This window comes from Ciona robusta, chromosome 8 (genome assembly GCF_009617815.1).
Source record: "Ciona robusta chromosome 8, ASM961781v2".
NCBI lineage: Eukaryota > Metazoa > Chordata > Ascidiacea > Phlebobranchia > Cionidae > Ciona > Ciona robusta.
Window position 1 is genome coordinate 425,809 of NC_143242.1, and position 70,062 is coordinate 495,870.

The 70,062-nt window shown below is 40.6% G+C and overlaps 6 protein-coding genes, 3 long non-coding RNA genes and 3 pseudogenes across 15 annotated transcripts; 7 read left to right on the forward strand and 5 right to left on the reverse strand.

Moving 5' to 3' along the window:
• The first annotated feature begins 6,157 nt into the window (after positions 1 to 6,157).
• On the forward strand, positions 6,158 to 7,805 carry LOC149731978 (uncharacterized). The gene is made up of 5 exons (XM_089883566.1): positions 6,158 to 6,414; positions 6,529 to 6,711; positions 6,788 to 6,948; positions 7,018 to 7,142; positions 7,250 to 7,805. Exons 1-5 carry the CDS (start codon positions 6,205 to 6,207, stop codon positions 7,468 to 7,470), a joined length of 900 nt encoding a protein of 299 aa, XP_089739692.1. The 5' UTR covers positions 6,158 to 6,204; the 3' UTR covers positions 7,471 to 7,805.
• A 752-nt stretch (positions 7,806 to 8,557) lies between these two features.
• On the forward strand, positions 8,558 to 14,487 carry LOC149731979 (zinc finger protein 862-like; annotated as a pseudogene).
• LOC149731980 (uncharacterized) lies at positions 13,376 to 14,031 on the reverse strand (annotated as a pseudogene).
• A 3,052-nt stretch (positions 14,488 to 17,539) lies between the features above and the next one.
• Positions 17,540 to 18,658, forward strand: LOC149731981 (uncharacterized). The gene has a single exon (XM_089883565.1). It carries the CDS (start codon positions 17,540 to 17,542, stop codon positions 18,656 to 18,658), a length of 1,119 nt encoding a protein of 372 aa, XP_089739691.1.
• Positions 18,659 to 23,975: 5,317 nt separating this feature from the next.
• LOC149731982 (uncharacterized) lies at positions 23,976 to 27,147 on the forward strand. 5 transcript variants are annotated; one of them, XM_089883562.1, is made up of 12 exons: positions 23,976 to 24,165; positions 24,222 to 24,323; positions 24,381 to 24,535; positions 24,624 to 24,871; positions 24,936 to 25,017; positions 25,096 to 25,208; positions 25,266 to 25,385; positions 25,450 to 25,542; positions 25,592 to 25,749; positions 25,809 to 26,026; positions 26,169 to 26,287; positions 26,977 to 27,147. In XM_089883562.1, the coding sequence occupies exons 2-12, from the start codon at positions 24,237 to 24,239 to the stop codon at positions 27,003 to 27,005; spliced, it is 1,422 nt and encodes a 473-aa protein (XP_089739688.1). In that variant the 5' UTR covers positions 23,976 to 24,165; positions 24,222 to 24,236; the 3' UTR covers positions 27,006 to 27,147. The 5 variants fall into 5 exon arrangements, with proteins under 5 accessions (XP_089739688.1, XP_089739689.1, XP_089739685.1 ...); XM_089883563.1 differs by having other exon boundaries at positions 24,225 to 24,323; XM_089883559.1 differs by having other exon boundaries at positions 24,222 to 24,535.
• LOC149731983 (uncharacterized) lies at positions 27,079 to 28,535 on the forward strand. The gene is made up of 7 exons (XM_089883047.1): positions 27,079 to 27,153; positions 27,216 to 27,322; positions 27,400 to 27,508; positions 27,568 to 27,797; positions 27,875 to 27,983; positions 28,043 to 28,231; positions 28,289 to 28,535. The coding sequence occupies exons 1-7, from the start codon at positions 27,079 to 27,081 to the stop codon at positions 28,475 to 28,477; spliced, it is 1,008 nt and encodes a 335-aa protein (XP_089739173.1). The 3' UTR covers positions 28,478 to 28,535.
• A 5,297-nt stretch (positions 28,536 to 33,832) lies between these two features.
• LOC149731984 (uncharacterized) lies at positions 33,833 to 35,359 on the reverse strand. 3 transcript variants are annotated; one of them, XM_089883570.1, is made up of 4 exons: positions 35,086 to 35,359; positions 34,440 to 34,592; positions 34,247 to 34,383; positions 33,833 to 34,163 (listed from the first exon to the last, which is right to left on the reverse strand). In XM_089883570.1, exons 2-4 carry the CDS (start codon positions 34,468 to 34,470, stop codon positions 34,002 to 34,004), a joined length of 330 nt encoding a protein of 109 aa, XP_089739696.1. In that variant the 5' UTR covers positions 34,471 to 34,592; positions 35,086 to 35,359; the 3' UTR covers positions 33,833 to 34,001. The 3 variants fall into 3 exon arrangements, with proteins under 3 accessions (XP_089739696.1, XP_089739694.1, XP_089739695.1); XM_089883568.1 differs by lacking the exon at positions 35,086 to 35,359 and having other exon boundaries at positions 34,440 to 34,891; XM_089883569.1 differs by lacking the exon at positions 35,086 to 35,359 and having other exon boundaries at positions 34,247 to 34,380; positions 34,440 to 34,888.
• A 2,215-nt stretch (positions 35,360 to 37,574) lies between these two features.
• On the forward strand, positions 37,575 to 41,015 carry LOC149731985 (uncharacterized). The gene is made up of 3 exons (XR_016385589.1): positions 37,575 to 39,478; positions 39,805 to 40,823; positions 40,879 to 41,015. It is a non-coding gene; the product is annotated as an uncharacterized LOC149731985 (long non-coding RNA).
• Positions 40,813 to 43,577, reverse strand: LOC149731986 (uncharacterized). The gene is made up of 2 exons (XR_016385590.1): positions 42,260 to 43,577; positions 40,813 to 41,949 (listed from the first exon to the last, which is right to left on the reverse strand). It is a non-coding gene; the product is annotated as an uncharacterized LOC149731986 (long non-coding RNA).
• A 3-nt stretch (positions 43,578 to 43,580) lies between these two features.
• On the reverse strand, positions 43,581 to 44,937 carry LOC149731987 (uncharacterized). Its single transcript, XM_089883567.1, has 4 exons — positions 44,632 to 44,937; positions 44,387 to 44,563; positions 44,131 to 44,240; positions 43,581 to 43,773 (listed from the first exon to the last, which is right to left on the reverse strand). The coding sequence occupies exons 1-4, from the start codon at positions 44,935 to 44,937 to the stop codon at positions 43,728 to 43,730; spliced, it is 639 nt and encodes a 212-aa protein (XP_089739693.1). The 3' UTR covers positions 43,581 to 43,727.
• A 90-nt stretch (positions 44,938 to 45,027) lies between these two features.
• On the forward strand, positions 45,028 to 47,601 carry LOC149731988 (uncharacterized). The gene is made up of 3 exons (XR_016385588.1): positions 45,028 to 45,214; positions 45,289 to 45,494; positions 46,005 to 47,601. It is a non-coding gene; the product is annotated as an uncharacterized LOC149731988 (long non-coding RNA).
• Positions 47,049 to 54,209, reverse strand: LOC149731989 (uncharacterized; annotated as a pseudogene).
• Positions 54,210 to 70,062: the final 15,853 nt, after the last annotated feature.

Here is a 70,062-nt window from a genome sequence, read left to right on the forward strand (position 1 = left end):
TCACCATGAAATCATACAGCATTTTTAGATGCAAAAAAATAAAAATCTTTGGCAACAATGAAGAGACACACATCTTCAATCTTTATTTGCAATCTGGTTCAAAATTAAATTACGCAGACCACCGACGCAAATCGCAATTAGAAATCCTTAAAACAAAAATCCCTGACAACCCGTTTACACAAATTCTAATGATGGGAGATTTTAACATGATCACAAACAAACTCCATACAACAGGGAATTCTAATAATGTAAATACAGACAGAAATAATTGGAAATTTATTGAAAAAAATGTACACTTGAAAGATGATGAGGTCGCGACTCTTAAATAAATTACGATTCAATAGATTCACCACTCTGAGCCTCTAAAAAAATTAGTAATAATTAACCCTATCACTACAATGGTAGAAAACAAATCAAAAGTAACCAACAAAACGGGTTTCAGTCGCTATTGGTGACTGTGGAGCAGTAGATAGAATGCATTTATTCGTGTTTTATAGCTCATTAAACTTAAGACGTTCAAGGATTGAACACTTTGTACAACTCCTGTACCATGTGTTGTACCATGTGTTGACATGTAAACTTACACTATAGTTAACCTTGTCGTCGCTTAAGCTCATTAAACTTAAGACGTACAAGGATTGAACACTTTGTACAACTCCTGTACCATGTGTTGTACCATGTGTTGACATGTAAACTTACACTATAGTTAACCTTGTCGTCGCTTAAAGACGTTAGTTTTTGAGAATTTGGATAAACTGTAATCACGCAGTATTATAGGTAATGTTGGAAGTTAATATCATTCCTATTGTGGCGGCTGCATAATGATTTATTGCGAGCGGTAAACTAAAAGAGCGAAGAAATGAGAGACGCGGTGTTTATACCGAAGATAACGATAAGAAAAAAGGCACTCGTCTACGCTTTGGTGCACACACGCCAATTGTGCGGTTTTAAATCTGAAAATTTAGTCTACAAATTACAAATATATATAACGATTTGATTTTAATCAAGATAATAAAATAATGCTAGAATTGAGAATTAGGATAAGTGCGGAAAAAATCGCCATATCAGCCACAACAACAAAAGCCAAGAACAACTGTTCGACGAAAAAGAATCTAAATGACTATTACCATGCTCAATAATGGAACAGATTCTTACGTGTATAACTTCAATTGTTATGAGTTTTGAAACAGCACGCGCGCGCAAGGTGGGGGTTAGGGGGGGCCACTTTCTTTTAAATATTTTTTTATTTTTTTAAAGTTTTTAATCTTAAACTTCTCTATTCTTAGCCGGGGTCGGTATAAAAGTGCTTGAATTCTGTAAAAAACATTATATTTTAATATCTTATTGAATCACAACAGCTTTGATGTGTCAGTTATCCAAACGTTACAATAATAATTCAAGACGGCGAACTTTTATATCCGCGAGTTGATTAATTAAATGTTCTGTGTCTAAGATTACGTCACGATACACCGTCAGACGATCTTGACGCAAGGTGCTGCGTAGGTAGGTTTTTACCTACATAGCTGGGAAAAAGGAACGTTCAGCACTAGCTGTGGTTACTGGAAGCGTGGCAACAATTTAATAAGAAAAGTATTTGTGTTTAATTTGACTTACGTAATGCATACTTTTAAAGTTGGCGAATATTTGGGAAGAAATCCGTTACACGCCTGAAGAGCAGATTTGGCGTCGGATGGTAGTTTATCTGCTGACCACTTCATGTCGCCAATAGCCGAACTCTGACGTAACCCTTGCAGCGGCATTTCTCCCAGGTCTTTCGAATATAGTTCTACCAAATTTAAGCTGACTTTCATCTAAAATAGAACATTGGGTATTTGTTTTATAGCGCTATTGTAATTATATACCAAAAGATTCGGCGAGATATTTTACGAATGAGTGCTGCACACTGAAATGTTGGAGAAAATCGTTGTTCAAATTGGCTAACAACGTCTTCAATGAACGGGAAGAACGCAATGCTGTGCAAATGCTGCTGAACAGTCAGGTTTGTACCGCGTGGTAAAGTGAATATAATCGGAATGTTGTGGCTTTCAGCAATGCACTTGGCATCGTGGAAAATTTTTTCGACGACTTCTTCTGAGTTGCTCCTCATATTCTGCAATTCTTTAAGCGTTTGTTTCGCCATGTTTGCGCACGATACTAGGTCTCGCCATGTTTGCGCACGATACTAGGTCAACCTCTTTGCCTTGCAGATTAACTGTTAGTCAATAGGTCAGTCTCCTTTACCGCAGTGATGCATTTTGCATCGGTCAAAAACTTGGGAGTCACGTACATGCAATTTGATTTCTGTTTCACCCTTTGAAGTGGCTATTGTGTTTAGACATCTTCAGCAGTGTTCCCTCTAAGCTGCGCAATTGCGCGGCCGCACAGTGCATGAACCCGCGCAGTTAATTATGTCTCGCGTACACTGGTTATTTCGTGGATATTAAATTCTATATTTTGACATTGCTGAGTCGGTAAAATACAGTTTGGTACTAGAACTAGATGATACTGTGTTTCTAGTCCCCGTTCATGTCTATTTATTTCGTCCATTGTCACGCGACCGTCCATGCGTGGCAGACTATGGAACCGGGCGATTGTTACGTCACTCAGCTGCCTCGTGTCTCCATTTCGTTGTGTGTATATGTATTCGTTCTGTCACCTATTTTGTTTGTTTATGTTTATCTTTAATTGTTTACGCTTTTAAGACTCAGTAAACAATCGTTAGCGGTTAATTCGAAATAGGGTTTCCTTATCGTCTAGGTACAAGTGCATGATTGCGCAATGAGAAAAGCGGAGAGAAGAAAATGCTGCGTAGAAAAGAGAAGGGGCAAGGAGTAGTAGACAGTAGACCCGAGAAGCAGCCACGATAATAAAGAAACAAAGATGAGGGAGTTTAGTGTGTGATTAATGCTGCTCGCTTAAATTCGCGCATTTTATTGTTTTGCTGTGGGGAAACTTTACCAGCTGGTAGTAAACTTAGACGAGAGTTGTGCTAGGTAAACAAACCGTAGTAAGTTTGCATTACACAACAGTAAGAGGCATTATAGCAAAGATAGTCTGTATATAGTTATTTGATGCTAGTGAGGAATCCTCCCCCCCTTGCCTATAGAAAAAACGAGAGACTAAAAAAAGAAAATCATTAGACCGTAACGGTATTTCCCCATAAAAATCATATATTAGTAAATATATCATATATTATTAAATATCCCGGGTTATGGTACACCTGTAGCAGCAATCTTGGTGTCGTTGGAAAGAAGAAGCGACACTTCAATTACGTATCAAAAAATATATTAAATAATCAAAGTACTTTTGGTTGGGTGGGCCGTCAAAGTTGACCCGCGATAAAATACAAAAATCGTTAATAAATATTAACAAAATTTTGACACACGTTAATGTATAGCAACATGCAAAACATATTTAAAAATTGGGGTAATACCGCGCCTAGTTTTTGATTTATTAATACTTTCGCAACACCTACTTTTAACGTATTATTCATAGACGCTGCACCTAGTGAAGTCGACTCCCCCCCCCCGCCGAAGGAAAGAAACTACTTCTCTTTGAAATTAAATATCTCAAGTTATAGAAAGGCTAAAATAGCAATCTTGGTGTCGTTGGAAAGAAGAAGCGACACTTCAATTACCTATCAAAAAATATATTAAATAATCAAAGTACTTTTAATTGGGTGGGCCGTCAAAGTTGACCCGCGATAAAATACAAAAATCGTTAATAAAAATTAACAAAATTTTGACACACGTTGATGTATAGCAACATGCAAAACATATTAAAAAATTGGGGTAATACCGCGCCTAGTTTTTGATTTATTAATACTTTCGCAACACCTACTTTTAACGTATTATTCATAGACGCTGCACCTAGTGAAGTCGACTCCCCCCCCCGCCGAAGGAAAGAAACTACTTCTCTTTGAATTTTAATATCTCAAGTTATAGAAAGGCTAAAATAGCAATCTTGGTGTCGTTGAAAAGAAGAAGCGACACTTCAATCACGTATCAAAAAATATAATAAATAATCAAAGTACTTTTAATTATGTGGGCCGTCAAAGTTGACCCACGATAAAATACAAAAATCGTTAATAAAAATTAACAAAATTTTGACACACGTTAATGTATAGCAACATGCAAAACATATTAAAAAATTGGAATAATACCGCCCCTAGTTTTTGATTTATTAATACTTTCGCAACACCTACTTTTAACGTATTATTCATAGACGCTGCACCTAGTGAAGTCGACTCCCCCCCCGCCGAAGGAAAGAAACTACTTCTCTTTGAAATTTAATATCTCAAGTTATAGAAAGGCTAAAATAGCAATCTTGGTGTCGTTGGAAAGAAGAAGCGACACTTCAATTACGTATCAAAATATATATTAAATAATCAAAGTACTTTTGGTTGGGTGGGCCGTCAAAGTTGACCCGCGATAAAATACAAAAATCGTTAATAAAAATTAACAAAATTTTGACACACGTTGATCAACATGCAAAACATATTAAAAAATTGGGGTAATACCGCCCCTAGTTTTTGATTTATTAATACTTTCGCAACACCTACTTATAACGTATTATTCATAGACGCTGCACCTAGTGAAGTCGACTCCCCCCCCCCGCCGAAGGAAAGAAACTACTTCTCTTTGAAATTTAATATCTCAAGTTATAGAAAGGCTAAAATAGCAATCTTGGTGTCGTTAAAAAGAAGAAGCGACACTACAATTACGTATAAAAAAATATATTAAATAATCAAAGTACTTTTAATTATGTGGGCCGTCAAAGTTGACCCGCGATAAAATACAAAAATCGTTAATAAAAATTAACAAAATTTTGACACACGTTAATGTATAGCAACATGCAAAACATATTAAAAAATTGGAGTAATACCGCCCCTAGTTTTTGATTTATTAATACTTTCGCAACACCTACTTTTAACGTATTATTCATAGACGCTGCACCTAGTGAAGTCGACTCCCCCCGCCGAAGGAAAGAAACTACTTCTCTTTGAAATTCAATATCTCAAGTTATAAAAAGGCTAAAATAGCAATCTTAGTGTCGTTGAAAAGAAGAAGCGACACTTCAATTACGTATCAAAAAATATATTAAATAATCAAAGTACTTTTATTTATGTGGGCCGTCAAAGTTGACCCGTGATAAAATACAAAAATCGTTAATAAAAATTAACAAAATTTTTAAACACGTTAATGTATAGCAACATGCAAAACATATTAAAAAATTGGAGTAATACCGCCCCTAGTTTTTGATTTATTAATACTTTCGCAACACCTACTTTTAACGTATTATTCATAGACGCTGAAGCTAGTGAAGTCGACTCCCCCCCCCCGCCGAAGGAAAGAAACTACTTCTCTTTGAAATTTAATATCTCAAGTTATAGAAAGGCTAAAATAGCAATCTTGGTGTCGTTGAAAAGAAGAAGCGACACTTTAATTACGTATCAAAAAATATATTAAATAATCAAAGTACTTTTAATTATGTGGGCTGTCAAAGCTGACCCGCGATAAAATACAAAAATCGTTAATAAAAATTAACAAAATTTTGACACACGTTTCCACCAGCTGTATTTTTATTTTCACCAGCTGTACTGTTGGCGACGCTTTGTCTGATTACGTCAGACATCAAGCCACATTCACAACACATTTAAAAACTGGTGTAATACCTAACGCCAACTTTTAACGTATTTTCCGCTAGCTATGCGCAGTGGGTACAATACCGGTATATACCAACCAGCTGAAAAATTGTCCGAGGAAAAATATTATTAAACACATTTTGCACCGTTTCAAGGTACATTTCTACCAGCTGTACTGTTGGCGACGCTACGTCTAATTACGTCAGACATCCAGCTGTGGCGATAATTACCAGAAATGAAATAAACAACCAAATCACTGTTACACTTGCTTCTGTAAGTATTGTTTTATTTTGTTAAGCAAAGACAAAGAAGATATAGTTCGCATTTAGCATTGTTTATATTTAATCAACTAAGGTAAATATTCAATTTGTATTATACGCAGCATATTTTTTTCTAGTAATTTTACAATAGATGAGAAAAGTATAGTATGTTAGCCAACCAGCTTGAGAAAAATTGATAAGCCTACTTAAACTTAAAATAAGTTTGTTAGTAGTAAATAATAATGCTTTCTTCGCTAATAATTCTATTTTAATATCAGAACACGGAGTTATACTTGCATTATGTCGCTTCATGAGCTTGTTGGATTAAATTTGTGTGATCTGACGTTGGATGGTGTATTGAACTCCACGGAAAAGGCGATCGAGTGGCTGCGGAAGTTTGGCCTTATTTCAAAAGAACGGATTTGCCATAAGTGTGGATCCGCTACCGGTATGCGTTTGGGCCGTCAGTCAAGTACGGCAGATGGCCAATCCTGGAGATGCCGGAAAAAAGTATGTGCTCTTGTATATATAATTGCAATAAAATTATATCCGGAAATATTGAATAATATTTGCTAACGATATCCTATCTTACCCCGCAGAAATATATTGTCAACTTTTTTTCAGGATTGTAAAACAACATCTTCAATTAGGAAGCACTCTTTTTTTTCAAAGAGTAATGCTCCTTTGGTTGAGTGCATTCGCCTCATATATCTTTGGGCAGAAGGTGACAACTCGGTCCAAAAAATATGCAGGTACACAAAATTGTGCAACCATACGGTCATCGATTGGTGTGGCTTTTTACGAGAGGTAAGATTTGTTTCCACACTGTTTATATGAACATAAGTGTCGGATATAATGTAATAAGCTGCTATACTTTTTAAAGGTCTGCTCCGAAGATTTAATACGAAATACCGCACCAATCGGTGGACCTGGTCAGATAGTGGCCATTGATGAAACTCACGTTGCACGCCGAAAACCCGGAAACGCCCAAGCGCGTCCGGTTCGTGCCCAGTGGGTCTTTGGGGGCATCTGCATAGGGACTGGGTAAGTTATCAATTCCCTAACTTGCATTAAAAACATAATTACTTTTTATCTAATCATTTTCTCATTTAGTGAGTGCTTCATGCGCCTGGTCGACATTAGGGACGCAGCGACACTTCTCCCTATTATTGCGGATTGTATTGCACCGAACTCCACCATTTATTCGGACGAGTGGAGAGCCTACGCTGGGATATCCGGTAAGAAGAATCTGTAAAACTATTATGTAAAGAAATACTTAACATGACGAAGACAATATGTTAAAACATAGATTGTTTCCTATAACAGGTCATATCTTATTTTACAGCAATGCTGCAGAATTATACCCACAAGACGGTGAACCACAGCTATCAATTTGTTAGCGAGAGTGGGGTTCACACAAATCATGTGGAGAATCTGTGGCGAAATTGTAAGCGGGAACTAGCTAAGAGGAATGGGGTACGACGGGATTTTATCCCCTCGTATCTCGACGAATTTATGTGGAGACGAAGTCGTTCCGAGGCAATCAGAAGACAGTACACCGTTTGAGGGATTAAACTAATTATAAAATCGGCCCTTTTCAGGGCCAACCTATATATTAAGAAGAGTATAGGAAGTTGGAAAGTAACTTGGAGGCGTTTGGCGATAATATCAACATTGCGAATAGAATTATAATCGACGACGGTATTGTTCTACAGTTGGTGATCCTGTAGGTAAGCTAGGTGTTGGGAAATGTTTACTATACATCAACATGTGTTGTGTTTATCGCGTGTCACTTTGATAAAGTTTGACTGCCCACCCAACTAAAAGTACTTTGATTATTTAATATATTTTTTGATACGTAATTAAAGTGTCGCTTCTTCTTTCCAACGACACCAAGATTGCTATTTTAGCCTTTCTATAACTTGAGATATTTAATTTCAAAGAGAAGTAGTTTCTTTCCTTCGGCGGGGGGGGGGAGTCGACTTCACTAGGTGCAGCGTCTATGAATAATACGTTAAAAGTAGGTGTTGCGAAAGTATTAATAAATCAAAAACTAGGGGCGGTATTATTCCAATTTTTTAATATGTTTTGCATGTTGCTATACATTAACGTGTGTTAAAATTTTGTTAATTTTTATTAACGATTTTTGTATTTTATCGCGGGTCAACTTTGACGGCCCACCCAACCAAAAGTACTTTGATTATTTAATATATTTTTTGATACGTAATTGAAGTGTCGCTTCTTCTTTCCAACGACACCAAGATTGCTATTTTAGCCTTTCTATAACTTGAGATATTTAATTTCAAAGAGAAGTAGTTTCTTTCCTTCGGCGGGGGGGGGAGTCGACTTCACTAGGTGCAGCGTCTATGAATAATACGTTAAAAGTAGGTGTTGCGAAAGTATTAATAAATCAAAAACTAGAGGCGGTATTATTCCAATTTTTTAATATGTTTTGCATGTTGCTATACATTAACGTGTGTCAAAATTTTGTTAATTTTTATTAACGATTTTTGTATTTTATCGCGGGTCAACTTTGACGGCCCACCCAACCAAAAGTACTTTGATTATTTAATATATTTTTTGATACGTAATTGAAGTGTCGCTTCTTCTTTCCAACGACACCAAGATTGCTGCTACAGGTGTACCATATAACCCGGGATATTTAATAATATATGATATATTTACTAATATATGATTTTTATGGGGAAATACCGTTACGGTCTAATGATTTTCTTTTTTCTTTTTTTAGTCTCTCGTTTTTTCTATAGGCAAGGGGGGGAGGATTCCTCACTAGCACCAGTTATTTTAGTAATAGTAACAAAGTATTCTTTATTGTCAATAAAATGAGAATATAATGTGTTTAATGTTTGTGCAGACAAAATATTAATTTATAAGGCAAAAATGTCCCGAAAAACTAATCGAGCTGCAGAAACTGAGAGTAATCCTCCCAATAAAAAGAGTTGCCAAGCATTTGAACCAGAATGGCTTCAAGCATCTGTAGAAATTGAAAAAGGAAGGTACAGTTCATGTAAAACTTGAGGAAATATTTGAATATAAGAAGCAGGGAGGTCTGAAATGTAAAATTTGTGCTGAGGCAAAAATTATTGGTGAATTTTCAAAAGGAAAAACCTGGATAGATTGGAAGCTGGATTATTTAAAAAGACATTTTGTAGTAAATTACATAAAACAGGCAACAAGTATTCTTCAAACCAGAAAAGCATGTCAATCTTCAGGCAATATTTGCCAGCTGCTTTTGGAAAGTGCTGCTGATAAGAAGGAGAGGCAGAATATCAAAGAAAAACTGATTTCAAAACCAGATGAAGTTAAGGTTTTAATAGACAATGTATTACATGCTGTTAACATGAACACTTCCATGAATGCCGTACAGAAAATTAATGATCACATGGCAAACCCGGAAAGTTGGAGGAGTAAAAACTATGCATTTGAGTTTTTACAAAACATAAATGCAGTTGTACAATCGGAAATACTGACAGAAATAAGGGAATCAAAATACCACACCCTGGTAGTAGATGAAAGCACTGATATATCAGTAAGCAAAATGTTGATTTTATATTTTAAATACAGAAAAACAACATCTGATGTTCATCAAACCATGTTTGGTGGTATTCTAAACTTAATTTCATGTACTGCCTGTGCAATTGTGACTGCAATAAAAGAATTTTATTCCTTCCACAAGCTAGACTTAATGAGAATGGTGATGGTGTTGCAGCGCAATTAAAACAGATTATCCCTCATCTAACTGAACAACACTGTGTTGCACACAGAGAAGATTTAGGGACAGGTGACGCTTGGAAAAGAGTTCCTGTTGTCAAAGAAATTGAAACATTACTACGTACAGTTTACACAGTATTTTGCCGGTCCTCCACAAAAAAAGCACAATTTCGAGAAATGGCCAAGTATAAAGCTGTTTCATTTAAACCTCTGAATGAAGTAAGGTGGCTTTCAAGATATTTTGCTGTCAAAGCCTTATTAATGCAGAATTATGAGGCACTTATATTTTACTTTGAAAATGAAGTTTCTGAGAATAATGATCTTATTTCAAAGTACTGCTTAAAAAGGCTAACAGACAAGACAAACAGGGTAAATGTGGCAGTTCTTTATGATGTGTTGTATGACCTTATCAGAGTTAACCAAGAGTTTTCAAAAAACAACTTTAACTACCCTTGAAGCTGTGGATTTGGCCAGAGCAAAAATAGAAAAACTGAAAAACCAGTACTTAGGTGAAGAAATATATTGGGGCAGAAAGGTTCAGGATTTGATTTCAGAACTGTTTGGAAAGAATGAAAAGTTTAACAGCCAGTCAATTATTCAATTCATTACACTGTTGTGTGATAGCACATGTGCAAAAGATTTTCAAAACAAGAAATAAAAGAGTGGGCAGTTTTTGATTTTAATACAGTCACGCCAAAAAATACACAGTTTAGCTTTGGCAGAGATCTGCTTAATAAATTAATTGAGAGATATGGAAATGCCATCAGTTGCAGCAGCTTGATCAAAAGTCCAAATTTAATGGAAGATATGAATAGGTCTACTAGTACTATCTTGGAACAGTTTCAGAATTTTAAGTGCATAATTATGGAAAAGAAGGACTCAAAAGTAATAAATTGCTTTCAGGACATGGTTTCTTTCGGTTTGCAAAGTAGTGATAAATTTGGTACAATATCTAACTTACTTGATATTTGCGGGACATTTCAGGCATCAAGTGCTGGCTGTGAAAGGGGGTTTAGTCTTATGAACAGTATCAAAATAAAATCAAGGAACAGATTGCAAGAAACTCATTTAGATATGCTGATGCGAATGAAATTTTTCTTATTGGATGGAAGAAGTGTGGATTTAAATGCTGTTCACAAAGATATGCTGATGCGAATAAAATTTTTCTTATTGGATGGAAGAAGTGTGGATTTAAATGCTGTTCACAAAGAGTGGAAAAATTTCAAAGACAGAAGGGAGAAAGTTGTTTGATTGCGAAATTTTTTTTTCTACTTTTTTGTAAATAATTGTTCGTTTTTGCAAAGTTGGCGATAATAAACTATTAAAGCTTCCTTTCCTATAATTGTTTTGTTTTCTTACCAAACAATGCTAGCTGGTTGCAATAGGTTAATCCAATGTGTCGATTAAAAAGTCGATAGCGACAGCCGACAAACGACAACCCCACCATAATATATGAATATTTCATCCACTAGTTTTTAGTTGACCATTTTTTATCCTGCCCAGAAAAAAAATAAATTGCACATAAGTGAAAATAATTAGAGGGAACATTGATCTCATGAAGAATGTGTGGATATAGTTCCAAAAATGTTTAAACCGATTCGTGCCGCTCGACCCATCGCGCCTCACAAAGTTGCTTTAAAGCTTTGTATTGGATTCATTAGCTTGAAGAGTATTAATTGCGTTTTTCAAACACTGTTTTCGTTAAGGGCTGTTGTCAAAACATTTGGCTGCATCTTGTATGATCAAAAGCGAGGCCCTTTGGAGATTTTTCTAATATGCGAGACTGGATGCCCACATATTGACCCGACATATTTGCAGCGTCATCGTAGCTTTGTCCACGCATCAAATCCAGGTTCAAGCCCCACCTCCTTATGGTCGATAAGTTGGTATCAGATATTGCTCCACCACATCGATAAAACCCAAGTCCTCTCGGATTTGAACGCACCGAACACAAATGGATAATTGCTCCTGTAGTGATACATCGCTTGGTTCGTCCGCCAATACAGTAAATTGTTTCGCTTTATTATATTTCCCACGATCTTCTTTTTTATTTCTTCCTCACAAAGATCTATTATCTCATTTTGAATGTAACAACTGATCCCAAAATATCCTGAAAGATGGAGAGGTGGATATCGGCAATGCCAAACGCAAAAGCAAGCTTGAAGCGCTTGAAGGAAATATATGTTTGTAAGACAAATTTCAACTGTGAATGGGTGTCAGTTAGGGGCGGCAAACATCACCGTCTACCTCTAAAGCAAGAGGTAAAAAGATGCGGGCAGCTTAAAAGGCTGCAGATAAAACTGATGATTTTGACCACATTTGTGCTCAAATCAGCTCCTATTATGCTAGCTTTAATGCCATAAAAGACCAACAAAACCTGTATTTATCAAGAACAGATGCTACTGGTCAATCAGGTCTATCATTTTCAACATGTCAGCTCACCCTTTGAATTTTTATTCTTAAAAAGAGTTGAAAAAGATGGCATTGAGGTGCCCAAACGACATTTTCCTCTGCAGAGAAACACCCTGCTCTCAAAATGGTCCCACATTACATCCATAATAAACACCTACTTTACTATTGAAACCATATTAGTTGTTGTAAACAACAAAACATCAAATGTGGCTTTGGACATTATTCTTTTTTTTCTTCTCGGTTGTTCTGATCCACTTCAATCTAGGTAGTAGAAATCAAGAACCAACATATTCGTTAGACAATTAACAATCATAATTACCCTCCAATTTCTCATGTACTTTATAAATACATTCTCACCCAAACCTCTGGTTTTTCACATTCCAAATTGGACAATTGGACCCACAAGTTACAATTTCAAACCATCTGGTAGTTATAAAAAAATGAAAGTATCTGGGGCCTAAAATATAGATAACATGCCTATTAAATACCAGAACATTCTGCGTTATAGCTTGCCCAACAGTCCAGCTTAAAACATCTCGAGCATAATTGACTTTTATCTAATAAAAAGTTTTTCAATATGTTACAGTAATCAAATTTAACAAACACAGAAATACAAACCTTACTGTATGAAGTTAGTGGTAAATGTGCATTAGTCAGTTTAGTTTAGTTTTATGTAAAGGAGTTCTGTGATCAAGTTTTTCAATATATTACAGTAATCAAATTTAACAAACACAGAAATACAAACCTTACTGTATGAAGTTAGTGGTAAATGTGCATTAGTCAGTTTAGTTTAGTTTTATGTAAAGGAGTTCTGTGATCTTGCTCATGAAATGATACAATATGACTCCACAGAAAATATCCTTTCCAGCTTTGTTGAAGAATTTTGTTCCTCCAGGCTTTGAACTGAATAGAGCATTTCTTGGTGTCTGGAATATATTGTTAAATCTTAAATGACACACTTGTATGTTGACGTCGGCGAATCTTACTCTAGGCGGTGGGTTCTTTATCGTATTTGCGATAAGCAACCGGTAATGTTTAAAGTCGATTATCAACGAATAAACTCGTAAAAAATCGGCTCCAATGAGAGGACACGAGACATCGGCGATGTGGAACTTCCAGGTAAATTTACCTGCTGACAAGTTAAAATGCATTACTCTTGTACCGTAAGTTCGTATTTTGCTTCTGTTAGCAGCTAATAGACTTGTGCCCCTCGCACGTGTCCTTCGGTCTCGCCCGGATGAAGGAATGACGCGGACTTCTGCTCCACAGTCGACTTAGTAGTTAATTCCGGAAGTGCGGTCCCACGTATAGAAGAGACAGGTTTTCTTGCCGGTCGCTGAGAAATACATCAACGACCGGCTCGGTCGTTTCCCGGGTAGCTGCACGGAGATACACATTTTCGCGCTTGATCCCCAAATCTGCGATGGTAAAAGCACAGCCTTGCATCTTCTCCGCCAGGTTGGTTTCCCCGTGAGTGTTGGCTCTTTTTGTTGACGATTTTTGCTACGCTTCGTACCCGCTCGCTGTTGGATTGCCAGAGTAAGACTGCTCGCTGTGCTAGCTCTCGTGAGTCATTTGTTTCGTCGCCGGACAATATAACGCGGATATCCTCTGGCAAAAATGCATGAATAGAAAGCAGGGCTCATGGTTTCCTAACAGTGCCAGCATGTCATCCATGAGCTCGGAAGGCTTTCGGTCGCCCAAATCTTGCATGTTTAGGAGTTGAGAAGTGCTCTGTCCTGAGGCTGAGGCGAAAGGCAGAATGTTCTCAGTAGCCGCTGTTTTATTGCCGCGTACTTTTGATCTTGGGGCGGGTTTTCCAGGATATCGATCAGGCGTTTTGCTGTTTCTTGGTCCAACGCTGCTACTACATAGTAATACTTAGTAGTATCCGATGCTACATTGCGCTTCTGCCTGCTGAAACCATACCCGAGGTTGTGACGTCCAAAATGTTGGCAGCTTGAGTGCGACAGCGTTTTCCATCTTGTTGACAGTTTGCAGAAATGTCGTTCCTGCTTCGTCGAGGTCACCAATTGAAGCGATGTTGAGTCTAAAATCGTTTTTATTAGAAAGGTTACCTTTCACGCTTTCGTGTGCGAAAACGACAACAGTGAGAAAAAGGCAATTGAGAGAGTACGGTAACAGAAGAAGGTAGTGTGTCTGTAATTACGCAATGACGAAGGCAAATAATACGTGACGGTAATTACGCAATAACCGAATGTGACCGACTGAGTTTCATTCGCCACACACTGAACTGCATGATTTTAAGTAGATTGTGGCGGCTGCAGACGTTCTTTTGTCCAAAGTTAGTATAGACCAAGTTAGGAAACGGATTGTAAAACAACGAGTCTTGTTATCCATTGTCTCGCGTCTATGACGTCATAGTCGCCACCATTACGGAGCCCACCGCATAGCATTTTATTATTGCTGAATGCTGTTTTTCGTTTAAATATTGCGATTTTTTTAAAGACCAAGCACTTCTGCGCGTAAAAATAGCTTTCTACTAATGTTATATCTTATCACAATAATAATTTTTATTGAACACCTCAATCGATTAAAGAGTAAAAAAAACAAAAAATATTAAGTTTACTAACCAAAAACATAAAAGAACATGCTTAAAATATAAAAATACAAACAAAAACGCATAACATTACCATAAAGTGGTGTATCTAGCTGCAGTTTTGCATGTAAATTGCCGTAATTTTACTTTTTGGCTCACAAATTTAACACGTATACCCGACAACGAAACTTAGGGTATCTTTGTAAAATTTGCCTAAAATCGAAGTGACATTGAGGAAAACAATACTGAGTTACTATTTTTGGACTTCTGCTTGAATTAGTAAGCTACCTTTTCTGTGTTCCGGGTCTTTATGAAATCGGAAGACGCGAACACCTCATCTGCTAGTACTTAAGCAGTTTGGAGCTGCATCTCCACTCATGTTGGATTATAAATGTAGTAAAGAATGGCTCTGTAGATTCGTAGGTATGATCATATCCTATTATGTAAAAACTAAGCGGATTTCTGCTGGTCTTAATCGCCAACGTAAAGTACCCTGTTAAACCACACTGTACGCCGAAAACCAGTCAAAATATTAATTTACTCCACATTAATTCCTAGATCTAATATTATATAACAAGATTTATATTAGAAATTATTAGAAATTAAACGGAATACACCGTCAATATATACATATACACATGATTTAAAACAGCTATGTTAATCTAAATTTTCATAGATTGCAAATAATAAAAAAACAATCGTGGGTAATCTGATTTGCTCGGCGTTTATAGATTGCAAATATTAATAAAACAATCGTGGGTAATCTGCAGTTACGAGAAGAATATTAGTATAAATTAAATAGAAAGAAAATACCCGAACATACCACGTAGAGAATGTAACACCTCTGACCTCTAGTGCCAATCCTTTACTTAAAGGGGCATACCAACGAAAAATCAAAATTTGTATATGGTCAAATGTGATCTAAAGCTACCATCAAAGTTTTAAAAGACAAAACAGCTTTTAAAAAAATGAGTTTGAAAACCGCAAATTCGACCGCTGGAGTAAAAAAAAATTGGCGTTGCGCAATGCATGGGATTTCCCATAAGAAAACATTTCACTCAAATTTGATCGTTTCTAGCTTATTTCACTCAAATTTGATCGTTTCTAGTTTCTAAAATACTGAAGTAAATTTAATTTTTATTTCTGATTTGGTGTAATGCTTCTTCTTCAAGTAATACACTCTATGTTTCACAATTTTTTTTATAAAGTTTTGAAGAAGAAGCATTCATTATACCAAATCAGAAATAAAATTTGAATTCTCTTTAGTATTTTAGAAGCTATTGTGGCGGCTGCAGACGTTCTTTTGTCTAAAGGTCTCTTCACTTCAGTTTGACGCGCTTTATTATGTTAACCAGCTTCGTTTGGTTGCAATTCGTGAAACGGAATACACGTCAATATATATATATACACATGATTTAAAACAGCTATGTTAATCTAAATTTTTATAGATTGCAAATAATAAAAAAACAATCGTGGGTAATCTGATTTGCTCGGCGTTTATAGATTGCAAATATTAATAAAACAATCGTGGGTAATCTGCAGTTACGAGAAGAATATTAGTATAAATTAAATAGAAAGAAAATACCCGAACATACCACGTAGAGAATGTAACACCTCTGACCTCTAGTGCCATACTTAAAGGGGCATACCAACGAAAAATCAAAATTTGTATATGGTCAAATGTGATCTAAAGCTACCATCAAAGTTTTAAAAGACAAAACAGCTTTTAAAAAAATGAGTTTGAAAACCGCAAATTCGACCGCTGGAGTAAAAAAAAATTGGCGTTGCGCAATGCATGGGATTTCCCATAAGAAAACATTTCACTCAAATTTGATCGTTTCTTGCTTCTAAAATACTAAAGAGAATTCAAATTTTATTTCTGATTTGGTATAATGAATGCTTCTTCTTCAAAACTTTATAAAAAAATTGTAAAACATAGACTGTATTACTTGAAGAAGAAGCATTACACCTAATCAGAAATAAAAATTAAATTTACTTCAGTATTTTAGAAACTAGAAACGATCAAGGTTGAGTGAATTTTTTTCTTATGGGAAATCCCATGCATTGTCGAAACTTAACTCCAGCAGATTTTTTTCACCGATTTTTTTAGAAGCCGCATCGAAATTTCTGCTAATCTAGAGTCCAGCGCAATATTCGCTGCACCTTCACGAATAAGCATGTGGAATTTTTCTTATTCAATATCCCATTCGTTCAACCATAGATAATACATGTACAAGATAGCAAGCGATTGTTCGTTTCTCCATGCGAATAATAGAAGATTGAGTTGGCATGGTGCGCCGCTAGTGGTAGCGGTACAATTTTTAACTGGTGAATGAAGTTGCAGAAGCGGTAGTAGCTGTATATGTTCGTCTTACGCTGTACTTTGGTGGCGCTATACATTTTTCGCGCTAGAATCGCGATTATTTACTGAATAAGAACCGCACTTGAATTATTCAACGGCCACATTTTATTAGGTTTAACGGTAAGCATTGATTTTATATAGATATATACAAATTATAAGGAACAATTTTGTATCCCATACTTGTAGCGGGTAATTGTAGTTTCTGGTTTACTTACATGGTTTAATGTAATGTGTGTTTTGTTTTACTATTTCTATGTCGAAATACCGCGAATTCTTTTCAATACTAATCCTCGTTTCCTTTAACATTCCTTCGTAATCAGCGTCTGTAATCCTTTAACATTCCTTAGTAATCGACGTCTGTAATCAGCGATTCTTATAAGCGACTCCCTTCCTCTCAGTTCACAGTATTCTTAGTTCGGCGGTTTAAGACTTGTTAGGCTATATATTACTCGTCGTTATGTCGTTAATATTTGTAAAACCTATGTTTTGTGTTTCAGCATACTTTGATTCTATTTGAATAAAGCTAAGTTAAGTTAGCCCTCGTTTCAATTTATTCAAATAGTTTCACGATGGACAAACAGTTCCTGAGGCCCTCGACATTATCCATCGAACCCGAAGCTCCTAATGCGGCCAGACATTTTAGGTATTGGATACGGACGGTTAAAGATTTCATCGCTCGCCTTTCCGAAGACAGTGAAACCTCTGGAGAAAACAAACGACGAATAATCGTAAATTGTATCTCTCTAGAGGTATTTTCTTTCGTCGAACATCTGGAGTCCTACGATGAAATCGTTCGTGCCCTGGAACTGATTTACGTCAAGAAGAAAAATAATATCTTTGCTAGATACATGCTAGTTAGCCGTCAACAAAACCCACAAGAAAGCGTTGCCGAATATTTGCGGGAACTACAGCTTCTTGCGAAGGATTGTACTTTCTCCGACGTATCAGCCGCCAAATACAAGGATGATTTGACACGGGATGCGTTTATCAATGGTCTCGCCTCGCCTTTCATCCGTCAGCGTCTATTAGAAATAGACGATCTAGACTTGCGCAAAGCGTCAGAGGTTGCCGAATGCCTCGACAAGGCTCAGCAACAATCGATGCTGATGGGGAAAGTATCTTCGCACGTTTCTTCCGCTCCTGCCTCCGGTTATGAGAAAGATAACCTTCCTGTAGATGGTTCTGACCGTTTAAATTATAACAATTCTCTGATGGCGGCGGTTAGACCTTACAAAACATTTTCGATTCCCAAAACGAAGTGTCTTTTCTGTGGAGGTCCTGAACATGACCGCCCGACCTGCCCTGCACGGGCTTCCGTTTGTTTTAATTGTGGCAGAAGAGGCCATTTTGCCAAAGTGTGCCGAAGCCGACGCCGAAAGGACTATACGTCGCCTCAAAGTCGGGACTCGTACCGGGAGAGAACGGCGGCTGCCGGCATTACCGAAACTCGTTTTAGTACTCCTAAAGAAGGAGCAGGTTGCTCTTACCTCGCTGGCGCTCCTTCCTGCCTAGGTCCGGCCTTAGTGGACGCTTCGTTGGAATCCTGCCCAGTCACGGTTCTGCTAGACTCTGGTGCCTCTGACAACTTCGTTAATAAACACGTAGCTGATCGACTCGACTTAAAATCGTTCGGTCCGCTAAAGTCAATTTCTATGGCTTCATCTCGCCTTTCTCTGCCAACCTGCTAAGAAGCGTCGGCGAATATCGACTTGCTTGGTAACTCGTATTTCCTGAACTTTTGTATCCTTGAAGAGCTCTGCGCTGATGTGATACTTGGACAGGATTTTCTAAAGAGACATGTGGAAGTCACCTTCGCTATGGGTGGACCGGGACCTCCTCTTAAAATTCCCCCGTCGAAGAGTCTCTCATCGGCTGTCTTGAACCCGGCAGCTCTGAAGCCTCCTCGTCTTTTTCAATTCATGCTTCCGAACTGCTCGCAAATTGCGGCACCGACCCGCCGTTATAGCAAAGACGATCAGAAGTTTATAACGTGCGAGATACAAAGACTGTTGGACTGTGATATTATCGAACCTGCTCGCTCCCCGTGGAGGGCCCCAGTTCTCGTGGTATCAAGAGGTCCAAAGAAGAGGTTAGTCGTTGACTATTCAGTAACGGTGAACCGCTACACCCAGTTGGACGCGTACCCCCTTCCGAAAATTGAAGACATCATTAATAAAGTGGCTCGTGACAAATATTATAGTTCTCTGGATCTTAGATCCGCTTACCACCAGGTACCTCTACTCGAAAAGGAACGCCACTATACGGCGTTTGAAGCCAATGGTAAGCTTTATCAATACAAGCGCCTTCCTTTCGGGGTTACTAATGGTGTAGCCGCTTTTCAACGTGCCATCGATGAGTTTATTTACGATAATAAGCTGCGAAAGGTCTACGCCTATCTGGATGATATTACCGTTACGGGTGCGACGTTGGAAGAGCATGATTGCAATCTTCGGAAAGTGCTGGAAGCCGCCCGCCGACACGATCTTACTCTAAATAAGGAAAAGTCTAATATTCGTTGTACCAGCCTGGATTTTCTGGGGTATCGCATATCACAGAACAACATTCAACCCGATCCAAATCGCCTGCAACCTCTTCTTGATCTTTCGGCCCCGAGGTCGCCAAAAGAACTGAAGCGTGTCCTGGGTATGTTTTCGTATTATGCTAAGTGGATCCGTGATTTTTCTCGCCTGGTGCAACCCCTACTGCACTCCAAATCCTTCCCGCTCGAAAAACAAGCTCTATCGTCTTTCCAGAAGCTAAAAGAAGAGCTCTGTCACGTATCACTAGGGTCGATTTCGGATGACGCGATGTTTCAAGTTGAAACTGACGCTTCTGATTTTGCCATTGCCGCCGTCTTATCTCAAAAGGGTCGGCCTGTTGCTTTTATGTCGCGTACCCTGAACCAAAGGGAACGAAAATATCCCGCCGTAGAAAAAGAGGCGACCGCGATAATCGAAGCCGTTCGAAAATGGTCGCACTTCTTAAAGGGGCGACATTTTACTCTCATTACTGACCAAAAATCTATTGTTTTCATGTTCGAACAGAGGAGCAAAGGAAAAATAAAGAATACTAAAATCATGTCTTGGCGACTGGAGCTTGGCCAATATTCGTACGATATTCGTCATAAATCGGGTGCTGAGAACGTCGTCCCGGATACCTTGTCGCGAGCATGTGCATCATGGCGAAAGAGTAAAGACTTAGCGGAGCTACACGTCTCGCTTGGTCACCCTGGTTTTGCTCGAATGTACCATTTTATTAGAAGCAAAAATTTGCCTTTTACTAGTGAGGAGACGAAAAGTGTGGGGAACAGCTGCCGAACATGTGCCGAACTTAAGCCTCGCTTCCATCGCCCGGAGAGTCGGAAACTCGTAAAAGCCATGAAACCCTGGGAAAGGATCAGTATGGATTTCAAAGGACCAGTCAAAGGTCTGTATCCCTACCTTCTTATTTTTGTCGATGAATTTAGCCGTTTCCCGTTTGTTTTTCCTTGTAAGGACATGTCGTCGAAAACCGTTATCGACTGCTTATCTGTATTATTCTGTTTGTTTGGTTTTCCAGAGAATACGTTCATAGCGACCGGGGTACCTCGTTCATCAGCCAGGAAACCCGCTACTATCTAAGTTCGCGAGGTATCGCGGTAAGTAATTCTACTCCTTACCACCCGCGAGGAAATGGTCAATGCGAGAGGAGCAATCAAACAATTTGGAAGACCATTAAACTGGTCCTTCATAGCCGCGGTCTACCGGAATCTAAATGGGACACGGTTTTATCTGAAGCCCTGCATGCTGTTCGTTCCCTTCTTTGTACCGCCACTAACGAAACTCCCCATGAACGATTTTTTTGCTTTCCCAGACGTGCCATGACCGGGACTGCGATGCCATCCTGGTTGATGAAAGGGGGGGTCGTATTAATGCGGCGCTTCGTACGAACAAAATGGCAGCCTTTGGTAGACCCGGTTACACTTCTAGAAGCCAACCCCTCGAGACACTCAGATGGCCGGGAAAGTACGGTGTCTACTTCGGATCTTGCACCGTGCCCGGGTTCTCCAGAATCGCCGAATGAAGTATTCCCGCCTCCTACGCCAGGGTACCCCGAAGATGGAAGAAACGAGGTAGAGGAAACCCCCGTCATGCCCTCCGATGCTAATAATTTTCGCGTGGAGACTCCTCCGGAACCGGATAACTCCGAAGACAACGAACGACACGTTCATCTTCGCAGATCTACACGTCAACGCCGCCCTCCTGCTCGTTATGGCGAGTGGACAAAATAATTAAATCCTCCGGTATCTTACCTTGTATGTTTTGTTTTTTTAGAACGGGAGATTGTAATGTGTGTTTTGTTTTACTATTTCTATGTCGAAATACCGCGAATTCTTTTCAATACTAATCCTCGTTTCCTTTAACATTCCTTCGTAATCAGCGTCTGTAATCCTTTAACATTCCTTAGTAATCGACGTCTGTAATCAGCTTATAAGCGACTCCCTTCCTCTCAGTTCACAGTATTCTTAGTTCGGCGGTTTAAGACTTGTTAGGCTATATATTACTCGTCGTTATGTCGTTAATATTTGTAAAACTATGTTTTGTGTTTCAGCATACTTTGATTCTATTTGAATAAAGCTAAGTTAAGTTAGCCCTCGTTTCACTAATACATAAGTGGTAGAAATAGTATAGTTTATGTAAAGACTGCTTATAGACTGGCATGCATCATTGTTTTCTTTGCCATATACATTAGGAGTCTTAATTGTTCTTTTATGTATGATCTGTTAGGCAACGCAAGCTTAAAGAGAAGCTGATGAAAAGGTCACGTTGAGCAAGGATCCAATAACAACACTTTCTGTTATATGCCAATATTATTATGAACTATTCAATGCAACTACATTTTTAACATTTGTAAAATAGTGAAACATAATAAGTTTTACAATGGGATCGGTACATGTCAGCTTAGACCGGCAACTTAACCATAATGCTTATTGCTAACGATTGCAATAACTTACTTACGATATAACAAACATAGGCACCAAAGTTTTGTAAATGTAGGGGAGGCAGCAAGAACGTAGATTATGTAAATATTCTCAAATTATCTGGCTTATATATACAGTATGTATTTATTATATACAGCTAGTGTACCACGGATTTTTAAATAAGGTGAAATAAATCATGTGCTTTAAACAAAGGCGATGCTTACTGATAAATGCTCAATTGTACAGGAAAAATGACAACCAAACGAGTTTTAGGAAACTATTGTTGCGTACCACAGTGTACAAATAGTCAAAAAAAACTCTGTTTATAAGATTCCGTCAGGGAAAAAGGTGAGAGGCTATGATACAACTACATGGAGAGAGGATATGCTTCATATCATTTACAAGTTTAGGGACCGATCTGTAAATGGTTTCGGAAAAAGGGTCAAAGAAGGCAAAGTTTTTATTTGCACTGATCCTTTTGAGCCTCAGTGTATTATAGTTAAAAGTAGGTTGTGGTACCGTTTCGAGAGAAAAAAGTGAACCAACTAAGTAAGGACCATCTGTACACAAATATTAAAATTCGACTTGAGTTCCCCTTTAATTAAATTTAGGAAAAGAAGATTATGGCTGGTTGGTTCTGAGTTTTTTTCTCAACTCACCATTAGCTTTGGAATTTACAGAAATTTGAGTAACACGTTTGGCATGACCGTAACCTATAGTTATAATGTATGTTTTTATCAAAGTGATCCAACTTTATGGATTAAAAATTCAGGATATTGGTTACCTAAATAAATCAAGTGATCCATGCTTACTTTCTCTATTGTTTCTGTTATTGGAATTTGTTTAACGCTGCTGGAACTAGAAATAATATTGTTTAAAATCTGTTGTGTTTCCTGTAGAAGATGGACAATGCTTGTTGCCGCGGGCCACAAGCCACCACGGTTCCTCTGAGAGTAAGACTCTGGAAGCTCCCCACTGCTCAGCTCTTTAATCAATTGTCTGAAAAGAAATGTTTTCTCATTTATATTAAACAATGTATTTATAGTTATATTAAACTCACTGCTCCATTGGGTTGCTCGCTTGATAATAAATTTTCCTTAGTATTCTTCCTCCAATGTAGAAATTACATCCAATTATTCTTTGCTGATATTGTCACAGCAAAATGGCTTTATTGGTTTTGGCGCGTTTAGGCTACAAACTATTTGAGGCAACATTGAGCCTAAAATAAACTTTAGGCCTGCGTCTCCAAATTTCTGTTAAAAAAATAATCAATTCCAAATACAAAAATATCAATAACTAAATTCCCTGGTCATTCTGAGACCAATGAATCTCGGAACTAAAATCAGTCTGGAGCAATTCATATATTTTTTTTAGTAAAGTATTTCCAGTGAATTGCACTTTATTTGGCAAAACAAGCCAAGAAGGATATTCACGGTTCTTGGCAGCATTGGTGAAAATATCAAAAAGATTCAAATTTAACTTAGAGAACTGGTGTAATTTTTCCTTGTGCTTTTCCATTAATTTCATTGACCAAAAAGTTAAACCACAATTTTTTTTCTGGCGTACAAAATCACAGAAGTTTTACATTAAATAAAAAAGTGTAAACTATCACTTACGTCATTAAATTGTATTGTAACTTCAATGAGGTTACGGTCAAACAGATCAAGATCCATATTATTTAATCGAAGGCTTTGTTAAAATTTATACTAGTGTAGCAAACTGAAAACAAAAGTCACACAAACTGTATTTTTAAGCATAGTCACAGACGACTGTACCGCTACCGCTAGCGGGGCTATGTGCCAACACAAAGTGAATCCGCTTGCTATCTTGTATATGTATTATCATGGTTCAACAGTTCGTTAAACATTGACTTTATGTTTTCACCCGTGTGTCTTAGGGAAGTAGTGTCGCACATTTAAAGAAGCGCATTTAAGTTCGAATGGCGGTGCAATACAGTGTGTCCACTAAGGCTAATAAACGATTCTTGATTGTTAGGTGCAGTCCAATTCATTGTCTGAAGTTAAACAGGTGTGAGTGGCCTGTTGCACCATCGTATACTTAAGATCGTAGCGCAACTGAAGTCTATGAAAAACGTCACGGTCCAGTGATTCTTTACATACGGCGGTAGCAAACATAAACAAACCTTAGTAACGCTAACTACACAGACGCGACTGGCGACTGCAATCAGCTATACGCGATCGTAAAATCATTAAATTTAAGGAAGTTGTTGTTACGGTAAAAATGCATATTTCGATATGTATATTTGTATGATTTTACACGATTATTTTTAGTAGAAAGATCTCAGGATGCCAGCCTCTAACTGTTGTATGCCTTTGTGCACGTACAACTTTCAATATGCTAAAAGACAATCAAAAGTAAAAAAGAAAGATCAAGTGAGATCTAACAGAATTGGTAAATCAAGTAGCTGCAATAATATTACACTTATGCAGGATACCCCATTTATGAGCCTGTTTGTCATTAATCACCCCAAGTTTGCAAAGACTCCAGAGGAAAAAATACATCGAGAGAATTTGCGAAAAGTTGTCTTGCAATACCGGGATCCAACAAAAGGGGACCGTATCAAAAACATGTTGGATAGAGAATCGTAAGTTGTTTTTAAGTTTCCTATAGTTACATTATGCAATAATGGATTTGAGATGCATGGAGCCATCATTCATGTTTGATAACTTTAGAGCATCTATTTGTGAAAGACACTTCACATCCGATTGTTTTGAAATGAGTGGACCAACTAATAAGAAATCATTAAAACTGGGCTCGATTCCAACATTGAATCTTCCTCATAAAACTTTGGAAAGAATAAATTCTCCAAAGGCTAATAGAAAGTCTCCAACGAAAAGACACCTGTTGCCAGACAAAATTCTTCGAACAAGCTCTAAACCTTTATTAACAGACAGCAAAAGGCTACCTAGTACGTTGAAAGGTATATAAAAGTTAAACTTTTTCAGTAGCAGTTTGCCATCCCTCTGATTTTCTATTTTGTTCAGAAATTTGGGTTTGTTATGAAAGATGCGGTGTGTTTATTGCTGAACAATATTACTCTGACCAAGATCTAGTTCCGAAGATTAAGTAAGTATCGTAGCTGTTTCCAAACTCATAACAATTGAAGTTCTACATAGGAATACGTTCCATTATTTTTATTTATAGGTTTTGTGTGAGTCATGATTTGGAGTATACTTGCTATGTCTATGGATGGAGAGTTGAACTGCTAAATCTGCCTTCAATTTGTATCAAAAGGAACACTTTAGAACATATACTAAGTATAATACATTTTTCTGTTTGAATAGCAGTATAATTTATGTCCCACTTTATTTTAGATTTACTGGATGCAATGCAAATATGCACTGGCACTAGTGAAAACAAGAACATGGAAAACGTAGAGAAAGTGGACAATAAATTAAAATTTTCTCTTGGAACACATTGTTATAAACAGAAAGGTATATATTATTATTCTGATCTAAATATAGTTTGAACTTTGAATAGAACAAACTTATTACAAAGGTTTGCACAAACATCCGGTATTACAAAGAAGTTGTGAGGATAATAGTGTCTCAACCAGAATTGAATATTGCAGATCTCCATTTTGTACAATAGGTACGTTTGTTTCTTTAGAGGTGATATATTTAATTGTCTACATGTTTAGTATTCAAATCCAATGAAAAGAATACTTCAAACTCCACAAAGAGATGCAACGCATGTGTTGCTCATGAATCCCAAATTCAAGCACATGAGCCATTAACGTTTAAAGCACACATAAGTGACCTTATAAAGGAGTTTTCGTGTGATCAACCCAATACAAAGGTGCGATATCTAATGCATGAATTGTGTAGAATTCCTGTAACCTTACTTTTTAAATGCAGTTGATTGAACATTGCATCCAGAAAATGAATGATTTTCAAAAGTTATCATTCGAGCATCAAATTAACAATTTTAACGCACCACTGAATGCACGGCGCTATCACCCAGATTTTATCAGATGGTGTATTGAATTGTATGCCAGATCAAGCGCAGCCTATGAATTTTTACGTTCTACTGCATGTCTTGTGTTACCTTCACCAAGCACTATAAGGAGTTATAGGTAAGTTGGAACAACAAATTTTATTTAACGTTTTATTCAACCTGCAAAACTGTGGTTGCATGTTTATAAAACTGTGGTTGCATGTTTATGAAAAAATTTAACAATTTTAAAGAGACGCATCAAAATTATGTGTAAAATACAGAAACTGCATTACAACAAAACCGGGAATGAATGAAACAGCACTCAAAGAAATTGAGAGAGTAATGCAGCAACACAAAGATGAAGGTCTTGATGGGTATTTGACATTTGATGAAATGAAAAGTAAGTAGAATTTTTGATTGTCTTTCATCCTTTGTGAATATCTTTTGCATGGATTTGTTTTATTAGTACGTGAAAATTTAATCTTGCGAGATGGACGAATAATTGGATTTGTGGATTGGGATGCTACACAGATTGCTACTCATATCCTTGGTAAGGTACAATTACAGAGAAGATTGAAAAGTTACATTAATCTTTCAGTGTGATAAGTGTTACACTAGGTAGTATTAGTTACATTGATCAGTTTTAAGTTACAGGTTTGTGAGGACTTATATAATTATTTTCAGTTGTATACATTCGAACAATCAAAAGGAAAATATCAACAGCAATCCAACTACTGTGACAGGGCCAGGCCGTTTGTCTCAGATCTTTTATCAAGTTTTATATGAATGTGAAGTGAGAAATTTAAGAATTCGAGCAGTTGTGGCAGATGGATTGAGCACAAATAGAAAATTTTTCAAAATCATTTCTGGTGTGTCAGCCTTACTGAAAGGTCCATTAGTTGCTAAGAATCCTTTCACTGCGAGACCAGTTAATCAGATATATTTATGTTCTGATGTTTCCCATTTGTTGAAGGTAAGAGGTGTACTAGTGTAAGGTATTAATCAATTAATATAGTAGTTCAATAATAACAGCACAGTGGTTAAATGTAGTTATGATCTACAAGATAATTTGTTTCCCTGTTTATTTAGACCACTCGAAATTCCCTGTTTTCGTCTAAACCACATGGAACCAAGTATTTGTGTCTCAATAATGAAGATATCCTTTGGAACCACATTGTTGCATTGTATGAGATGGAACAAGCAATGCCATTGGTTAAATGGACGAAATTAACCAACTCACACATTAATTTGAACAGTTACTCAAAGGTAAGTTTTAACAATAAAAATATTTGAACAACTTGACATGATGTATGTCTATTACTCTACAGATGAAGGTGAACTTGGCACGGGATGTGTTAAGTGAAAAAGTGGGAAATGCCTTATTAAGGGTGCCAAATGCTTCCGGAACCTCAAAGTTTGTTTTATTATTTGACAAGTAAGTTTGGTTGGTGAAAGGATTTATGTATTTTAAAACATTTAAATGTTTTGCATTTTTGTGTATATTTATTTTAGATGGTTCAAAATCATGACGTGTTCCCCTGCCAACCCTGTAAGGCATGAGGATGATGACCGTCTAAAATGGCTCACACACACATTTTTACCCACTTTATTATCCTGGAAAGTAGGTATTGTTAGATAATGTTTTTTTATGTTTGACCATCACTTGCTATTTCTACTTAGGAGGAAGTTTCTACATTTCATAAAGGTGAAAATAAGCGCATAATAGCTTCTCCAACCCTTGAGGGCATTGTTTTCACCACTAGAAATTTTATTGAAATGGCAAAACAATTAGTCAGAGAATCTTCATTGGAATATGTTGCGCTTAATGTTTTAAGTGAAAAAGTGGGAAATGCCTTATTAAGGGTGCCAAATGCTTCCGGAACCTCAAAGTTTGTTTTATTATTTGACAAGTAAGTTTGGTTGGTGAAAGGATTTATGTATTTTAAAACATTTAAATGTTTTGCATTTTTGTGTATATTTATTTTAGATGGTTCAAAATCATGACGTGTTCCCCTGCCAACCCTGTAAGGCATGAGGATGATGACCGTCTAAAATGGCTCACACACACATTTTTACCCACTTTATTATCCTGGAAAGTAGGTATTGTTAGATAATGTTTTTTTATGTTTGACCATCACTTGCTATTTCTACTTAGGAGGAAGTTTCTACATTTCATAAAGGTGAAAATAAGCGCATAATAGCTTCTCCAACCCTTGAGGGCATTGTTTTCACCACTAGAAATTTTATTGAAATGGCAAAACAATTAGTCAGAGAATCTTCATTGGAATATGTTGCGCTTAATGTTTTCACACAAGACATATTGGAGTCGTTTTTTGGTAATCTAGTAAGTAAAATTATTCTTTGGTAAAAATTTTATAATTTAAAGTATTTATTTCTGCAGAGAAACATTTACCGATCTGCCACCAACCCAGACCTTGTTCAAGCAGCATACGGTATACAACATATCACAGTTCGTAAAGGCATAAGAAAGTTAAAAAATTCCAATAATAATCATGATTCTGCTACTTCTGTGAAAAATCCTTGGGAACGTGTTTGCTCCGAGCCAATACCTAAACGTCACAAAAAATGAGTCACCTTATCTTGTATTGTATTTTACAAATACACACAATATATAAACAAAAATAGGATTACAAATTTGTGTTTGTTTTCAGTTCTTTTTGTTTTTTTGTCTTAGAAGGTCGCCCCTTTTAAACCTTTTGATTGATATGTAATTGGTTTAAATAAATCTTGAAATAGCTTTTTGGTAAAAGTATGACTTAGGACTGTAACAAACAACGTGGTCATGTAACCACCAATTTTTTCACAAAGTTCTTCGTATAAATTGCATTCCTCCGCCATGTATCTAACAAATGAGTCAAATCCACGTGATTGTAAAAGTGACTGTTTCACCATATTAAAATTAATCTCAGTTGGTATTAAATGTACTTCATGCCAAACAGATTTATAGCAATCCTGAAAGAATGTCAATACATCATCATTGGGACATTTTAAATAGCTGTGATTACTCATGAGCTTTATGAGAGAACCTCGCTGTTTATCAGTGCATAAATACTGAATAGCGCTTGCTAACTCTGGGAACTTTTTTCCAGCTTTAAACAATACATAGCCACCAACATATTCCACAGCTTCTGTTTCTAATGCACTTACTTTGTGAGATTCTACTTTACCATAATTCCTCATAGTAGCACACTCCCACTGTTCAATTATTCCAACTAAATCTAATAAAAGTTTTGCAGCATATGTTGCACTGGGTGTAGGGTAGAAGTAAATTTCTGGGCTACACTGCGACACTGTCACATATTCTCTCATAATCGTATCCATTTTATTTATTGCACAGTTGTAAACATCCACCCATTTGGCAATCAATGTGCAACCCTCTTCTGTAAGCTTGTAGTTAATATTTAGCTTGCTCATAATATCTTCGGGATTCGCTACTACATTTTCATCCATACCAGTCATCCTTGTCTTATTAAGTTCCTCAAATACGTCATCCGATATTACTAATTCTAAAACCAGCTCTGATGTTAATTCCATAGTTATATTTTCCACTGTTCTTTGTAAATTACTGCAGTCGCGTCTGTGTAGTTAGCGTTACTAAGGTTTGTTTATGTTTGCTACCGCCGTATGTAAAGAATCACTGGACCGTGACGTTTTTCATAGACTTCAGTTGCGCTACGATCTTAAGTATACGATGGTTGCACTCGGTATTTTATTTTGTTTGTTAGGTCGGCGAAAATTTTTGGAACGATGTTTTCTGTAAAAATATTTCCGCGATAACAACGAAGTAAACCCTTCGTCTTCCACAATGGAGAACGGTTGATTGTCGAGAGCAATCATGTAAGCAATCTTTGACGTAATTACTTGAGCTTTCGGATTGTTGATATCCCATATCTTGTTCCCGCATAGTTTCTCTACAATTGATTTGTTTTTGGACATTGATTGATTCAACTTTTTGGTTTTGATTTTGTTTTTTTCTGTGTTGGTACTTTATGATACTGCTGACAATGAATGTAACTTACTTTATCCTCGCGTGGCCGGAAAACGACAGTCGTTATAACACGGGTGTGCACCTCGCGCCAGCTTACGAGTTACCAAGTATGTTACCTTGTGGGTGATTATTTTTTTTGGATTTTTTTTTCATTTTTTGTATTGCTGATAATTTGGACAACCCATTAGTGACCACTGGGTTGGAGCAATTGCTGTTAAGTGTCTTGCTCAAGGACACATACACCCACAATGGTAGCAGCGACGAGCCTTGAACCCATTTACCTCTGGGTTAGAGTCAGGCGCGCTAACCACTACGCCACGGCGCGGGATTTATGAGCGACGTGGTAGTCCACGTTCTCGCACCAGCTGCTTTACTGCCTCTCTAAACATTAGCACGTTTCCTATTTTATCTTTCCACACATGCTGATAATTTGGACAACCCATTAGTGACCACTGGGTTGGAGCAATTGCTGTTAAGTGTCTTGCTCAAGGACACATACACCCACAATGGTAGCAGCGACGAGCCTTGAACCCATTTACCTCTGGGTTAGAGTCAGGCGCGCTAACCACTACGCCACGGCGCGGGATTTATGAGCGACGTGGTAGTCCACGTTCTCGCACCAGCTGCTTTACTGCCTCTCTAAACATTAGCACGTTTCCTATTTTATCTTTCCACACATACACACAGCTATGTATCTTCAGTGTCCACGTCTAATAATTCCCAAACTATTAACAATCTTGCTTAATAACCCAAATAATACACATATAATACAATACACTTGCTGTCTCGTATTAAATATACACGTATACTCTCTTATATAAAATGTTGATATTACGCAACAAAGTGAAATGTCTGGTTTACAATTGTTACGTTAGTAGCGTAACAATACTACTGTTGCAAACTTTGTTTGTGATGAGGTTTGTGTTTTAGGTTTGGTTTTATGTTTGTTGATCTATTAGGCTGTTTTGGTAAATATTACCTTTTCGTGGCTTTTCCGATGTCGTTTGATATTAAAACGCACGTATAACTTTTATAATCAAGCCTGTAGAAGCACTAGGGTCATGTAACAACGCAAGATTCGCGATTAGTTTAAACGAAGTCGATGCGACGCAAGTCCTTACGAGTAGGTCTTGAAATTCGGCCGAATTTATTCGGCAAAACGTTTTTTGAACGATTCGGTACATCACTAGTTAGTAGAGATGGCTTGGTGTTAAAGGTTCGGGTGCACCCGGTTCTGATAGATTGTCCGTAGTTAAAGGGCGCGAATTTACTATACTTTCCACTTCCACCAGAAACGTTCGGAAAGACTCATCATCTAGCTGGGTCCCGAGTTGCATAAGCAAGGGGTCCAATGCGCGTCGAACAGTTTGAATTTGGCGTTCCCAGACACCTCCCATGTTGCTGGAATGAGGAACGTTAAATTTAATCCAATCACAATTATTAGCTAAAAAATATTGCTGAATACATTCGTGAGACAAACCACGTAAACCAGCGCTCAGCTCATTGCATGCACCAACTATATTGGTTCCTTGATCCGATCTGATTTGTGCAACAGCTATGAATCGCCGAAGCCCATTATTAAAAGAATCCGTATCCATAGAGTTCAGCAACAGCTCTGGAATTTAAACAAGTGAAAATTACACAGTAACGCTTTAAAGGTGAGCGTCTTGAAACAGTGTAAGTTGCTCTGTAGGAGCATTTGCTTAATTTAAAGCATTGGCCAAGCATACACGAAAACGGTGTAAGTTGCTCTGTAGGAGCATTTGCTTAGTTTAAAGCATTAAAATAAAATGGTGCTTTAGTTTTGTAGATTTTACTTTAATTGACCTTGGTGGAGGCCAACAAATGTTTCTGGCCTTGAGATCCATGTTGTTACTTATGGGAACATGCAAAAGTTTTATTTGATTGTGTAGTAGATACGGAGAAGCGTCTTTAAATTTGGGCATAACAACGAAATTGCTTCATTTTGATGGAAAATGTCTGCCAAGTCTGAAGGTGTAGTAATACCATTTGATTTGGCGGAAAGGTATCTCTTTAGAATTTGTGTTTCTTCCTTAATAGAACCCGTTGATATTATTTCATTATAAAATTTCTGAACTTCCTCTGTACAAGCGGGATTGGCTTCGCATAAAAGAACATTCTCGATCTTGGCAGAAAATTCCACATTAACATAAAATACTAACATTAACATAAAATAAACCGTAAAATCCTCCAGCCCTAACAGCAAAGGCCGGGCAGCCCATTTGGTGACTGAAGTTCGCGTCGGATCGTTAGCAACCTCATTCAGCCAATCAAGGATATTTTCATATTCCGCCGCAAACGTCTCAATTGCTGCATATCGCAGAATCTAACGTGTTGGGCACAAAGGACGCAGAGATTTGTTGGTGTGATGAGATTCGTTGCCGGGAGAGAATTCATTAAAAGCGGCCAAGCGCCTCGGAGAAAATTTAATAAAATTTAGAGCGGAGTCGGATTTGATTTTTAAAAAAAATTTCGGAGCAGGAGCGGAGTCGGAGTCAAAAGTTTCGGAGTCGGATTGGAGCAAGAGTCCAAAATTTCTGACTCCGGACACCTCTAATAAGCTGATACAGCCTCAGCAACTTTGTGACTTAACACATCTTTTGCAAGTTTCACATTCATCTAAATTTGGTAAAGTGTATGAATAAACATCTAATCATCAATTTAGAAAAAAAAAGAAATAATTTACTTTACTAAATTGGGTAAGCTGTATATGATTACTGGTCAGTTTTGTAATAGATGTCAGAGGCATAGATTTCTCCAAATGGGGTAAAGCTGTATGTGATTACTGGTCAGTTTTGTAATAGATGTCAGAGGCATAGATTTCTCCATCTCATACAGTTTTGCAACATGCTCCCAAAGGATGTCATGACCTGGTCCAAGCATGTTGAGATAACGGCTGCCACCAGGCCGGGATGCGTAAAATGAATATCTAATCGTCTGAAATCACAAATTTTAGATAATTTAAAACACAAAACTTATTATTTCTACTTACCTTAATTAAGTGTGAAGGATCCAAACAGAGAAAAATTGCCCGGTTTGCACTGTATGGATTTGGAGCAGTATAAACACCGTCATCGTTGTCCAAGGACAACTTCCTCAAAGAGACAAGATGAAAAAATTTACGGTTGATAGAATACCCATCTGCTATGACACAGTTGATATGAACGTTTTTCTTCTCACATGCACACACAATTTTCCAAAACATTAAAGCAATCCTACTGGCTGGTGTTTTGGTTGGCCACCAAGCAATCGGCATTGAAATTTCCTTTTTAATTGACCTAAGGTAAAATACTAAAACAGATGTGATCAGAATAAATTTTTTTACTTGCCTATTTTAATTTACTTTATTCCTTACCAATAATATGTGTTGCAAGCTCATTGATTTCCCATTCAACAAATCCTTTCAACTTTGCCATCTTTCATAATTAAATTTTCTTTTACTAAAATGACAAATAATATTAGAATTTCAAAAAATAACATATTCCCACAGCATACTTTTCATTTCATCCACCGTAACAAATGCTTCCACTAGCTCATTGATTTCCCATTCAACAAATCCTTTCAACTTTGCCATCTTTCATAATTAAATTTTCTTTTACTAAAATGACAAATAATATTAGAATTTCAAAAAATAACATATTCCCACAGCATACTTTTTATTTCATCCACCGTAACAAATGCTTCAACTTCTTGTAAAGCCAATGCATTAATTCCTTTCTGGGCGGGAATTTATTCCTTACCAATAATATGTGTTGCAAGCTCATTGATTTCCCATTCAACAAATCCTTTCAACTTTGCCATCTTTCATAATTAAATTTTCTTTTACTAAAATGACAAATAATATTAGAATTTCAAAAAATAACATATTCCCACAGCATACTTTTCATTTCATCCACCGTAACAAATGCTTCCACTTCTTGTAAAGCCAATGCATTAATTCCTTTCTGGGCGGGAATTAGGTTTCTACATAGCACAATATACATACAAATACACATGCATATTATATTAGTGTTAATCTTTATTACCTGTATCTTTGAATTGTCCGAACACTGGGTAAACATAAAATTTCACTTTGCAGAATGTGTCAGTAGGCTGCTGGAGATTGGCAGTAAAATTCAATCGCCCATCTTACAATGTCAGGATGATACAGCCGACTGTTTGGGGCAATGCCAGCATTTTGAAGTTGGTGGTTCATAAAAAGCTGTTGCCATTCATTAAGATCTCTTTGATTTCGACCAAATATTTTCTGTAATATAAAAAATATCAGTACTAATACTATTAATATAATTCATAGAATAAAATTTATAATATTGGGGAGTGGGTACTTACGCTGAAATGATCTTCATTGATATGATTTATTGAAGCAGTCTTACTACCTTGTTGCTGTGCTGTTTCTATGTTTACAGTTGCTATCTTTTTGTTTTCCATTTGGCAGTAATTACAGCAACTTTCTTCTGCAGAACCTGCTTTGAGGTAACATTGCAAATTCAACACAGAATTAATCAGCCTTGCACATACTTACCAAATATTTGGCAATTGTTTGATCTGTACATTTCATGCACTTTCAGAGTATTGTCAGTATTGATTATGACAGGATGGCAGTAAACATTGTCATAGTTAGTTGGAATTGGACTTGCGGTAATACCTTCGCAAACATTGCACTGCTCAAATTGCACTAAAAAAAACATTTTAATAAAGTATAGATCTCTAGTGTGTTGGTGTGTCTATTTTGCTACTAGCCAATCCTACTCATCTACAACTGCCAGTTTTACTTACATAAAAAATTGCTCAGAGATTGCTCTACAACTTGGTGTAAACGTTTAAAATAATTTTTCGGTTCTGCAGGCCTTCTGTTTGGTAACTCTCTTGGCTAATAATTGTCTGGCCTCTCTTTAAATTCTGCACTGGCCTTTGGTAAGTTGCGGCATGGTACAACACCAATGCGCAAAGACTTTCCTGTTGCCGAAGTTATTACATCTTTTTCGGCAAAATGACATTCACGAATGGCCGCACTAAAACAATATGGCATCTTAATCCTGATTGGAAAGTAAGCTTTTTATGCTGGACATTGCAACAGAACTTTAATTCACACCACTTCCCACTATGGATCTCAGTATAACATACAATGAAATAACTTCTTAAAACAAAAGCAATTACATGCATCTTACCTTTCCCTCGAGAGCATGTTTTTTATTTGGTCCTTTTTATCACAATCACGAACCGACAATAAAAATCTTGTAAGTGTTAAAAGATGTTCTTTAGTTTTTTTCATCTTTGGCAAATTCCGGGCGTTTTACTGTGAACAAGCTTCTTTTTTTTTGCTTTCCGATATGACCACGGGCACTTTGGCACTGCACAATAATGGCTGACCATAGTATTTAGTTTTAAATTCACTAATTGACAGGTCTGCGGGTTAGTAGGAGGATTATTCATTATTACATTTTCTAAATAAAATGACGCATCTTAAACAGCGGTTTGCAGATGAAGTACATTAACCGCATGCATACACTCAGTCAGTTCAACTACGGATAGCAACCTGAACTTTTACCTATCAATACAGGACTAACTTCCTAGGTGCGCTTAAAACCTTACTAATCAAGTCACCACCATGTAGTATTAAGCATGTTTACATATCGATAACCGCTGTTCAAACAGTAAACTTTCATCTAATTACGTCGCACTGTTCAATATGCTCATACAGTTTACCGATTTTGCATACGGATTACGTGAAGCGTGACGAAGAGAATAAAGAGAATAAAACTCCTCCTCGTGTCGTAACCGTATTCTCATCAACTATGGTTTAGTGTTATTCAGGTAAAGCGTGACAGCCCTGGACCACATTTGTTGTTTAGTGTTATTTAAGTAAAATTTGACATAGCCCTGGTGGAGCATATTTGTTGTTTAGTGTTATTTAAGTAAAATTTGACATAGCTCTGGAGCATATTTGTTGTTTAGTGTTATTCAAGTAAAATTTGACATAGCCCTAGAGCATATTTGTTGTTTAGTGTTATTTAAGTAAAGTGTGATAGCCCTGGAGCATATTTGTTGTGTTATTCAAGTAAAGTGTGATAGCCCTAGGGCATATTTGTTGTTTAGTGTTATTTAAGTAAAATTTGACATAGCCCTGGAGCATATTTGTTGTTTAGTGTTATTTAAGTAAAATTTGACATAGCCCTGGAGCATATTTGTTGTTTAGTGTTATTCAAGCCCTGGAGCATATTTGTTGTTTAGTGTTATTCAAGTTAGTAAAATGTGACATAGCCCTGGAGCATATTTGTTGTTTAGTGTTATTCAAGTAAAGTGCGGCATAGCCCTGGAGCATATTTGTTGTTTCTGGAGCATGTTTGTTGTTTAGTGTTATTATTCAAGTAAAGTGTGACATAGCCCTGGAGCATATTTGTTGTTTAGTGGGAGCATATTTGTTGTTTAGTTTTATTCAAGTAAAGTGTGACATAGCCCTGGAGCATATTTGTTGTTTAGTGTTATTTAAGTAAAGTTTGACATAGCCCTGGAGCATATTTGTTGTTTAGTGTTATTCAAGTGAAGTAAAATTTGACATAGCCCTGGAGCATATTTGTTGTTTAGTGTATTCAAGTAAAGTGTGACATAGCCCTGGAGCATTTTTGTTGTTTAGTGTTATTTAAGTAAAATTTGACATAGCCCTGGAGCATATTTGTTGTTTAGTGTATTCAAGTAAAGTGTGACATAGCCCTGGAGCATATTTGTTGTTTAGTGTTATTCAAGTAAAATTTGACATAGCCCTGGAGCATATTTGTTGTTTATGGTTATTCAAGTGAAGTAAAATTTGACATAGCCCTGGAGCATATTTGTTGTTTAGTGTTATTCAAGTGAAGTAAAATTTGACATAGCCCTGGAGCATATTTGTTGTTTAGTGTTATTCAAGTTAGTAAAATGTGACATAGCCCTGGAGCATATTTGTTGTTTAGTGTTATTCAAGTAAAGTGTGGCATAGCCCTGGAGCATATTTGTTGTTTCTGGAGCATGTTTGTTGTTTAGTGTTATTATTCAAGTAAAGTGTGACATAGCCCTGGAGCATATTTGTTGTTTAGTGGGAGCATATTTGTTGTTTAGTTTTATTCAAGTAAAGTGTGACATAGCCCTGGAGCATATTTGTTGTTTAGTGTTATTTAGGTAAAATTTGACATAGCCCTGGAGCATATTTGTTGTTTAGTGTTATTCAAGTGAAGTAAAATTTGACATAGCTCTGCAGCATATTTGTTGTTTAGTGTATTCAAGTAAAGTGTGACATAGCCCTGGAGCATTTTTGTTGTTTAGTGTTATTTAAGTAAAATTTGACATAGCCCTGGAGCATATTTGTTGTTTAGTGCATTCAAGTAAAGTGTGACATAGCCCTGGAGCATATTTGTTGATTAGTGTTATTTAAGTAAAATTTGACGTAGCCCTGGAGCATATTTGTTGTTTATTGTTATTCAAGTGAAGTAAAATTTGACATAGCCCTGGAGCATATTTGTTGTTTAGTGTTATTCAAGTGAAGTAAAATTTGACATAGCCCTGGAGCATATTTGTTGTTTAGTGTTATTCAAGTAAAATTTGACATAGCCCTGGAGCATATTTGTTGTTTAGTGTTATTCAAGTAAAGTGTGATAGCCCTGGAGCAGCCCTGGAGCATATTTGTTGTTTAGTGTTATTCAAGTAAAATTTGACATAGCCCTGGAGCATATTTGTTGTTTAGTGTTATTCAAGTAAAGTGTGATAGCCCTGGAGCATATTTGTTGTTTAGTGTTATTCAAGTAAAGTGTGACATAGCCCTGAAGCCTATTTGTTGTTGGTGTTATTCAAGGACGATATTTGTTGTTTGGTGTTATTCAAGTAAAGTGTGATAACTCTGGAGCATATTTGTTGTGTTATTCAAATAAAGTGTGATAGCCCTAGAGCATATTTGTTGTTTAGTGTTATTTAAGTAAAATTTGACATAGCCCTGGAGCATATTGTTTGTTTAGTGTTATTTAAGTAAAATTTGACATAGCCCTGGAGCATATTTGTTGTTTAGTGTTATTCAAGCCCTGGAGCATATTTGTTGTTTAGTGTTATTCAAGTAAAGTGTGGCATAGCCCTGGAGCATATCTGTTGTTTCTGGAGCATGTTTGTTGTTTAGTGTTATTATTCAAGTAAAGTGTGACATAGCCCTGGAGCATATTTGTTGTTTAGTGGGAGCATATTTGTTTAGTTTTATTCAAGTAAAGTGTGACATAGCCCTGGAGCATATTTGTTGTTTAGTGTTATTTAAGTAAAATTTGACATAGCCCTGGAGCATATTTGTTGTTTAGAGTGCGTTGTTTAGAGTGTTATTCAAGTAAAGTGTGATAGCCCTGGAGCATATTTGTTGTTTAGTGTTATTCAAGTATATCTGTTGTTTAGTGTTATTGAAGTAAACTTTACATAGCCCTGGAGTATATTTGTTTTTAGTTTTATTCAAGTAAGGTGTGACATAGCCCTGGAGCATATTTGTTGTTTAGTGTTATTTAAGTAAAATTTGACATAGTTCGGAGCATATTTGTTGTTTAGTGTTATTTAAGTAAAATTTGACATAGCCCTGGAGCATATTTGTTGTTTAGTGGTATTTAAGTAAAATTTGACATAGCCCTGGAGCATATTTGTTGTTTAGTGTTATTCAAGTGAAGTGTGATAGCCCTGGAGCATATTTGTTGTTTAGTGTTATTCAAGTAAAGTGTGACATAGCCCTGGAGCATATTTGTTGTTTGGTGTTATTCAAGGACCATATTTGTTGTTTGGTGTTATTCAAGTAAAGTGTGACATAGCCCTGGAGCATATTTGTTGTTTAGTGTTATTTAAGTAAAATTTTATATAGCACTGGAGCATATAGCCCTGGAGCATATTTGTTGTTTAGTGTTATTTAAGTAAAATTTTATATAGCACTGTAGCATATTTGTTGTTTAGTTTTATTCAAGTAAAGTGTGACATAGCCCTGGAGCATATTTGTTGTTTAGTGTTATTTATGTAAAATTTGACATAGCCCTGGAGCATATTTGTTGTTTAGTGTTATTCAAGTAAAGTGTAGTACATAGCCCTGGAGTCCATAAACATACGTGCAATAAGTTTTGAAACTCAATTCTTGCAACCTTTAATATTCGAGACTTGGAAAGAAATTGAAGCAGCTGCAGTTCAGGTTAGCACAGACTGTGTAATAAAAAAAAAGGTGAATAAATATGCCTTACTTAGGAATCTGCTGAAATGGATGGTGGTTTAATAGTTGATGGGGATGGAAGAGCGGATTCCCCAGGTCACTGTGCTAAATTTGGCACATATACAATAATGAATTTACGAAACAACAAATTTATTGCTCTAAATCTTGTTAGCTGATTTATACTGTGTTTTCAGAGTAATGAAGTGGCCAACAGCAAATGCCATGGAAAAAGAAGGTTTCTTGCGCAGTATTGAAAATATAAAAAGCAAAGGATTGGTTATTCAAGTCATTGTGACTGACAGGCACCCGCAAATTATAAAATACATACGTGAAGTCAACAAAACATTATTTTGATGTCTGGCATGTTGCAAAAGGTATGTTGAAAAATGATAACGGTAATTCCCCAGTTGTGTGTATGCCAGGCGAGACAATTGCCACATGCCAATAACGCGTTTTATTGTTTTGCTACACGTGTTTTTCTGTGCCGTACAAACCTCATACATCTATGTGCAATCTTGTTGTGGAGTTGAATAGAGTGTGCGTCGGGGCAATTAGGAACAGCGTCGTCGCGAGGCTGCATAACGTGAACTCGCAAAACAACTTCAACTGCCCCCCACAAATTTAACATGACTGACTTCTGTGTTTCTTAATATATAAAGCAAAAATTTGTTAACATTTTACTATTTCATATTTGTTACAGGTTACAAGTAAACCAGGGGTCAGTATGGATGGAATCTCATTTGCAAGTGGTCATTTTTCACTCTCAAATGAACTTATTTTATCGCTGGGAAAACAGCACAAGAAAAAATGGAAAGCTGGCTAAAGTACTTGGTGATGATGATGCACAGCCACCTGCCTTACGAGCACAGCCTTAGATGAAAGCAAAAGCGCCAAACGGTTGTGTGGATTGGAATCATGTGCAAGAAAATGCATAAGAAGAATGCAATACGATATCCTGGCTTTAGAAGAGTATAAAAAAAACAGTCCCGACATGGTTCATGCAATTTCACTGATAAAAAAAAACTTATTTAGCACAGCGAACACAGATCAACGAAAATGAGGCTGTTAAGAAGGTTTTGGAAAAGTGGCCATTTCTACGGTATCCTATATTTTTGCTCCAGCATTATGGTACCTTGTTTTCTTTATAAATAAAGAAGACGTGACAGATTTGCCCTGTGACATGGCAAGACGAAGTGTAGACGTCTACAGGTTTGCTTATTTTATTGTTTTATAATTCTCTAAAATAAAAATCTCGTTGGTAATGAAACATTCATTGTAGAGTTTTAAAATTGTAGAAATAAGCAAACAGTTGTTTCGACCATTGACAAAATTCAACGTGAATGTATGCTTACCGAAGTCAACAGAAATAATCAATTTCACATTTGATGAAGACCACCAGTTCTGTGTTTTTTTGCATCCAGAATGTATGCTTGATAGAATCAGAAATCAATAACTGCATACTGTGTGTACTAAGAGGTTCTTGTTGCCGTGGTAAATATTATGATCGCTAATAGTAATCTTTACAAAATGTTAATAAAGTAATGTATTTTGGCAGTTCTCTTGCAACTAGTGAGAAGTTTAAGCTGGTTGTTTTGAAGACCAGTGCTTTTGGATTGCGATGATTTTTTCCTGGGATAAACCCGCATGTTTTTGTCTTTATTATAACTTCAACATGGAGTATCCAACAAAAGCAGTCGCAACATTAGAATTTATTCAGAGGTGAGACATTAAAATTTAGCTGATAAGTACTCCAATTAACTTGAAAACCTTGTAGGTACTTTGCATGCATCAACTTTAAAGGATCAAAGTGTGCAACGTCAGGACATCACAAGCATGCCCACCTTAAAGTGCTCAGCCAAAGCTTTGCTTAAAGAGTATGATATATATATGGGCAGGCAACTGTCTAATTTCCATTAGAAAGAATTGAAATTTGGTGATTCAAATCACACAACATTGCTTTCATATGCAAAATCACGCATTTACGCTGAACATTGCCATTTAGTATTATCGCTGTTATATTTTTGTCTTAAAAAGTGAAATCAAGTTGTTTATACTTTTGATTGCAATATTCATTAACTAGGTCATTTAGGAAGAAATGAAATTGGTGAGTCAAAACACACAACATTGCTTTCATATGCAAACTCACATTTACGCTAAACATTGCCATTTAGGAGTATTATCGCTGTTATTTTTTTGTCTTATGAAGTGTTAAATCAAGTTGTTTATGATTTTGATCGCAATATTCATTAACTAGGTAGCATTGTCAACATTAACTAAGTAGTAGCATTGTCAGCATTAAAACTGTAACTTTCTTTATGACCTCAAAAAAGTTCTTTACCTATTATTCTACCAACAGTTTCCGAACGTTTCATGAGCGTTTTACTGTCTCATCCGCAAAAGGTACTGTAAAACTGCCTGTGTTTTGCAAAAATAACATGTAGTTTAACGGTAAGTTTTACTGAAATTACACTACGTGTACTAATTTACGTGTGTAATCTACTGTAAAACTACCCATCATTTCGCAGTTTTACTGTGAATGTAAACGTAAATTTTCGATTTTGAAAGCGGTTTAACTAAAATTGTACACTGTAATATTACTTTGCGAATTTAACAGCGATTTTCACATTTCTACCAGTGTATGGTTGAACATCTCATGCATTCTTTATTTAAAACAATGAAAACAATAAATGTTAAAACAACATAACTCTTGCATGAGTCATATATTGTATGAAACAGACCATTTGAACTGAATGATGAAATATTCTTGCAAATGTTGTTAAACTGTCTCTACAATGTTGTTCGCTTACATACTTTTGATCAGTACTGATGGAACCTTTTCCTATACCTATCGAAAGTTCTGATCAGCTGTGTAGTTATGGATGCACATTACAGAATTTCGAATCTAATTATTACGGGATTCGGTATTCTATTTAATGACGTCATCACACGTCATCTCATAACTATAGTAACAAATTTTTAATCTTAATAATTTAAAAAAATACGCTTCACACGAACGATTTATATATCGGTGAAATACCGGTGCTTTTTTACTTACCGATTATCGGTAGAACGTAAATATCGGTCGATAATATCGGTAAACCGATATATCGGTCGACCTCTAAATTTACTAGTTTTATGCTATTAATTGAACAAACCTTATACTTAGTTCCACCTTGTTTATGAAGGGCATGTTTTAATGCTTCACCTAATTCGAACTCCACGTCTTTCATTCTAGCAGCAGAATGTAGCTTCAGGCAAGCATCTAGATAATAATATAATTTATACAATACTGCATGAATAAAAAAATGTTTAACATTGCAGTGCCAATTAGTTTCTTAAATTAATACATTCAACCTAACACTTAAACAAAAAAACAAACCGGTTAGAATTTACAAAAAAACAAACCGGTTAGAATAAAATTCTAAGGATGCAGAATGGTAGTTTTCCCTTCCTGCCTTTGAAGCTGTGGAATGACCATAGTTGATTGGTTTGAAACCAGAGTGCACACTCTGATTTACCGCTATGGTTAATTGCGCAGACTCGTCACGCTTGAATGTGCCGATCCCATGAATTGATCGTTAATTAGAATTAGGAGCGTTTTCGCCAAACGTATATAAAACGAATAAAAGCGCTATTGAATCATTACTCAGCAAAAAATCGCGAAAAAATTAAAAAAGAAATTTAGTAGCGCGGCTACTCCACAGGAAAGCATGCATATGAGCGTGACCAATATTTTGTTGTTAATTTTTGTGGCACCGTGAAACAAATAATTTTAAAGACTGTGTTGTACGTAATATAATTCTACCGTTTTTGTAGGTAAAAGCATATTAAATTTTGTAAAAGCATATTAAATTTTATTTACAAAATGGTATGTTCAAGTAAAGCTATTCCAGCTCAGATACAGTTATCAGCTACAGATATACAGAATATTTATAATCTAGCAACAGAGATGCTTCGGCCATACCATACTTCTCATACCCCATCAGACCTAACCATGCCTCACTCAACCATGTGCAAAATTTATTGGTGAAATAATGGAGAAGTTTAATAAGGGTTCAAGTCTTCCAAAGTTGTACACTTTGTATCCAAAATATTGTTTGAATGCGTCTCAACTGCTTGGGATTTCCTCAATTTTATGCTGCACAGTTGTTGATAAAGCTGTTTGATGCAGTTGTAGGTTACAACAAAAATAAGTCAGAGAATGTAGTTGCAGGCGTAGATGCAACAGTTGTAGGTTACAACAAAAATAAGTCAGAGATTGTAGTTGCAGGCGTAGGTGCAACAGTTGTAGGTTACAATAAAAATAAGTCAGAGATTGTAGTTGCAGGCGTAGATGCAACAGAAACCGGTATAGTTTGTAAGTAAATGCTGTAGTTAAGTTGGTATACTACGTTTTAGAGATTATTGAATATATTGGAGGATTTTCATTGAGAAAAGCAAAAAAGAAATTTCCAGAATCCAGAGAGGTTATTAGTTGTTGAAATGAGTGCTTTTAAAACTTGGTTTGTTTTGGCATTGGTTCGTTACAAACACTTGTCCAAGGTTTTATTTTTTCCGAAGGTTGTGTTCCCACCTTTTATCTTTTTAATAATATTACGCTGTGATATTGCTGTCACCCGTATCCTATTTGACTAATGTCCGGATTGGTATTTCGTCGCATGTAAGACCGCTGTGACGAAACATAAAAAAGTTGTTATTGGCAGTAAGACATCTCATAGATATAACTTGTAAATAAAGTAGCAAAGGAGAAAAAGGATTGAAGCGAAACAACATTTAAAAACGTGTTTTCAATTAACGTTTCGAGTGCAGAATGGTGCGTTGGGTAAAGTTGCGTTAATATAGCCAGATTAGCCTTTCATCATCGATTAAGCGAATTGGATCCTTAGCAGTGCAAGAAACAATATTAAACCTGAGCGAATTGGATCTTTAGCAGTGCAAGTAACAGTATTAAACCATCTAAAGGGGACAATTCATAGTAAATTTGTACTTATTATAGGTTAGTATTTTAAAATGTATAATAGCCTACTTGTCCATTAGCAAAACATACTTTGCGGTACCATCGGCACCAACAACATCTCGCTCCAAGGCAATACCAACTCTCAAGCTCAAGGTTTGTTTTGCAATTAGAACACTCATCTGAAGTATAAGAGTAAGTTGTTACAATTATAACAGTTACAATTATAACAACATATTTGTATAGAGAGTAAGTTGTAACAATTATAACAACATATTTGTGAGAGTAAGTTGTTACAATTATAACAACATGTTTGTATAGTAACTACTTTGTTGCAAGAATTTAGGTTCATGTGAAAGAGTGCCAAATTTGTCTTGTGAAGTGGGGTTTTGGAATCCAAACTAAACAATTCTTGAATGTGGGTCCACAGTATCTTTGCCATCCTTATGCATGTTGTATTTGGTACCTCCTGGCTTAGAAGAGAGTACAGAGAATTTCTTGCTGTCTGCAAATCAATCAAATGAGTATATGCGTGTTTAATGTTTGTTTACAAAAAACACATTTTTTGCTAACCTTTAATAGGTGACTAGTATCGCTGATATTAAATATTGGGTTTTCAGGTCTACATGGATTTGGGGCAGCATACGACTTTACAAGAATATCCAATTTTGATCCATTTATGAGTTCAAAAAATTTCCTATTAGATGATGCTCCATCTGCGATAACGGCATTTATGTGGACATTCCTCATCTCACAGATTGTTACTGCTTCCCAAAACATTGAAGCCAGTTGGTATGCAGGAGTAGTGGTAGTAGGCCACCAGGACAGAGGAATGAAAATCTCCTTTTTGAAAGTGTTGAGGATTGCTACATACTGCATATATGTGTGGCTAATGAAGAATTACAGATTCTATCTCCATAATCAGTGAACCCGACAAGTTTACCACAGCGATAAACAAGATTTTCCTTCACTGTAGACGAATTATTATTTATTAAATCATGTATTTAAAAATATTTTTGCAACATTAAACATTTCATTTCATCCACAGTAAGGTAGGCTTCAATGAAAATTTTAAGATTGTTCAGTTGATGAAAAGCAAGTTCATTAATTCCACATGAGCTGGTGTGCCAATGTTTCTTTACACAAACAAAATCAGGTAATGGATATAACAATGTTACTTAATTTTATTTGTTTGTCAATTTTCATACCTATACTGACGCAAAGTTTTAGATGATGGCAAGATGAGGACCACCTGTGCTGATCAACTGACTATATGCAGCAGGGGAACGGGAATACAGTTCTTTAGCCCAGCGGATAATGTCAGGATGATATCGTCTGCCATTTGTGCTCCTAGATGCATTCTCACATTGATTTGTAAAAAATATCTTCTGCCAGTTATTCATTTCGCCAGACTCATTTTGAACCATGTTCTAAAGGTATGATGTTTGTATTATGTTTTAGTCATACTTTTGAATGTAGTATAAAAATAAATTGCAAACAATAGCTTTGGGTACCCTTATATCTTGATGAAGGTTTTCATCAACTGTAAGTGCAGTCCCACTTGTGTCTGCAATACTTTTTTTCGTGCAGTACTTTTTGTTGTATTTTGTTTTTATCTCGTACCGCATGCAATTTAAGCATGTGTATCCATGCATGAGGTGGCTGAAACTTTAAAGCCAAAGATTATCTCGTTAATGTTATTATATTACAAATAAATCTCACCATACACTTGACAGGTTGGTGACCGCATTAATTTTGTTGCTGTAATGCAGTCTGATTGCCACAATTGTATAAAGTGGCTTTTAGTGTTTTTTATTTCAGTCGTTGCACCTTTGCACATAATGTAGGTTTGAGCATCGCCTGTGTGTTAAACAGGACAGTTTAATACTTGAAAATGTTGTTCTCTAAAACGGATTGTGTTTTATTAATTAAATATATTTACATAGAAAGGAGTACAAAGTGGAAGTGCGAATATCAAGAAGTGCAAGATTCATCACTGGCCATCCGTGAAATGCAACCCAGTTTACTGCTAATGCTGGATCAATGCAGATACTGAAAATCGGTTTATATTACAGTATTTGTCTATTATTAATCTGTTAAATTTTGAAAGTTAACTAAATAACAGTCTGAAACCTCATCATTGGCTGTATAAAACTCTCCCCATGTAATTCTGCCCAAAACTTCCCTCCTATTAAGGTGTAACTCCAACTTGCTAAATATACAAGATTTGAAAATTGTCTGAACTTGATATTTCTCATCACACCCTGCAATGATGGTGATAGTTGTTTCCAGGATTTTATTAGATCATCAATATTCCGATGTCTTACTGTAACTGGGCAATTCTTTACGTAATGTTGGTGCCTTTCGAATTTTCTTTGAAAGAAATGTTTTTGTTTAATTGGATTAGCCATTTTTAAATAAAGTAACCACTGCTGATTTCGGATGAGACTTTTGGGGCAGATATAATGTAGGTAGAGCCCCAACTACCAACCTTTTTGATTTTTTAAATTTTATTACTTCAGAATTCCTGAAGTGCTGTTCACATATTGCTGCCCTGAATGTAAAGACAGTGCTTACTTATTTTAGATACACTTCTTAAACAATGAACACTAACGATTCCTTATGGAGCATGTTGTCATTTTTCATTGGGTCTCGTAAATTTAATTGGGTCTCGTAATGTCAAAATAAATTTTGTAAGTTGTTCGCCGTGTAATCTTTCACACTCTGTTCTTTCAAATTCTGGTCTTCTTATAGTAAATAAAGAAAATTTGTTTTTACTGTGAGTTGTATAACTGCAACCCTGAATACAACAATTGCTGCTCATCTTTTAAATATAATTTTCTTCAGTAGTACCTTGTCACGTTTTTACGCGTGACGGATGGATTTTTAATTGGAATTAACTATCGAAAGGTGTCTCGAAGCTGGTCCCGTTAATCACCGTAGCTAAACGTCTTTCTTATTCCTCTTACTCACAACCATACGTAACTCAGTTCACTCTTGTATATCATGTTTACTACGGACCACAACACGCTTATATACGCAACGATTTCACGACGAAAGACACAAAAAAACAAAAGAACAGCATGATAACTGCAGCGTCTAGATACGTAACAGCAGGGGTGTTTGGTTTGGCTCCAGACCTTGCAGTTACGTTCCACGACTTCCGCGATACGTAATTATCGATCTATAGATACGGCAGATGACCCAGAAACTCACGCACAATACATAATATGAGGTTTAAGGAATAGCAGCCTTTTACGCATCAAAGCGTGAATTTGTGACATCACCCCCCATTTAAAGAACTTTGTTAAAAGTTCACTAAAAGAACAAATAACAAAAAAAACAACATAAATTCACTGTTTGAAAACGGATACATATACACAAATATAATTTACGATGAGACGTGGTACATAGAATGAAAGTCATGAGCGGCTAAGATAATCAGCACCCACGTTATCGGCGCCTTTGATATATTCGTATTTGATTCGATAGTTTTGGAGAAACAGTGCCCAGCGCATTATGCGGTCGTTTATGAACTTAGCCTGATCAACATAAACCAGGGGCTGATGGTCGACTTGTAGTGTAAACTCAACACCGTAGAGATATCTGGAGAACTTTCTGATGGCCCATACGATCGCCAGACATTCCCTCTCGATGGTTGAATATCTGGATTCGGTCTTGGTCAGTTTCTTGCTCGCGTAGCTCACGGGGAGGCACCGTCCGTCGTGAATCTGACCAAGCATAGCTCCGATGCCCTCGTTTGACGCATCCGTCCGCAGCACAAATGGTTTTGATACATCAGGTAGCTGTAGTATGGGGTAATTTGTCAAATGCCGTTTAAGAGTAGTGAATGCTTGCTCATGGGCGTCATCCCATGTGATGGAACTTGGTTGACCTTTTTTTTGTCAAGTCGGTCAGTGGTGTAGCGATGGTCGCATAATTTGGGATAAAATCTCTGTAGTATCCGGTCAGTCCAAGGAAAGCTCGGACTTCCTTTTGAGTAGTTGGCCGGGAAGCATTCTCAACCTTTGTCACGTTGTCCCTTTGTAGTCCAACCACCCCGTCAACTAGATGATGCCCTAGAAAGTCGAGATTGTCCGTTCCGACAACACATTTTGAAGGGCGTGCAGTGACACATGCACTGCGAAGTCGTTGAAGTAGTACTCGCAGAGCATCGAGGTGTTCTTACCATGTTTCCGTGTGTACAATGATATCATCGATGTAGCATTCGACATTGTGCAGTCCTGCAAGTATTCTGCGCATGCCTCGTACAAATGTGGCGCTGGAATTAACCATCCCAAACGGCATCCTTACGAATTCGTACGTTCCATCTGGTGTCACAAAAGCCGTCTTGTGTATATCCATTTTCGCTACCGGCACTTGCCAGTAACCTTTCGACAGATCTATTTTGGTAAAAAACCTGTCTTTGTAAAGTTTTTGAAATATCGCTTCTGCCGACGTCATAGGTTCGGGGTCGAATACTGTTACTTTGTTTAGTTTCCGAAAGTCGATACATATCCGATTAGATCCGTCTTTCTTTTTGACGATGACCACTGGTGACGCGTATGCGGACTCTGAGGGTCTGATGACTCCCATTGCCAGCATGTTGTTGATTTCCGTTCTTAGTGATTCGCGTACACTGTATGGTACTGGATAAGGCTTTGAGCGTATTGGCTTCTCATCCGTGACTGTGATCTTGTGTTCGATAATTCCCATCTCACCCGGGACGTCCGAAAATACATCCTTGAACGTTTGCACAAGCATTTTGACCTCTTGTAGTCTTAAATGCTCTAATTGTTTGCCGTAACAGATATCTTCAAGCGACTCTTTAGCTCCGAGTGTTGGCACATCCCATGGTGTCTCTTCCTCTTCGGCTACCACTCCTATAACTGCCGAACTGGCAGTGAGATTGTGTCCTTCTTCGGGACTCGGTCGAACCTCACGTTCCACGTATTCCTTCAGTAGATTAGCGTGGAATGTTTTCAATCTTCCATTTATGTCGAGTCTGTAATCATTACTACCCAGCTTGCTCTCAATGGTGAAAGGTCCCTTCCATTGCATCAACAGCTTGTTATTATCTGTGGGTAGAAGAACGAGGGCTCGGCTGCCGACTTGTAACAGTCGGCGTTTCGCTTTTCGGTCGAAATAGCGCTTATAACGAGTTTGCGACTTTTCCAATTCGTCGTTAGCAATCTTTAAAGTGTCCCGGAGACGTTCTCGTAATTGCATTACGTATAAATAACTGGTTTGTACCTCTGGATCTGTCTTGCCGTTGGTCCACATTTCTTTGAGTACATGCATGGGCCCTCGTACCGTCCTCCCATACATCAGTTCAAAAGGCGAGAAACCCGTGGATTCCTGTCTCACCTCTCGATAAGCAAATAGAAGCGGGTTTATATACCGATGCCATTGAGCTGGTTGGTCGCTGCAGAGCCTCCTTAACATACGCTTTAGCGTCCCATTGAAACGTTCAACAAGACCATTGCACATCGGATGATAAGGCGTTGTTGATAAGTGACGTATCCGTAGTAGCCTTTCGACTTCTTGCATACACTCCGATATAAACTGTGTGCCCATATCACTCAATACTTCTTCAGGTATGCCAAGCCGACTGTACATATCAACCATGGCCTCAGCTACTTCTTCCGTACTGATTCCTTTTAATGGCACTGCCTCAGGATATCTCGTTGCGTAATCCACAAGCGTCAATATGTAGCGATGCCCTCTTCCACTTGCCGGTAGGGCCAATTAAATCTACAGCTACCTTTTTAAAGGGGACGTCGACCAAGGGCATGCGCTCCAGGGGCGCGATCGGTACTCTCCCCTTTTGAATGGTGCGCTGGCAGATGTCGCATGACCTGCAAAACCGGCGTATATCTCCGTTCATGCCGGGCCAATAGAAGGCTTGAAGAATCTTGTCTTTTGTCTTTTTAGTTCCCATATAGCCTCCCATCATTGATTCGTGCGCCACTTCCATTATCTTATTCCTCAACTTCCTTGGAACAACTATTTGGTTCAGAGGTTTTCCATAGTTAATCTTCGGAGTCGTGAATTTTCTAACCAGTAGACCATCCTTTTCAAAGAAGCAAACTCTAGTGGTACCTTTGCCTCGTTCATCGTTCATTTCCCGATACTTTTGCAGGCTCTCGTCTTGCAGCTGGGCACTCATGAATCCGCTCTTGTCAGTGACCGGCCAGTCGTTCGGCGTTGGGATCGTCAAGGGAGGAATTCCCCCAGATTTTGCCGTCTGCGCTCTCGTCGTCACAGCACATGCGATACCCCACTGTCGATCTGGTTGTGCGGGATCTCTCGCTCCGGGAACGTTCCCAATAATCACGTCATACAGCATATCTGGGAGGCACAGCGCCTCCGCATATCCAGTGTAATACGGCGTGTCTAGAAATACATTAGCAAACTCCCCCTTTTTTGTTGATTTATCAAGAAGGTTGACGAATCCAAATTTTCCAGTTAATTGATTATCTGATACGAATCGTCTTTTTAAGATTATTCCAGTACAACCAGTGTCTCTGAGTACCCTCACCTCACACTCGCCCACTCGTCCGTCTAATATAGGAAGCAGCTCCTCTCCGCATGATTGAACACATACGCTGCTGTAGACCGGCAGCCGTTTGCCGTTTTGGGTTACGAGATAATCCTCCATTTTCATCCCTCGTTGCGTTGTCCGATGTCCTAGGTTCACGTTCCCGAATATAGGCAACTGCGGCATTCTGGCGGAAAGGTGGGCGTGGGTTGCTGCTCCTCGCTCGGCAATCTCTCGCGAGGTGACCGATGCGGTCGCATAGAAAGCACTTTCGTGTTTCCCTCCAATCTTGCCTAGCTGACGGGCATTCACTCGAATAATGTCCAAACGCCATACAATTAAGGCATCGTATCCGTCTTTGGGGTCCGTCTGTAATTGACGTTTGATTTTCTTTTGGCCTGATGCTTCCGGACGCCAGAGTCTTTCCATGAGCGTTAAGGTACTGATCCGATATCCGGGACAACGAAGTTTGACCGTGTGGCGCTTGTTCTTTAATATATGTAGCGAGATCTTTGGGACAGATACTAATGAACTGTTCTTTAACGATCAGCATCACTATATTTTGCTCGCTCCATCCATCTTTGGACATCTCAATCCACTTGCGAAAATAATTTGTTAAGCGAACGAGAAATTGTTCCGAGTTCTCGTTAGCTTCTGGCTTCGCAGTTCGGAATTTGCTTCGATAACCGTCCTCGGTGAGGTCGTACCTTTTCAGTAAAGCCGATTTTAATCGGTCATAATCTGCGGCGTCTGAATTGGTCAATCGTGAATATACGTCCAGTGCCCTGCCGGTTAGTAGAGCACTCAACGACGTTGCCCAATCTTCCCTTTCCCATCCGCATGTCGCTGCGAATCGTTCGAAACGAAGCAGGTAACTATCCAACTCGTCTTTGCCATCGACGAATGCGGGAAGTTTAGGGGATCTTGCCCTAATTGGTGCGTCAGCGTTGGAAGTGAAACTCCCATTACTCTGTGGTACCTGAAGTTCGATACGCCTCATTTCCAGCTCATGTTTCCTAGCGGCGTCTGCCTCCCTTTCAGCAGCATCACGGGCGTCTTGGGCAGCTTCACGTTCTCTTTGGCGATCTTCTCGTTCTCTTTGGCGATCTTCTCGTTCTTTTTGTTGTTCTTCTCGTTCCGCCGCTTGTAGTTCGTTGACATAAGTCCTTAGGTCGCTACCTTCTAGCCCAAGCTGCTTTCCGATCTCCATATAACTCTCCATATTGTTAGCGTGGTGAACACCGGCTTCTGTCTTCTACCTTCGTTTAAGTTTCCAACTAAGAATAATCCCGGACGAGCCCCCAGTTGTCACGTTTTTACGCGTGACGGATGGATTTTTAATTGGAATTAACTATCGAAAGGTGTCTCGAAGCTGGTCCCGTTAATCACCGTAGCTAAACGTCTTTCTTATTCCTCTTACTCACAACCATACGTAACTCAGTTCACTCTTGTATATCATGTTTACTACGGACCACAACACGCTTATATACGCAACGATTTCACGACGAAAGACACAAAAAAACAAAAGAACAGCATGATAACTGCAGCGTCTAGATACGTAACAGCAGGGGTGTTTGGTTTGGCTCCAGACCTTGCAGTTACGTTCCACGACTTCCGCGATACGTAATTATCGATCTATAGATACGGCAGATGACCCAGAAACTCACGCACAATACATAATATGAGGTTTAAGGAATAGCAGCCTTTTACGCATCAAAGCGTGAATTTGTGACATACCTGTTTATATTATAAATTTTATTGTAATAAAGTTTGCACAGTAAAAAAAACGCAAAATGTTTTAATAAAGTTCAATGTTCAATATCTAAAGTTAACGCAATTGGATGCAGTAATGTAGGCTATCCGGGATAAGAATTTCTTTGGTTCGTACAGACTATGTCTTGACAGCAGCAGATGTATTCAATGATTAATTTTAATGTTATATTTCTAAATAATAAACAATATGAAGATTTAGGAACGATTAAGCAAAAAACTCTTTTAAACTACCATCAGTATATACTGGTTCAGCGAAGTATACATTTTTCGTTTTAAGATGTGGCGTTGCTCTTGGAAACTGTCACATGGGATCGGCGAAATCAAGCGTGACCCGTCTATCGAAAAAACAGGAGTGTGCACTCTATTACATTAGTTCTCTATGGTTCCACAGTTTCTAAGAATGCGTCGCACTGTGTCCCCAACTCGATTACCCTGAAGCTTTCGGAAGTATCTGAAACGAAAAGCAGTACTTTATATTCACAGTAAGGATGTGCCTAGGCGAACCCGAATAGATTCGCCGAATAACGGCACAAGTTTGATATTCGCGCGAACCCGAATATTGCGCGAGATTCGTGTACGAATATTTATTACGCACGTGACGATGCTTTACTCGTTGACACAACAGGTTTCTTACGTGATTGCACCATGCTGTCTGTGACGTAACACGTGTGTGACGCAAGCAAGTGTGGTATATATGTGTAGAATGATAGTCAGCTCATTTTCTATCGAGTCAATAAGCTTAATTGCATGCTGTTTCCACGAAAAAAATGTCTAAAAAATCAGGCGTATGAAGTTATTTTGAAAACGACAAACACAAAGCTGTTTGTAACGTATGTAATGCGAAGATAAGCAGAGGCAAATCTTCGTACACAACCTCGGCTTTTTTCAAGCATTCACTGCGTCATGGTATCAGTATTGCCGCTGAAGCTACGTCCGGGCTCTCTACTTTGGCAGTTTCTACAAAAAGGCCAAGACAATCAACAATTGGAGAGGCAATGTTTTAAATACGAAGTTTGAATCCTCACATCCCACGTCACATAAAATTACTGGCATGATAGCTGAAATGATTGCCGTCGATTTCTTATCTTTTTCTATTGTGGAAAATTGGGGATTTCAACGTTTATTGGAAGAACTGAAGCCGCGTTATCAAATTCCAAGTAGGAAATATTTTACTAAAACTGCCATTCCAGAGTTATATAAAAAAGTTCAAAGTCGTGTTAGCGGTTTATTGTCCACAGCTGCTGGACCAATCTGTGGGAGAACTGACATTTGGACTAGTATCCAAAATGTTGCATATATGAGCTTGACGACACACTTTCTGAGCTGGAATAAGGTTGATCCGAAAAGATTGTCGTTCGTGTTGGCTTGTGCCGAACTTGAAGAAAATTCGCACACAGCAGACGCTATATTGCGTGAAATACGAAGAGTAGAAGCGCAGTGGGGAATCATTTTTTTTACTATGACGTCAGATAACGCTGCCAGTGTGGTGAGGGCACTAAAAGACGGCAATATTAATAATGTTCGTTTCATGGCCCACACTGTCAACCTGGTGGTACAATTCTCACTAAAGAACGGACAAAGAATGGTTTGTGACACCATTAGCCAATCCCGTGCTATTGTGAAGCATTACCATAAATCTGCAAAGAACACCAAGCGTTATAAAGATTATTAAGAAAGTCGAGGAAAGCCGGTACTAAAACTAATTGGCAACGTAAGCACAAGATAGAATTCAACGTATCATTTAGCTGATCGTCTTGTGCAACAAAAAGAAACGATAAATCACTTGGCAAACAACGAAGGAATTGCTCAAACCTTGTCGTATAATGAATGGCAGATCGCCACTTCTTTTTTTGACACGGCAACGTTGCAGTTTATCCCACCAAAACACCACTTTGGCACACGTTTATGGTGGCCCAGTGTTGCCACACGTTTTTTTAACTCTTAACAATAAAAAAAAAAACAAAAAAAAAACGAAAATGAAATTGAAAACGGAAATGAAAACGAAATTGAAAACGAAAATGAAAACGAAATTGAAAACAAAAATGAAAACGAAAATGAAAACGAAAATAAAAATGAAAACGAAAATAAAAATGAAAACGAAAACAAAAATGAAAACGAAAACGAAAATGAAAACGAAAATAAAAATGAAAACGAAAATGAAAATGAAAACGAAAATAAAAATGAAAACGAAAACAAAAATGAAAACGAAAATGAAAACGAAAATGAAAACGAAAAAAAAATGAAAACGAAAATGAAAACAAAAATGAAAACGAAATTGAAAACGAAAATGAAATTGAAAACGAAAAAAAAATGAAAATCAATTTCGCTTTTCGCGTCGTGGCCGAGGAGTGCCAACGAAAAAAAAAAACGAAAATGAAATTCAATCGCGCCGTGGCCGAGGAGTGCCATGTGCAGTGTTACCATTGTATTTCATTTATACTTACCATATTGGATTGTACGTCCTTCTGATAAACAATAATGATGTAGAGTTAGGCGTATCTACAATCTACATTATGTATTTACTTTATTGAGTTATTTAGCAAATAAAACTCAGTGAAATTATCAGTACGTAAACTCGTTATTTTGCATTGCATCACTGAATCGAATGACGTCATATTCAAGCAATTCCCTCGGGTAAAATCGCTGTTAGTCTTTTTATATATTGCGGTTTTATCAACACAAAACTGTGCGAAAAACAAGAATATAATGTGCCATATCCGACGTAACATATCCTTATTGTGACGTCATATGTTGCTATTTAGACGTAACAAATGGCTACGCATTGCAGGTGAATTACGGCGACGAAGCTTCTTTTCGCTTGTTAAAATTAATTTACGAAACGAACGCTCGACTTTGTTCAAAAAAACTATATATATAGCGGGTATCAGTGAGACCAAGGAACATTTTGAGACCACAATTTTTGCTGGTCACCAGATATAGGAATACCGTACCGCCTTTTCTTATGCCATGTCGAAATAAAGTATTTTGATAGTACAGCGTTAATTGTACTAATGTATATTGGGTTCAAAAAATACAGTCAAGTCGTAATGGTATGCCGTGATCAGGTAGCTATCCATTTACAAAGTGTAGAAGGACCAATGAACAGTATTATCATTCCTCAGCCTAATGATCTATAACTGGAGAATCAATTTATCAATGTCACGCTAATACTCCCCATTGTGAGATAACAGAAACAATTTCCCCATTGCCTTAACTTTGCGGAAGCATTGGTCAGTGAACTGTTTGAATATTCAGCAGTAGAAACAGATCCTGTTAAGTTTTATTAAACGATTGGATATTATTAAAGAATGGCCGATAAATATGAAGAACTAGAACAGTGGAGCAAATTTAATAAGCAAATGTCGAACAAACGGAGACCAGACAAAAATAAGAAAGAATCGTGGAAAAAGCTTATCAAAAATGGACATCTTGTTGTACAGCAATACGAGCCTAACGTTTGCGGTAAGGCTCAAAAATATCCACGACGAGGTGCACGCATGTTTGTACCGTTTCACTATGAGGAAGTTACCCTGCACAACATCAAAACAGCTTGTTACGACCACTTTCAACTTGGAAAATCCTGTAGATGTGATATTCTCGTCGGTGAGCAAGGACCGTCATGTAGCATGTTAAATCAATTAACAAATCTAAACGTCCTCCACATACGATTCGTCCAATCGGAAACAGATGAAAACGAAGTAGACCTACAGAAGTCTGACGAGTTACCGTTTCTACACCCTCGCAAGAAACCAAAAATACAGAAGATTACCAACCAACGCTCACTCAAATCACTTAAGTATAAACTAAACTGAAATTGCCACGTAATGAACAAAGAGAATGCGAGAGAAAAAAGGCGATGACGTAACAAAAGAAAGAACCGGAACATAACTTAATTTGATAGACGTTTGGGTAAAATAACTGCACGCCAATAACATGGCTCTCCAAAATTTCGAAACGAAACTTTCCTTAAACACGATTAATACACAAACATAAAAGGTACTCGATGCAGATTATAGTCACACAAAGGCTCCTCGTCGGGCGATCGGGCTCCTTCATTCTCGTCTTCTCGCTCAGTCGTTTGAGTGTCTGCATCTGAGTTGCGAGCATCACTGAATTGTCTATAAATTGCTACTAGTTTATGGATCGGTCGCTCCAGCACAGAAGGCGAGCTCGTACGGCGACCCTTCTCGTCTCTGTTTTGTTCTGCGATAGTCAATCGAACTTTTCGCACCAGGCCGTCATTACTTGGCGGCACGTCTAGTATTCTCGCCATACTCCACTTATTCCGTGGGTATAATAACGTAATGGCAGGCTTCTCAAAATGATCATTTCAGCCTCCTTTAATAGTGCACATGTCAATTCAGCGTCGTTGCCAGTTTTCTTTCGTAGGATTCGTAAAGTGTTAGCTACTGCTCTTTTTGCTTTAAACCACGTTGACACATGATTGAGTCTCTCGACATCAAGGTTAGAGCATTGAACTATGTTTGAACTAAAAACAGAAAGCCGTTTCATCTCCATATTGATTTCTTGTTGTACTGTTCCGTCATGAATGAAGTGGTTACTGTCGGGAGGTTTAAAATCCGCTGACCAAAGGAAATCTGGCCCGCGTAGCCTTGTTGATGAACATTTCAATTCTCTAGGCTTCATACCACGGCTGGCATAGTCACTGGGATTGGATTCCGATGACACGTGAAACCAACGTCGATGGTCGGTCAGATCTTTCAGTTGTTGAACTCGATCCAATCGGCCTTGTCTCGGCACAGCTGCTGTAATAATCTTTTTGCTTCGAGCGTCACCGGCGCCGCAAAACCCAACGGATCATAAATCGAGCTCACCGTTGCAAGAATTCCTCTACGGGTCAGAGGAGTGTCTTTAAAATCAATTCGAAATGAAAATGAGTCGTTTTCTAAGCACCCGGATTCGGGTCGGGTGAGATGCGAACGCGTGCGGCGGTGATTCGAACATGGAATTCAGGTCGGGTGAGATGCGAACGCGTGCGGCGGTGATTCGAACATCGAATTCAGGTCGGGTGAGATGCGAACGCGTGCGGCGGTGATTCAAACATCGGATTCGGGTCGGGTGAGATGTGAACTTGCGGCGGTGATTCGAACATCAAATTCAGGTCGGGTGAGATGCGAACGCGTGCGGCGGTGATTCGAACATGGAATTCCGGTCGGGTGAGATGCGAACGCGTGCGGTGGTGATTCGAACATCGAATTCAGGCCCGGTGAGATGCGAACGCGTGCGGTGGTGATTCCAACATCGAATTCAGGTCGGGTGAGATGCGTACGTGCGGCGGTGATTCAAACATCGGCTTCAGGTCGGGTGAGATGCAAACGTGCGGCGGTGATTCAAACATCGGTTTCATGTCGGGTGAGATGCGGACGTGCGGCGGTGATTCGAACATCTAATTCAGGTCGGGTGAGATGCGAACGTGCGGCGGTGATTCGAACATCGAATTTAGGTCAGGTGAGATGCGAACGCGTGCGGCGGTGATTTCCAATATCGAATTCAGGTCGGGTGACATGGTTTCAGGTCGGGTGAGATGCGAACGTGCGGCGGTGATTCGAACATCGAATTCAGGTCGGGTGAAATGCGAACGTGCGGCGGTGATTCAAACATCGAATTCAGGTCGGGTGAGATGCGACCGTGGGGCGGTGATTCGAACATCAAATTCGGGTCGGGTGAGATGCGAACGTGCGGCGGTGATTCGAACATCGAATTCAGGTCGGGTGAGATGCGAACGTGCGGCGGTGATTCGAACATCTAATTCAGGTCGGGTGAGATGCGAACGCGTGCGGCGGTGATTCGAACATGTAATTCAGGTCGGGTGAGATGCGAACGTGCGGCGGTGATTCGAACATCGAATTCAGGTCGGGTTAGATGCGAACGTGCAGCTGTGATTCGAACATCGATTTCAGGTCAGGTGAGGTGCGAACGTGCAGCGGTGATTCGAACATCGAATTCAGGTCAGGTGAGGTGCGAACGTACAGCGGTGATTCGAACATCGAATTCAGGTCGGGTGAGATGCGAACGCGTGTGGCGGTGATTCCAACATCGAATTCAGGTCGGGTGAGATGCGAACGTGCGGCGGTGATTCGAACATCTAATTCAGGTCGGGTGAGATACGAACGCGTGTGGCGGTGATTCCAACATCGAATTCAGGTCGGGTGAGATGCGAACGTGCGGCGGTGATTCGAACATCTAATTCAGGTCGGGTGAGATGCGAACGTGCGGCGGTGATTCGAACATCGAATTTAGGTCAGGTGAGATGCGAACGCGTGCGGCGGTGATTTCCAATATCGAATTCAGGTCGGGTGACATGCGAACGTGCGGCGGTGATTCGAACATCGAATTCAGGTCGGGTGAGATGCGAACGCGTGCGGCGGTGATTCGAACATCGAATTCAGGTGCGGCGGTGATTCAAACATCGAATTCAGGTCGAGTGACATGCGAACGTTCGGCGGTGATTCGAACATCGAATTCAGGTCGGGTGAGATGCGAACGTGCAGCGGTGATTCGAACATCGAATTCAGGTCAGGTGAGGTGCGAAAGCGTGCGGCGGTGATTCGAACATCGAATTCAGGTCGGGTGAGATGCGAACGTGCGGCGGTGATTCGAACATCGAATTCAGCTCAGGTGAAGTGCGAACGCGTGCGGCGGTGATTCGAACATCGAATTCAGGTCAGGTGAGATGCGTACGTGCGGCGGTGATTCGAACATCGAATTCAGGTCGGGTGAGATGCGAACGTGCGGTGGTAATTCGAACATCGAATTCAGGTTAGGTGAGGTGCGAACGTACGGCGGTGATTCGAACATCGAATTTAGGTCAGGTGAGATGCGAACGCGTGCGGCGGTGATTTCCAATATCGAATTCAGGTCAGGTGAGAAGCGAACGTACGGCGGTGATTCGAACATCGAATTCAGGTCGGGTGAGATGCGAACGCGTGTGGCGGTGATTCGAACATCGAATTCAGGTCGGGTGAGATGCGAACGTGCGGCGGTAATTCGAACATCGAATTCAGGTTAGGTGAGGTGCGAACGTACGGCGGTGATTCGAACATCGAATTTAGGTCAGGTGAGATGCGAACGCGTGCGGCGGTGATTTCCAATATCGAATTCAGGTCAGGTGAGGTGCGAACGTACGGCGGTGATTCGAACATCGAATTCAGGTCGGGTGAGATGCGAAAGCGTGTGGCGGTGATTCCAACATCAAATTCAGGTCGGGTGAGATGCGAACGTGCGGCGGTGATTCGAACATCTAATTCTGGTCGGGTGAGATGCGAACGTGCGGCGGTGATTCGAACATCGAATTTAGGTCAGGTGAGATGCGAACGCGTGCGGCGGTGATTTCCAAATCGAATTCAGGTCGGGTGAGATGCGAACGCGTGTGGCGGTGATTCCAACATCGAATTCAGATCGGGTGAGATGCGAACGCGTGCGGCGGTGATTCCAACATCGAATTCACGTCGGCGGTGATTCAAACATCGGTTTCAGGTCGGGTGAGATGCGAACGTGCGGCGGTGATTCGAACATCGAATTCAGGTCGGGTGAGATGCGAACGTGATTCGAACATCGAATTCAGGTCGGGTGAGATGCGAACGTGCGGCGGTAATTCGAACATCGAATTCAGGTCAGGTGAAGTGCGAACGCATGCGGCGGTGATTCGAACATCGAATTCAGGTCGGGTGAGATGCGAACGCGTGTGGCGGTGATTCGAACATCGAATTTAGGTCAGGTGAGATGCGAACGCGTGTGGCGGTGATTCCAACATCGAATTCAGGTCGGGTGAGATGCGAACGTGCGGCGGTGATTCGAACATCTAATTCAGGTCGGGTGAGATGCGAACGTGCGGCGGTGATTTCCAATATCGAATTCAGGTCGGGTGAGATGCGAACGCTTGTGGCGGTGATTCCAACATTGAATTCAGGTCGGGTGACATGCGAACGTGCGGCGGTGATTCAAACATCTAATTCAGGTCGGGTGAGATGCGAACGTGCGGCGGTGATTTCCAATATCGAATTCAGGTCGGGTGAGATGCGAACGCGTGTGGCGGTGATTCCAACATTGAATTCAGGTCGGGTGAGATGCGAACGCGTGCGGCGGTGATTCGAACATCGAATTCAGGTGCGGCGGTGATTCATCTAATTCAGGTCGGGTGAGATGCGAACGTGCGGCGGTGATTCGAACATCGAATTTAGGTCAGGTGAGATGCGAACGCGTGCGGCGGTGATTTCCAATATCGAATTCAGGTCGGGTGACATGCGAACGTGCGGCGGTGATTCGAACATCGAATTCAGGTCGGGTGAGATGCGAACGTGCGGCGGTGATTCGAACATCGAATTTAGGTCAGGTGAGATGCGAACGCGTGCGGCGGTGATGCGAACGCGTGTGGCGGTGATTTCCAATATCGAATTCAGGTCAGGTGAGGTGCGAACGTACGGCGGTGATTCGAACATCGAATTTAGGTCAGGTGAGATGCGAACGCGTGCGGCGGTGATTTCCAATATCGAATTCAGGTCAGGTGAGATGCGTACGTGCGGCGGTGATTCGAACATCGAATTCAGGTCGGGTGAGATGCGAACGTGCGGCGGTAATTCGAACATCGAATTCAGGTTAGGTGAGGTGCGAACGTACGGCGGTGATTCGAACATCGAATTTAGGTCAGGTGAGATGCGAACGCGTGCGGCGGTGATTTCCAATATCGAATTCAGGTCAGGTGAGGTGCGAACGTACGGCGGTGATTCGAACATCGAATTCAGGTCGGGTGAGATGCGAACGCGTGTGGCGGTGATTCCAATATCAAATTCAGGTCGGGTGAGATGCGAACGTGCGGCGGTGATTCGAACATCTAATTCTGGTCGGGTGAGATGCGAACGTGCGGCGGTGATTCGAACATCGAATTTAGGTCAGGTGAGATGCGAACGCGTGCGGCGGTGATTTCCAAATCGAATTCAGGTCGGTTGAGATGCGAACGCGTGTGGCGGTGATTCCAACATCGAATTCAGATCGGGTGAGATGCGAACGCGTGCGGCGGTGATTCCAACATCGAATTCACGTCGGCGGTGATTCAAACATCGGTTTCAGGTCGGGTGAGATGCGAACGTGCGGCGGTGATTCGAACATCGAATTCAGGTCGGGTGAGATGCGAACGTGCGGCGGTGATTCGAACATCGAATTCAGGTCAGGTGAAGTGCGAAAGCGTGCGGCGGTGATTCGAACATCGAATTCAGGTCGGGTGAGATGCGAACGTGCGGCGGTGATTCGAACATCAAATTCGGGTCGGGTGAGATGCGAACGTGCGGCGGTGATTCGAACATCGAATTCAGGTCGGGTGAGATGCGAACGTGCGGCGGTGATTCGAACATCGAATTCAGGTCAGGTGAAGTGCGAACGCGTGCGGCGGTGATTCGAACATCGAATTCAGGTCGGGTGAGATGCGAACGCGTGTGGCGGTGATTTCCAATATCGAATTCAGGTCAGGTGAGGTGCGAACGTACGGCGGTGATTCGAACATCGAATTTAGGTCAGGTGAGATGCGAACGCGTGCGGCGGTGATTCAAACATCGGTTTCAGGTCGGGTGAGATGCGAACGTGCGGCGGTGATTCGAACATCGAATTCAGGTCGGGTGAGATGCGAACGTGCGGCGGTGATTCGAACATCGAATTCAGGTCAGGTGAAGTGCGAACGCATGCGGCGGTGATTCGAACATCGAATTCAGGTGCGGCGGTGATTCATCTAATTCAGGTCGGGTGAGATGCGAACGTGCGGCGGTGATTCGAACATCGAATTCAGGTCGGGTGAGATGCGAACGTGCGGCGGTGATTCGAACATCGAATTCAGGTCAGGTGAAGTGCGAACGCATGCGGCGGTGATTCGAACATCGAATTCAGGTCGGGTGAGATGCGAACGCGTGTGGCGGTGATTCGAACATCGAATTTAGGTCAGGTGAGATGCGAACGCGTGTGGCGGTGATTCCAACATCGAATTCAGGTCGGGTGAGATGCGAACGTGCGGCGGTGATTCGAACATCTAATTCAGGTCGGGTGAGATGCGAACGTGCGGCGGTGATTTCCAATATCGAATTCAGGTCGGGTGAGATGCGAACGCTTGTGGCGGTGATTCCAACATTGAATTCAGGTCGGGTGACATGCGAACGTGCGGCGGTGATTCAAACATCTAATTCAGGTCGGGTGAGATGCGAACGTGCGGCGGTGATTTCCAATATCGAATTCAGGTCGGGTGAGATGCGAACGCGTGTGGCGGTGATTCCAACATTGAATTCAGGTCGGGTGAGATGCGAACGCGTGCGGCGGTGATTCGAACATCGAATTCAGGTGCGGCGGTGATTCATCTAATTCAGGTCGGGTGAGATGCGAACGTGCGGCGGTGATTCGAACATCGAATTTAGGTCAGGTGAGATGCGAACGCGTGCGGCGGTGATTTCCAATATCGAATTCAGGTCGGGTGACATGCGAACGTGCGGCGGTGATTCGAACATCGAATTCAGGTCGGGTGAGATGCGAACGTGCGGCGGTGATTCGAACATCGAATTTAGGTCAGGTGAGATGCGAACGCGTGGGCCGGTGGTTTCCAATATCGAATTCAGGTCGGGTGACATGCGAACGTGCGGCGGTGATTCAAACATCGAATTCAGGTCGGGTGAAATGCGAACGCGTGCGGCGGTGATTCGAACATCGAATTCAGGTGCGGCGGTGATTCAAACATCGGTTTCAGGTCGGGTGAGATGCGAACGTGCGGCGGTGATTCGAACATCGAATTCAGGTCGGGTGAGATGCGAACGTGCGGCGGTGATTCGAACATCGAATTCAGGTCAGGTGAGGTGCGAACGTGCAGCGGTGATTCGAACATCGAATTCAGGTCAGGTGAGTTGCGAACCCGTGCGGCGGTGATTCGAACATCGAATTCAGGTCGGGTGAGATGCGAACGTGCGGCGGTAATTCGAACATCGAATTCAGGTCGGGTGAGATGCGAACGTGCAGCTGTGATTCGAACATCGAATTCAGGTCAGGTGAGGTGCGAACGTGCAGCGGTGATTCGAACATCGAATTCAGGTCAGGTGAGGTGCGAACGTACTGCGGTGATTCGAACATCGAATTCAGGTCGGGTGAGATGCGAACGCGTGTGGCCGTGATTCCAACATCGAATTCAGGCCGGGTGAGATGCGAACATGCAGCGGTGATTCGAACATCTAATTCAGGTCGGGTGAGATGCGAACGCGTGTGGCGGTGATTCCAACATCGAATTCAGGTCGGGTGAGATGCGAACGTGCGGCGGTGATTCGAACATCTAACTCAGGTCAGGTGAAGTGCGAACGCGTGCGGCGGTGATTCGAACATCGAATTCAGGTCGGGTAAGATGCGAACGTACGGCGGTGATTCAAAAATCGGATTCGGGTCGGGTGAGATGTGAACGTGCGGCGGTGATTCAAACATCGGATTCGGGTCGGGTGAGATGTGAACGTGCGGCAGTGATTCGAACATCGAATTCAGGTCGGGTGAGATGCGAACGCGTGCGGCGGTGATTCGAACATCGAATTCAGGTCAGGTGAAGTGCGAACGCGTGCGGCGGTGATTCGAACATCGAATTCAGGTCGGGTGAGATGCGAACGCGTGTGGCGGTGATTCGAACATCGAATTCAGGTCGGGTGAGATGCGAACGCGTGTGGCGGTGATTCCAACATCGAATTCAGGTCGGGTGAGATGCGAACGTGCGGCGGTGATTCGAACATCTAATTCAGGTCGGGTGAGATGCGAACGCGTGTGGCGGTGATTCCAACATCGAATTCAGGTCGGGTGAGATGCGAACGTGTGGCGGTGATTCGAACATCTATTCAGGTCGGGTGAGATGCGAACGCGTGCGGCGGTGATTTCCAATATCGAATTCAGGTCGGGTGAGATGCGAACGCGTGCGGCGGTGATTCGAACATCGAATTTAGGACAGGTGAGGTGCGAACGCGTGCGGCGGTGATTCGAAAATCGAATTCAGGTCGGGTGAGATGCGAACGTGCGGTGGTAATTCGAACATCGAATTCAGGTCGGGTGAGATGCGAACGTGCGATGGTGATTCGAACATCGAATTCAGGTCGGGTGAGATGCGAACGTGCGGCGGTGATTCGAACATCGAATTCTGGTCCGGTGAGATGCGAACGTACGGCGGTGATTCGAACATCGAATTCAGGTCGGGTGAGATGCGAACGCGTGCGGTGGTGATTCCAACATCGAATTCAGGTCGGGTGAGATGCGAACGTGCGGTGGTGATTCGAACATCGAATTCAGGTCCGGTGAGATGCGAACCTGCGGCGGTGATTTCCAATATCGAATTCAGGTCGGGTGACATGGTTTCAGGTCGGGTGAGATGCGAACGTGCGGCGGTGATTCGAACATCGAATTCAGGTCAGGTGAGGTGCGAAAGCGTGCGGCGGTGATTCGAACATCGAATTCAGGTCGGGTGAGATGCGAACGTGCGGCGGTAATTCGAACATCGAATTCAGGTCAGGTGAAGTGCGAACGCATGCGGCGGTGATTCGAACATCGAATTCAGGTCGGGTGAGATGCGAACGCGTGTGGCGGTGATTCGAACATCGAATTTAGGTCAGGTGAGATGCGAACGCGTGTGGCGGTGATTCCAACATCGAATTCAGGTCGGGTGAGATGCGAACGTGCGGCGGTGATTCGAACATCTAATTCAGGTCGGGTGAGATGCGAACGTGCGGCGGTGATTTCCAATATCGAATTCAGGTCGGGTGAGATGCGAACGCTTGTGGCGGTGATTCCAACATTGAATTCAGGTCGGGTGACATGCGAACGTGCGGCGGTGATTCAAACATCTAATTCAGGTCGGGTGAGATGCGAACGTGCGGCGGTGATTTCCAATATCGAATTCAGGTCGGGTGAGATGCGAACGCGTGTGGCGGTGATTCCAACATTGAATTCAGGTCGGGTGAGATGCGAACGCGTGCGGCGGTGATTCGAACATCGAATTCAGGTGCGGCGGTGATTCATCTAATTCAGGTCGGGTGAGATGCGAACGTGCGGCGGTGATTCGAACATCGAATTTAGGTCAGGTGAGATGCGAACGCGTGCGGCGGTGATTTCCAATATCGAATTCAGGTCGGGTGACATGCGAACGTGCGGCGGTGATTCGAACATCGAATTCAGGTCGGGTGAGATGCGAACGTGCGGCGGTGATTCGAACATCGAATTTAGGTCAGGTGAGATGCGAACGCGTGCGGCGGTGATGCGAACGCGTGTGGCGGTGATTTCCAATATCGAATTCAGGTCAGGTGAGGTGCGAACGTACGGCGGTGATTCGAACATCGAATTTAGGTCAGGTGAGATGCGAACGCGTGCGGCGGTGATTTCCAATATCGAATTCAGGTCAGGTGAGATGCGTACGTGCGGCGGTGATTCGAACATCGAATTCAGGTCGGGTGAGATGCGAACGTGCGGCGGTAATTCGAACATCGAATTCAGGTTAGGTGAGGTGCGAACGTACGGCGGTGATTCGAACATCGAATTTAGGTCAGGTGAGATGCGAACGCGTGCGGCGGTGATTTCCAATATCGAATTCAGGTCAGGTGAGGTGCGAACGTACGGCGGTGATTCGAACATCGAATTCAGGTCGGGTGAGATGCGAACGCGTGTGGCGGTGATTCCAATATCAAATTCAGGTCGGGTGAGATGCGAACGTGCGGCGGTGATTCGAACATCTAATTCTGGTCGGGTGAGATGCGAACGTGCGGCGGTGATTCGAACATCGAATTTAGGTCAGGTGAGATGCGAACGCGTGCGGCGGTGATTTCCAAATCGAATTCAGGTCGGTTGAGATGCGAACGCGTGTGGTGATTCCAACATCGAATTCAGATCGGGTGAGATGCGAACGCGTGCGGCGGTGATTCCAACATCGAATTCACGTCGGCGGTGATTCAAACATCGGTTTCAGGTCGGGTGAGATGCGAACGTGCGGCGGTGATTCGAACATCGAATTCAGGTCGGGTGAGATGCGAACGTGCGGCGGTGATTCGAACATCGAATTCAGGTCAGGTGAAGTGCGAAAGCGTGCGGCGGTGATTCGAACATCGAAATCAGGTCGGGTGAGATGCGAACGTGCGGCGGTGATTCGAACATCAAATTCGGGTCGGGTGAGATGCGAACGTGCGGCGGTGATTCGAACATCGAATTCAGGTCGGGTGAGATGCGAACGTGCGGCGGTGATTCGAACATCGAATTCAGGTCAGGTGAAGTGCGAACGCGTGCGGCGGTGATTCGAACATCGAATTCAGGTCGGGTGAGATGCGAACGCGTGTGGCGGTGATTCCAATATCGAATTCAGGTCAGGTGAGGTGCGAACGTACGGCGGTGATTCGAACATCGAATTTAGGTCAGGTGAGATGCGAACGCGTGCGGCGGTGATTCAAACATCGGTTTCAGGTCGGGTGAGATGCGAACGTGCGGCGGTGATTCGAACATCGAATTCAGGTCGGGTGAGATGCGAACGTGCGGCGGTGATTCGAACATCGAATTCAGGTCAGGTGAAGTGCGAACGCATGCGGCGGTGATTCGAACATCGAATTCAGGTGCGGCGGTGATTCATCTAATTCAGGTCGGGTGAGATGCGAACGTGCGGCGGTGATTCGAACATCGAATTCAGGTCGGGTGAGATGCGAACGTGCGGCGGTGATTCGAACATCGAATTCAGGTCAGGTGAAGTGCGAACGCATGCGGCGGTGATTCGAACATCGAATTCAGGTCGGGTGAGATGCGAACGCGTGTGGCGGTGATTCGAACATCGAATTTAGGTCAGGTGAGATGCGAACGCGTGTGGCGGTGATTCCAACATCGAATTCAGGTCGGGTGAGATGCGAACGTGCGGCGGTGATTCGAACATCTAATTCAGGTCGGGTGAGATGCGAACGTGCGGCGGTGATTTCCAATATCGAATTCAGGTCGGGTGAGATGCGAACGCTTGTGGCGGTGATTCCAACATTGAATTCAGGTCGGGTGACATGCGAACGTGCGGCGGTGATTCAAACATCTAATTCAGGTCGGGTGAGATGCGAACGTGCGGCGGTGATTTCCAATATCGAATTCAGGTCGGGTGAGATGCGAACGCGTGTGGCGGTGATTCCAACATTGAATTCAGGTCGGGTGAGATGCGAACGCGTGCGGCGGTGATTCGAACATCGAATTCAGGTGCGGCGGTGATTCATCTAATTCAGGTCCGGTGAGATGCGAACGTGCGGCGGTGATTCGAACATCGAATTTAGGTCAGGTGAGATGCGAACGCGTGCGGCGGTGATTTCCAATATCGAATTCAGGTCGGGTGACATGCGAACGTGCGGCGGTGATTCGAACATCGAATTCAGGTCGGGTGAGATGCGAACGTGCGGCGGTGATTCGAACATCGAATTTAGGTCAGGTGAGATGCGAACGCGTGCGGCGGTGGTTTCCAATATCGAATTCAGGTCGGGTGACATGCGAACGTGCGGCGGTGATTCAAACATCGAATTCAGGTCGGGTGAAATGCGAACGCGTGCGGCGGTGATTCGAACATCGAATTCAGGTGCGGCGGTGATTCAAACATCGGTTTCAGGTCGGGTGAGATGCGAACGTGCGGCGGTGATTCGAACATCGAATTCAGGTCGGGTGAGATGCGAACGTGCGGCGGTGATTCGAACATCGAATTCAGGTCAGGTGAGGTGCGAACGTGCAGCGGTGATTCGAACATCGAATTCAGGTCAGGTGAGTTGCGAACCCGTGCGGCGGTGATTCGAACATCGAATTCAGGTCGGGTGAGATGCGAACGTGCGGCGGTAATTCGAACATCGAATTCAGGTCGGGTGAGATGCGAACGTGCAGCTGTGATTCGAACATCGAATTCAGGTCAGGTGAGGTGCGAACGTGCAGCGGTGATTCGAACATCGAATTCAGGTCAGGTGAGGTGCGAACGTACTGCGGTGATTCGAACATCGAATTCAGGTCGGGTGAGATGCGAACGCGTGTGGCGGTTATTCCAACATCGAATTCAGGCCGGGTGAGATGCGAACATGCAGCGGTGATTCGAACATCTAATTCAGGTCGGGTGAGATGCGAACGCGTGTGGCGGTGATTCCAACATCGAATTCAGGTCGGGTGAGATGCGAACGTGCGGCGGTGATTCGAACATCTAACTCAGGTCAGGTGAAGTGCGAACGCGTGCGGCGGTGATTCGAACATCGAATTCAGGTCGGGTAAGATGCGAACGTACGGCGGTGATTCAAAAATCGGATTCGGGTCGGGTGAGACTTGAACGTGCGGCGGTGATTCAAACATCGGATTCGGGTCGGGTGAGATGTGAACGTGCGGCAGTGATTCGAACATCGAATTCAGGTCGGGTGAGATGCGAACGCGTGCGGCGGTGATTCGAACATCGAATTCAGGTCAGGTGAAGTGCGAACGCGTGCGGCGGTGATTCGAACATCGAATTCAGGTCGGGTGAGATGCGAACGCGTGTGGCGGTGATTCGAACATCGAATTCAGGTCGGGTGAGATGCGAACGCGTGTGGCGGTGATTCCAACATCGAATTCAGGTCGGGTGAGATGCGAACGTGCGGCGGTGATTCGAACATCTAATTCAGGTCGGGTGAGATGCGAACGCGTGTGGCGGTGATTCCAACATCGAATTCAGGTCGGGTGAGATGCGAACGTGTGGCGGTGATTCGAACATCTATTCAGGTCGGGTGAGATGCGAACGCGTGCGGCGGTGATTTCCAATATCGAATTCAGGTCGGGTGAGATGCGAACGCGTGCGGCGGTGATTCGAACATCGAATTTAGGACAGGTGAGGTGCGAACGCGTGCGGCGGTGATTCGAAAATCGAATTCAGGTCGGGTGAGATGCGAACGTGCGGTGGTAATTCGAACATCGAATTCAGGTCGGGTGAGATGCGAACGTGCGATGGTGATTCGAACATCGAATTCAGGTCGGGTGAGATGCGAACGTGCGGCGGTGATTCGAACATCGAATTCTGGTCCGGTGAGATGCGAACGTACGGCGGTGATTCGAACATCGAATTCAGGTCGGGTGAGATGCGAACGCGTGCGGTGGTGATTCCAACATCGAATTCAGGTCGGGTGAGATGCGAACGTGCGGTGGTGATTCGAACATCGAATTCAGGTCCGGTGAGATGCGAACCTGCGGCGGTGATTTCCAATATCGAATTCAGGTCGGGTGACATGGTTTCAGGTCGGGTGAGATGCGAACGTGCGGCGGTGATTCGAACATCGAATTCAGGTCGGGTGAGATGCGAACGTGCGGCGGTGATTCGAACATCGAATTCAGGTCGGGTGAGATGCGAACGTGCGGCGGTGATTCGAACATCAAATTCGGGTCGGGTGAGACGCGAACGTGCGGCGGTGATTCGAACATCGAGTTCAGGTCGGGTGAGATGCGAACGCGTGTGGCGGTGATTCCAACATCGAATTCAGGTCGGGTGAGATGCGAACGTGCGGCGGTGATTCGAACATCTAATTCGGGTCGGGTGAGATGCGAACGCGTGCGGCGGTGATTTCCAATATCGAATTCAGGTCGGGTGAGATGCGAACGCGTGCGGCGGTGATTCGAACATCGAATTCAGGTGAGGTGAGGTGCGAACGTGCAGCGGTGATTCGAACATCGAATTCAGGTCA

Bases quoted from the DNA above. Each gene is read 5' to 3' on its own strand.
- LOC149731984 (XM_089883568.1), bottom strand. From the start codon at position 34,605: ATGTTTTTTTTAGTGCAATTTGAGCAGTGCAATGTTTGCGAAGGTATT. The intron at 34,384-34,439 runs GTAAGTATGTGC...GTTACCTCAAAG, and splicing joins AAACAATTGCCAAATATTTG to CAGGTTCTGCAGAAGAAAGT. The intron at 34,164-34,246 runs GTAAGTACCCAC...TTTATATTACAG, and splicing joins TCAATGAAGATCATTTCAGC to AAAATATTTGGTCGAAATCA.
- LOC149731982 (XM_089883560.1), top strand. From the start codon at position 24,237: ATGCCAGCCTCTAACTGTTGTATGCCTTTGTGCACGTACAACTTTCAA. The intron at 25,018-25,095 runs GTAAGTATCGTA...TTTTATTTATAG, and splicing joins GATCTAGTTCCGAAGATTAA to GTTTTGTGTGAGTCATGATT. The intron at 25,209-25,265 runs GTATAATACATT...ACTTTATTTTAG, and splicing joins CACTTTAGAACATATACTAA to ATTTACTGGATGCAATGCAA.
- LOC149731978 (XM_089883566.1), top strand. From the start codon at position 6,205: ATGTCGCTTCATGAGCTTGTTGGATTAAATTTGTGTGATCTGACGTTG. The intron at 6,949-7,017 runs GTAAGTTATCAA...TTTCTCATTTAG, and splicing joins GGCATCTGCATAGGGACTGG to TGAGTGCTTCATGCGCCTGG. The intron at 7,143-7,249 runs GTAAGAAGAATC...CTTATTTTACAG, and splicing joins AGCCTACGCTGGGATATCCG to CAATGCTGCAGAATTATACC.
- LOC149731983 (XM_089883047.1), top strand. From the start codon at position 27,079: ATGGAACAAGCAATGCCATTGGTTAAATGGACGAAATTAACCAACTCA. The intron at 27,509-27,567 runs GTAGGTATTGTT...ATTTCTACTTAG, and splicing joins CCACTTTATTATCCTGGAAA to GAGGAAGTTTCTACATTTCA. The intron at 28,232-28,288 runs GTAAGTAAAATT...TTATTTCTGCAG, and splicing joins AGTCGTTTTTTGGTAATCTA to AGAAACATTTACCGATCTGC.
- LOC149731981 (XM_089883565.1), top strand. From the start codon at position 17,540: ATGGACAAACAGTTCCTGAGGCCCTCGACATTATCCATCGAACCCGAA.
- LOC149731987 (XM_089883567.1), bottom strand. From the start codon at position 44,937: ATGCAGTATGTAGCAATCCTCAACACTTTCAAAAAGGAGATTTTCATT. The intron at 44,564-44,631 runs GTTAGCAAAAAA...ATTGATTTGCAG, and splicing joins ATACTAGTCACCTATTAAAG to ACAGCAAGAAATTCTCTGTA. The intron at 44,241-44,386 runs GTAGTTACTATA...CTTATACTTCAG, and splicing joins ACCTAAATTCTTGCAACAAA to ATGAGTGTTCTAATTGCAAA.